Here is a 72,089-nt window from a genome sequence, read left to right as displayed (position 1 = left end):
TTTGATTGATACAACTTCTATTAGAATCAAAAGGTTTTACACTATTTTAATGAAGCAAAGTCAATTGATCATTCTGCAGTTGAAAGAAGGTTGTTTTCTTTCCACAAAAATAAAGTTAACTGTCATAAGGTTTCTTTTTCCATTTCTATTTAATAATGTCTACTATTGCATGATCAATTGGGTAGACAGTCAAGTGTTTGAGCATGTGGCCTGTGGTCCAGCGGATAGTGCTGCTGAGCCTGGCACACACATGACAGAGGCATGGGTTGGGTTCAAATCTGGCCCACTACCCTTTGACTGAAACTTTTTCTTTGTTCAATAAAAACACAAACAAATAGTATTTGAGCACACAAGGTGTGTAAGTGCAGTGGTCTGGCATGGCGAGGCTGGAAACCCACAGGGTTCTCCCAATCCTTACCTTAAAGGGCAACTACCCCACTTTTCAACCTCCTTTTCATTCTCTCCAGCACCAAACCAGTGGCTACATCTGTGAAAGCGGTGCCTTTCTACGTTTTTAGAAAAAATAACATAACGTAAAAAAGTTAAAAAGTTAAAACCCTATCAGATTTGCGGTGACGTAGGGAGCAAGAAGATACCCTTTCTCTGGTTAAAAACATGTTGCAGGTTTTGAAAATCAATGTTTTTCTTACTTTTAATCTACCCTGAAGCATTTTTTAGGACCTTTGTTCTTATCTTTTTAACCACAGATCATAGAAACGCACCGTTTTCTCATATTTAGATACTGGTTTGGTGCTGGAGATAATGTATATGAGGTTGAAAAGTGGCGGAGTTGCCCTTTAACCATTAGTGAGGAAAATGCAAAACTGACCTAAGATCAACTTCACTCTACACCACCTGTGACTGGCCTGCGAGGAACCAGATTCTGAGTGGCATGCAATCATAAGAAATACTACAGTATGTCTGTATTACAACTATAGACCGTAATGTTATGGATAACTATGAGGCTGTTCCGTCAATGGAAGGAGTGGCTGCTACAGTTGAAGTCGTAAGTTTACATACACCTTAGCCAAATACATTTAAACTCAGTTTTTCACAATTCCTGACATTTAATCCTAGTAAAAATTCCCTGTCTTAGGTCAGTTAGGATCACCACTTTATTTTAAGAATGTGAAATGTCAGAATAATAGTAGAGAGAATGATTTATTTCAGCTTTTATTTCTTTCATCACATTCCCAGTGGGTCAGAAGTTTACATACACTCAATTAGTATTTGGTAGCATTGCTTTTAAATTGTTCAACTTGGGTTAAACGTTTCGGGTAGCCTTCCACAAGCTTCCCACAATAAGTTGGGTGAATTTTGGCCCATTCATCCTGACAGAGCTGGTGTAACTGAGTCAGGTTTGTAGGCCTCCTTGCTCGAACACGCTTTTTCAGTTCTGCCCACACATTTTCTATAGGATTGAGGTCAGGGCTTTATGATGGCCACTCCAGTACCTTGACTTTGTTGTCCTTAAGCCATTTTGCCACAACTCTGGAAGTATACTTGGGGCCATTTGGAAGACCCATTTGCGACCAAGCTTTAACTTCCTGACTGATGTCTTGAGATGTTGCTTCAATACATCCACATAATTTTCCTTCCTCATGATGCCATCTATTTTTGTGAAGTGTACCAGTCCCTCCTGCAGCAAAGCACCCCCACAGCATGATGCTGCCATCCCCGTGTTTCACGGTTGGGATGGTGTTCTTTGGCTTGCAAGCGTCCCCCTTTTTCCTCCAAACATAACAATGGTCATTATGGCCAAACAGTTCAATTTTTGTTTCATCAGACCAGAGGACATTTCTCCAAAAAGTACGATCTTTGTCCCCATGTGCAGTTGCAAACCGTAGTCTGGCTTTTTTATGGCGGTTTTGGAGCAGTGGCTTCTTCCTTGCTGAGCGGCCTTTCAGGTTATGTCGATATAGGACTCATTTTACTGTGGATATAGATACTTTTGTACCTGTTTCCTCCAGCATCTTCACAAGGTCCTTTGCTGTTGTTCTGGGATTGATTTGCACTTTTCGCACCAAAGAAAGTTCATCTCTAGGAGACAGAACGCGTCTCCTTCCTGAGCAGTATGACGGCTGCGTGGTCCCATGGTGTTTATACTTGCGTACTATTGTTTGTACAGATGAACGTGGTACCTTCAGGCGTTTGGAAATCGCTTCCAAGGATGAACCAGACTTGTGGAGGTCTACAATTCTTTTTCTGAGGTCTTGGCTGATTTCTTTTGATTTTCTCATGATGTCAAGCAAAGAGGCACTGAGTTTGAAGGTAGGCCTTGAAATACATCCACAGGTACACCTCCAATTGACTCAAATGATGTCAATTAGCCTATCAGAAGCTTCTAAAGCCATGACATCATTTTCTGGAATTTTCCAAGCAGTTTAAAGGCACAGTCAACTTAGTGTATGTAAACTTCTGACCCACTGTAATTGTGATACAGTGAATTATAAGTGAAACAATCTGTCTGTAAACAATTGTTTGAAAAATTACTTGTGTCATGCACAAAGTAGATGTCCTAACTGACTTGCCAAAACTATAGTTTGTTAACAAGACATTTGTGGAGTGGTTGAAAAACGAGTTTTAATGACTCCAACCTAAGTGTATGTAAACTTCCAACTTCAACTGTATGTGAGTGTGTGTGTGTGTGTGTGTGTGTGTGTGTGTGTGTACATGATACTACATTATATTTGCTGTCTGATTGTGTCGTCTATGGAAAAGGTGTGTAGTGGTGGGTCTGCATATAGGCTAGGAACACACCAGTCAAGCTCACCCAAACATGTGTATCATGTTTAATGATGAGAATATGTCTGTTCCTCCCACAATACAATAGAATATACTTGTAAAGGTTCTTCTTAGATTTTTTGATACCCCATTGTAACAGTGAGAAAATGCTTTTCCATGACACTGTAGTTAATGTAGGAACCTTAATTTACGTTTTTGTAGTGGATAAGGTGAGTTACTCAGTAGTAGTTAATGTAGTAACCTTAAAGAGATTCTCCTGTACTTTTGTATACTTTTTAGCCAGTAGTTCTGAAAGTAGCGCTGACGAGCCAAAAGTGGTCCCCGAAAATTGCCTACTACATCACATTGCATTTCATATCTTGGCTAGAAGACAACACATCCGCAGACATGGAATGCTAGCCATCCGACGATATCAGGTACATCAAAAATTACAATGTATAATATAAGTGTGATGTCAGGGAAAGTTGTATGAGCTAGCTAACGTTTCCAAAAGCTGAACAGATTTATACACTCGCACACTCGATCAAAAACGAGGGCTGAGGGGCTAACGTTGCCAATTTCCCTTGCTTGGCTAATTGTTTGGACCGACAGCAAAGATGGCCACAGGGATTTCCCCAAGGGCATAAGGTGAGGGTAAGTGGAGGAGGATGTGTCTTTTATGTGTTTGAAACGCAGCCAGTCATTTTCAGACTAGTGATTTCGTGGCTAATTGAGGTGAGACAATAATTCTGCTCATAGATTTTGCATGTATGAACTACACATTGACATTGACACATCCAGCCCAAAGCGGCAGCCTCCACTGGTAGTAACCTTAATGAGAGTTTGTGTAGTGGATAAGGTGAGTTACTCGCAAAGTACTTTGAGAGCCATGTGAAATATGCCATACCTTATAAGTGCTATGCATCATAATTATCATTGTGTAACTATTTGAGAGAGCATTGTCATCTGAAACCCAAACATTGAGAGAAAAATCACTTGTAAAAGCACACAAATCCGATCCCACTTACTAGTCCAATTAATCCACAATGCTTACACAGTCTTGACTTCCTGTATTTACTTAAGAGACAGTTTGAGGTCAAATATACTGTTAGATAAAAATTGGGTATTGAATGATCTTTGCATAGCATTTGCATGGCATGGAATTCAGTGGACATGAAAATTCCCAGAATTCCAATTCCTTTGTTTGTTTGTTTGTATAGTCTATCACACAGGAAGTCTGTTTACTTCCTTGTTCCTGTGATTGTAAGATGGCCGCCCAGGTTCCTGAGGTCATGACCTTTACCGTCCTGAGGAAGATGTTGACCTTTCCCGACCCCCAAATCCAGTACCAAACCATTATAGGGAGAAAACGCAAAACTGACCTTAGATCAGTGACTGAGAACAACTTCATCCTACTCCCTCCACATAACTATTTTAATGTATTTTTTTCTTTATTTGTTTAGTCAAGCCTGCAAACCTTGGTCTGCAGAACAACTTAAAACACACATTTGTACCTTTATTGCATTATTTCCTAATCACGGTGGAGCCATTTTGTGTCTGAAGCTAACCGCTAGCCACAATTCCACATGGCCTGTAGCTTATGCGGACACTAATGGTGGTTTAATTACAGGCAATAGTTCATCTGGTACAGTATTAAATGAAGTGAAGGTTTACAGCCAGGCTTAGAACTACTAAACCTACCTGTTGGGGATTGTGGTAGAACTCTGGAAGCCAATGAAGATTGATCTTCTAGAACTGATTGTGTTCTAATCAGACCATTAAAGGGGAAGTTCAGGATTTTAACAACTTGATGTTAGATGGTTCCTACTTTCAGGGTGAGGAACCATCTATCATCAAGTTGTAAAATCCTGGACTTATCCTTTAAGTTGGAGGGTTGAAACAAAATGATAGATTGTGGTGGGGCTGTATGGAAATGCATGTTGTGTTGTTTTAATGGAATGGCCTCTGTAGTAGATAACACGATAAAAACATATATCCTCATTCCTTTCCCTTGTAGAAGTAATAATGATAACCGTTGTCTGAGAGGATAAGCAACTAATGTGAGTGTGTGTGTGAGTGTGTGTGTGTGTGTGTGTGCATGTGTGTCTGTTTGTGAGTCTGTCTGTGTTTACACGTGTGTATGTGTGTTGTTAAGATCATCAACCACTCTATTTTCCCAATGTGTTCATACTCACACACATGCAAAACAGTTGCACATCGTTGCCAATCCCTTCTATAAACAGCAGCTAGTCCTGATGAATCACAGTGTTACCTCTGGGCATTTTGAACGCAGCCTCTTGCTCGGCTCTGACAGATGATTTACGGAGCCAGCCTCCTATTTCTCACAACCTCCAGTTTACGTTCCCTTCCCTGCCTTCAGAATCACTGCCTGACAAATTGGCAACAGGGGAATTAGCCTGCTAAAGCCTGCAGCCACACCAGGGCCTCGTAGGAATGAACCTCTGATCAAATGTTTGGATCTGCCGGATGAGTGATGGTCGCTGGGTGTCGAATGAGTGGAGCTGGTCAAGGTGTGTGTGTGTGCGTATGTGCGAGAGGGGGGAGATGTTTGGTGTGTGTGTGTTTGTGATTGCGTGCATGCATGTGTGTGTGACAGAGAGAGGGAGAGTGTGTGTTTGTGTGTGTGTGTGTGTGTGTGTAAGTGCGTGCGTGCAAACATGTGCATGTACTTTCATGTATGGCATGCTGTGTGCGTATGTGTGTGAAAAATGGAACCCTTGTTACCGGCGGGGAAAGCTTGCTAACTTTCCATCTTGATGGCATGGTCTCTTGAAAAAAATATGTTTATGTTTATTTATCACCAGATTAAATAAAGGATAGATAAGAATGAAAGGCGGCTGCTGAACGTTTAAATGCCAGTCAGTGAAGCAGCACCTGTGGTGTCTAGTAGTCTTACACATCATATATTGTGTTTGGGGAAGGGTTGAGAGGCTAGAGGTCAAGATGACTGACGTTTTGGGAGTGGGGTAGGGCGTACGTTTTAGGGGCTGGGGAAGGGTTAGTGTTAGGCTTCAGGGGTAAGGGGTGTAGTTTGGTAGACCAGAGGATGAGAGTTGTTGGGCAGATACAGGGGGAGTTGTAAAGTGGAGTGAGGGTGTAGGGTGTGAGAGTTTAGTAAATGGGGTGTCAGTGGCAGTATGTGGAGAGGTGAGGAGTGGAGGATTTAGAGGTGTAGAATACGTGTTTTGTTTTTTAGTGATAGATATTTTAAAGTTTGGGATAAATGGTATGAGTTATTCCTCAGTGACTTCAACAGCAACAGCACACACACATACATACTTGTTTAACCTTGTGTGAGGCCACAGGAGCCTTTGCAGCCAAGCTGGACCTCCCATTCTGATTTGGTTAATGAACATAGCTGGAATATTTCAGAGATTCCTGGCGAATCAGAAATTAATAGGATACGTTGCCAGCGCATATTTTATTCGGTATCTCGTATAAATTCAAGCAGAGATATTTCACATTTAGCTACTTCATGACATACTTAAAGTCATGTTTACGGTATAATATGTTTTCAATACAGTTCAATATATTTTCAATATATGTTATTTACAGTGCCTTGCAAAAGTATTCACCCCCCTTGGCGTTTTTCCTATTTTGTTGCATTACAACCTGTAATTTAAATTGATTTTTTATTTGGATTTCATGTAATGGACATACACAAAATAGTCCAAATTGGTGAAGTGAAATGAAAAAAATCACTTGTTTCAACAAAATTCTAAAAAATTAATAACGAAATAGTGGTGCGTGCATATGTATTCACCCCCTTTGCTATGAAGCCCCTAAATAAGATCTGGTGCAACCAATTACCTTCAGAAGTCACATAATTAGTTAAATAATGGAGACAACCAAACAGAAATCTGAACCTCCTCCTTTCCTCATCCAAGTGGGGCGGCAGGTAGCTTAGTGGTTAAGAGCGTTGTGCCAGTAACCGAAAGGTCGCTGGTTCTAATCCCCGAGCCGACTAGGTGAAAAATCTGTCGATGTGCCCTTGAGCAAGGCACTTAACCCTAATTGCTCCTGTAAGTCGCTCTGGATAAGAGCGTCTGCTAAATGAATAAAATGTAAATGTAAATAAAGTTCACTTGTGTGCAATCTAAGTGTCACATGATCAGTCACATGATTTCAGTATATATACACCTGTTCTGAAAGGCCCCAGAGTCTGCAACACCACTAAGCAAGGGGCACCACCAAGCAAGTGGCACCATGAAGACCAAGGAGCTCTCCAAACAGGTCAGGAACAAAGTTGTGGAGAAGTACAGATCAGGGTTGGGTTATAAAAAAATATAAAAAACTTTGAACATCCCACGGAGCACCATTAAATCCATTATTAAAAAGTGGAAAGAATATGGCACCAGAACAAACCTCCCAAGAGAGGGCCACCCACCAAAACTCACGGACCAGGCAAGGAAGGCATTAATCAGAGAGGCAACAAAGAGACCAAAGATAACCCTGAAGGAGCTGCAAAGCTCCCCAGTGGAGATTGGAGTATCTGTCCATAGGACCACTTTAAGCCGTACACTCCACAGAGCTGGGCTTTACGGAAGAGTGTCCAGAAAAAAAGACATTGCTTAAAGAAAAAAATAAGCAAACACGTTTGGTGTTTGTAAAAAAGGCATGTGGAAGACTTCCCAAATAATGGAAGAAGGTACTCTGGTCAGATGAGACTAAAATTGAGCTTTTTGGCCATCAAGGAAAACGCTATGTCTGGCGCAAACCCAACACCTCTCATCACCCCGAGAACACCATGTTTTTCATCGGCAGGGAAACTGGTCAGAATTGAAGGAATGATGGATTGCGCTAAATACAGGGAAATTCTTGAGGGAAACCTGTTTCAGTCTTCCAGAGATTTGAGACTTGGACGGAGGTTCACCTTCCAGCAGGACAATGATCCTAAGCATACTGCTAAAGCAACACTTGAGGTTTAAGGGGAAACATTTAAAAGTCTTGGAATGGCCTAGTCAAAGCCCAGATCTCAACCCAATTGAGAATCTGTGGTATGACTTAAATATTGCTGTACACCAGCAGAACCCATCCAACTTGAAGGAGCTGGAGCAGTTTTGCCTTGAAGAATGGGCAAAAATCCCAGTGGCTAGATGTGCCAAGCTTATAGAGACATACCCCAAGAGACTTTTCTGTTTTTTTTGTCTTATTTCTTGTTTGTTTCACAATAAAAAATATTTTGCATCTTCAAAGTGGTAGGCATGTTGTGTAAATCAAATGATACAACCCCCCCCCCAAAAAAAATCAATTTTAATTCCAGGTTGTAAGGCAACAAAATAGGACAAATGCCAAGGGGGGTGAATACTGTAGTTCCCTGAGAAGTCTTCTCCTGAAGCCTTTCTCTTCTTCCTCCCTCTGATAGTAATAGTAGATTTTCACTATATAATATATGTTCAATATCTGTACAGAACAATATATTTTCCCTATGGGCCCTGGTGAAAGTAGTGCACTATAAAGAGAATAGGTTGCCATTTGGGACACAACCAATGGAACCATCATCTTCAGGTCATCAAGTCTGTTCTTTATTAGATCAGGATGATATTTGGATGATACTGTATATTGGGATGATAATTGATATTCCACTCGGGGAGATTGATGAACTGTACCGTGCTGCGATCTGTGTTGGGAAGTCAAATAGGATCCACCAAGATGGCCTCGCCCTCGAATGTTCCCTTCTCAGAGCTCAAATCACAGTGTCTTCTGGAGAAGTTTCATTTAAACTCTGTGACCTGAGTGACTGAGGTGGTTGGGTGTCGGCGGAGGGATACTGCACGGCTGTCAGTCTCACAGAGGTGTCTGTGGGTTTTCGTAATGAGACTTTGCCTCTGGAGTTTTTATTTTATTTTGCTATCGAAAGGGTTTGTGTGATTCTGTGTGTCTTTGATGCTTTGACGCGTCTTAGTGTCTGTGGTTGGACACAGACCTATTGGGTGAGGCTGAATGCATTTCTATGTTTCTAAGTGAGGTTCTCAAACTATGGGCAGTTTTAAAGTCGTGTGTCCTCTACTTATCAAAGAGAGTTTGATACAGGAGAATGTGTCCTTTAAGAATGTCATCATCAAACCATTACTCCGTCTTAAATTAGTCAGTTAGGTACAGATCTAGGATAAGCTTACCTTCCTGAAATCCTAACCTTAATCATTAAGAGGGAGACTACAATAGCCCTCAGATCAGTGTCTAGAGGAAATATTCTACTCTGAAGTGCTTTGACCTACAAACAGACTGAAAGCCTTCCATCTCCAGCCTGTTTGATTGACGTTCAGGATAATTCCAGTGTGACTGGTACCTCCTATTTGGAGTAGTCATTTCCAGAAGTGTTTTCATCCATGCGTGCTTGAGGAAAACACTCTGTTCCTGCTGCTGCTCTTAAGAAAACATCCAGCACGTTAGTTTAAGGGCTGACACACACAAACGCACGCACACACAGACGCACGCATGCACGCAAACACACACACACACACACCCTGAGCCTCAATCAACCACCCAAGAAAGCCCAAGAGTGTTTGTGAGTTGCTCACTGAATAACTCAGTTCTCATATCTGTGTGTTGTTGTAATTCTGTGTCACTGCCTCTATCCCACAGTCCAACCAAGGTACATGAATTGAAGCACCCTGTTGAATTCTTTAATCTTGGGCTTTAGATGCAATGCAGTAAGCCAGATGTGTGTGTGTGTGTGTGTGTGTGTGTGTGTGTGTGTGTGTGTGTGTGTATGTGTGTGTGTGTGTGTGTGTGTGAGTGAGTGTGTGTGTGCACGCCTGGCTCTCGTTGTAAGAGGAGAATGATGAACCATGCAGTCTGTGGCAGAGCAGGGCTGTCAGTCAGTTTCACTGGCTGTTTGGTTTGGCTAGGCATCCCATCAGTGGTGTGTGTGTGTGTGTGTGTGTCTCTGTGTCTGTATATAAGTGTGTGTCTTATCCATATGGTAGCAGTAGAAAACTTCATTATTCCTTTTTGCCTTGACTCGTACATTGAGTCCTATACTCCTTGTCTATTATTCTGAGCTGGTTAGGGGAATCAACTGCATGGGTGACTGCAGAAGGCCTCCTCAGTCAGGAAGAGTAATGACAGAAGATAAGATAAGAAGCCACACTGACAGATTAGGACTGTGTCCCAAATGGCATGCTATTCCCTACGTAGTGCACTACTTTTCACCAGAGCCCTTTGGGAATAGGGTGCCATTTAGAACATAGACTGGTAGACTAGAGGGCCTAAGGCTTCTCTGGTCAAGTATTCATAAAGAGTCTCATAGTTGGAACGCTGATCTAGGATCAGGTCCCCCCTTTCCATGTAATCTTATTCAAAAGGCTAAACTGATCAGCGGGAGATCTGTATCGAGCACTGGACAGAGAACACACACACACACACATCTGGAGCCTAGATATGATTGATGTGAAAGTCCGGCTGGTTGATTCCAATGTGTGTGTATGTGCAACGTGTGTGTGTATGTGTGTCTTGGACTTGTCTCAGCGTGTGAGTAGTCAGGCTGAGTGATATCTGCTGCCTCCCAGACTGACCTACATCCTCAGACCATCAGGATCTACTTCTTATTCTAGATTCTAGACTTTGGCTCAGCGAGCTAACATGGTCTTACGTAGGTTTGCAAAATTCTGTTAACATTATTCCAGATTTCCTGTTCAGTCTCTGATGTTGGGAATCGTCCAACCGGAATGTCTGTAAAACCTGGGAATTTTGAGAAAATGACCATAACTTTGCAACCCAACATGATAAAAACCAACTGTGACTCATGTTGACAGACTGCCACCTCTGTAGTGTCCTTGATTCGGATTCGGATTCAGATTTACCTTGGAGTTTGCACTTTTGGGACTATGCCATTGGGTACCATTGTACTAAATCCAGTGCAGTGTAAGTATTTTTAAATACTAACCCACATCTGGTACATCCTTCCAGTCATTATGTGGACTTCATGGGGCGGTTTCCCAGACACAGATTGAGCCTAGTCCTGGACAAAAAATTATTTTCAATGGTGATTCTCCTTTGAGATTGATTTTTAGTCCAGGACTACAGGACTAGGCTTAATCTGTGTCCGGGAAACTGCCCCATGACATCTATCTTGACTAGACAATGTTGACAGCACACAATCACACAGTCAGTTTCTGATATATGCATTTATAGTAGTAATTTCTATCATTGGATGCCTCTTATCTTTTTCTGGTTTAATTTAGCGTTATTCCTGTCAGCATTCTTTAGTACGTGCTGTTTTTCTTGGGGGCTAGTAAGATCAACATTTCTATCAGTTGGGTGTCTTTTGTTTCTGAATGATGTCATCGTCAAGTCTTGGTTTTGTTATTGGTGCCTAAGCCAAATGAACTGGTGGTGACAACCATATGACGACAGGTAGGAGATCAGAGAACATAGCTAGCCGTGTCTTCTTTGGTCAAAGAGTACACGTGTTACTGTGACTGACCAGGGTTCGAACCCGGCTCTCCGTAAGACCACATTCGACCGCTGAGCTAAAGCCTAGGCATTAGTTCCTCGAGCAAATGCAAGTCTTCAGGTCTCAAAGTTACTCATCACATGAGTGTGATGCCGAACCACCTCCGTTACACTTCACACACACCCCACCCCTCTCTGACCTCCTCCTTGCAGACAGCATGTGTGACGCACTGAAATCATACAGGGCCTTTTCTGACTGGTTAAGTACAGAAATGGTACAGGGCCTTTTCTGACTGGTTAAGTACAGAAATGGTACAGAGCCCTTTGTGACCGGCAGGGCTAAAAGAGTATAACTTTTTTTTTTCAGTCTTATTTTCAGGGAGCCCCCGTAGAGCTCTGTCACGGTTTCGGCCGAGGCTGCCTCTCTCCCTTGTTCGGGCAGGTTTCGGCGTTCGTCGTCTCCGGAATTCTAGCTGCCACCGCTGTTTGTTTCTTGTTCGTTTGCTTTGGTCTGTTTGTTTTCACACCTGTTTCTGTTTTGGCGTAATTAGTGTCCTATAAGTTTCTCGTTGTGTTTGTCTAGTGTTGTGTGTAAGTGATTTTCCGTCAGTTGTGTGTATTGCTCGGTTGAGCTTCTCTCCATTATTACTGGAGTATTTCCGCACCTGTTTGTGCGTGGTTACTATTTTGTCGCACCTGTTTGGTATGTAGCCATTTGGGATGTAGCCCTGTAGGGATGTAGCCCTGTAGGGATGTGGCCCTGTAGGGATGTAGCCCTGTTGGGATGTAGCCCTGTTGGGATGTAGCCCTGTAGGGATGTAGCCCTGTAGGGATGTAGCCATTTAGGATGTAGCCCTGTAGGGATGTAGCCCTGTAGGGATGTAGTCCTGTAGGGATGTAGCCCTGTAGGGATGTAGTCCTGTTGGGATGTAGCCCTGTAAGGATGTAGCCATTTAGGGATGTAGACCTGTAGGGATGTAGACCTGTAGGGATGTAGCCCTGTATGAATGTAGTCCTGTAGGGATGTAGCCCTGTAGGGATGTAGCCCTGTAGGGATGTAGTCCTGTAGGGATGTAGCCCTGTAGGGACATAGCCCCGTAGGGATGTAGCCATTTGGGATGTAGCCCAGTAGGGATGTAGCCCTGTAGGGATGTAGCCCTGTAGGGATGTAGCCCTGTAGGGATGTAGGGATGTAGGGATGTGGCCTGTAGGGATGTGGCCCTGTAGGGATGTAGCCCTGTAGGGATGTGGCCCTGTATGGATGTGGCCCTGTAGGGATGTAGCCCTGTTGGGATGTAGCCCTGTAGGGATGTAGCCCTGTAGGGATGTAGCCATTTAGGATGTAGCCCTGTAGGGATGTAGCCCTGTAGGGATGTAGTCCTGTAGGGATGTAGCCCTGTAGGTATGTAGCCATTTGGGATGTAGCCCTGTAGGGATGTAGCCCTGTTGGGATGTAGCCCTGTAGGGATGTAGCCATTTAGGATGTAGCCCTGTAGGGATGTAGCCCTGTAGGGATGTAGTCCTGTAGGGATGTAGTCCTGTAGGGATGTAGCCCTGTAGGGATGTAGTCCTGTTGGGATGTAGCCCTGTAAGGATGTAGCCATTTAGGGATGTAGACCTGTAGGGATGTAGACCTGTAGGGATGTAGCCCTGTATGAATGTAGCCATTTGGGATGTAGCCCTGTAGGGATGTAGCCCTGTAGGGATGTGGCCCTGTAGGGATGTAGCCCTGTTGGGATGTAGCCCTGTTGGGATGTAGCCCTGTAGGGATGTAGCCCTGTAGGGATGTAGCCATTTAGGATGTAGCCCTGTAGGGATGTAGCCCTGTAGGGATGTAGTCCTGTAGGGATGTAGTCCTGTAGGGATGTAGCCCTGTAGGGATGTAGTCCTGTTGGGATGTAGCCCTGTAAGAATGTAGCCATTTAGGGATGTAGACCTGTAGGGATGTAGACCTGTAGGGATGTAGCCCTGTATGAATGTAGTCCTGTAGGGATGTAGCCCTGTAGGGATGTAGCCCTGTAGGGATGTAGTCCTGTAGGGATGTAGCCCTGTAGGGACATAGCCCCGTAGGGATGTAGCCATTTGGGATGTAGCTCAGTAGGGATGTAGCCCTGTAGGGATGTAGCCCTGTATGGATGTAGTCCTGTAGGGATGTAGCCCTGTAGGGATGTAGGGATGTAGGGATGTGGCCTGTAGGGATGTGGCCCTGTAGGGATGTAGCCCTGTAGGGATGTGGCCCTGTATGGATGTGGCCCTGTAGGGATGTAGCCCTGTTGGGATGTAGCCCTGTAGGGATGTAGCCCTGTAGGGATGTAGCCATTTAGGATGTAGCCCTGTAGGGATGTAGCCCTGTAGGGATGTAGTCCTGTAGGGATGTAGCCCTGTAGGTATGTAGCCATTTGGGATGTAGCCCTGTAGGGATGTAGCCCTGTAGGGATGTAGCCCTGTTGGGATGTAGCCCTGTTGGGATGTAGCCCTGTAGGGATGTAGCCCTGTAGGGATGTAGCCATTTAGGATGTAGCCCTGTAGGGATGTAGCCCTGTAGGGATGTAGTCCTGTAGGGATGTAGCCCTGTAGGGATGTAGTCCTGTTGGGATGTAGCCCTGTAAGGATGTAGCCATTTAGGGATGTAGACCTGTAGGGATGTAGACCTGTAGGGATGTAGCCCTGTATGAATGTAGTCCTGTAGGGATGTAGCCCTGTAGGGATGTAGCCCTGTAGGGATGTAGTCCTGTAGGGATGTAGCCCTGTAGGGACATAGCTCCGTAGGGATGTAGCCATTTGGGATGTAGCCCAGTAGGGATGTAGCCCTGTAGGGATGTAGCCCTGTATGGATGTAGTCCTGTAGGGATGTAGCCCTGTAGGGATGTAGGGATGTAGTCCTGTAGGGATGTAGCCCTGTAGGGATATAGCCCCGTTGGGATGTAGCCCAGTAGGGATGTAGCCATGTTGGGATGTAGCCCTGTAGGGATGTAGCCCTGTATGGATGTAGTCCTGTAGGGATGTAGCCCTGTAGGGACATAGCCCCGTTGGGATGTAGCCCAGTTGGGATGTAGCCCTGTTGGGATGTAGCCCTGTAGGGATGTAGCCCTGTAGGGATGTAACCCTTTAGGGATGTAGCCCTGTAGGGATGTAGCCCCGTAGGGTTATAGCCCTGTAGGGATGTAGCCCTGTTGGGATGTAGCCCTGTAGGGATGTAGCCCCGTAGGGTTATAGCCCTGTAGGGATGTAGCCCTGTAAGGATGTAGCCATTTTGGATGTTGCGCTGTAGAGATGTAGCCCTGTAGGGATGTAGCCCTGTAGGGATGTCTGATAAATGGCATATTATTATTATATTATAGTATGTAGCCATTTCGGATGTTGCCCTGTAGGGATGTAGCCCTGTAGGGATGTAGCCCTGTTGGGATGTAGCCCTGTAGGGATGTAGTCCTGTAGGGATGTAGCCATTTAGGATGTAGCCCTGGTGGGATGTCGCCCTTTAGGGATGTAGTCCTGTAGGGATGTAGTCCTGTAAGGATGTAGTCCTGTAGGGATTTAGCCCTGTAGGGATGTAGTCCAGTTGGGATGTAGCCCTGTAGGGATGTAGCCCTGTAGGGATATAGCCCTGTTGGGATGTAGCCCTGTAGGGATGTAGCCCTGTTGGGATGTAGTCCTGTTGGGATGTAGCCCTGTAGGGATGTAGCCATTTAGGGATGTAGACCTGTAGGGATGTAGACCTGTAGGGATGTAGACCTGTATGAATGTAGTCCTGTAGGGATGTAGCCCTGTAGGGATGTAGCCCTGTAGGGATGTAGTCCTGTAGGGATGTAGCCCTGTAGGGACATAGCCCCGTAGGGATGTAGCCCATTTGAGATGTAGCCCAGTAGGGATGTAGCCCTGTAGGGATGTAGCCCTGAATGGATGTAGTCCTGTAGGGATGTAGCCCTGTAGGGATGTAGCCCTGTAGGGATGTAGTCCTGTAGGGATGTAGCCCTGTAGGGATATAGCCCCGTAGGGATGTAGCCCCATTGGGATGTAGCCCAGTAGGGATGTAGCCATGTTGGGATGTAGCCCTGTAGGGATGTAGCCCTGTAGGGATGTAGACCTGTAGGGACATAGCCCAGTTGGGATGTAGCCCTGTTGGGATGTAGCCCTGTAGGGATGTAGCCCTGTAGGGATGTAACCCTTTAGGGATGTAGCCCTGTAGGGATGTAGCCCCGTAGGGTTATAGCCCTGTAGGGATGTAGCCCTGTTGGGATGTAGCCATGTAGGGATGTAGCCCTGTAAGGATGTAGCCATTTTGGATGTTGCGCTGTAGAGATGTAGCCCTGTAGGGATGTCTGATAAATGGCATATTATTATATTATAGTATGTAGCCATTTCGGATGTTGCCCTGTAGGGATGTAGCCCTGTAGGGATGTAGCCCTGTTGGGATGTAGCCCTGTAGAGATGTAGCCCTGTAGGGATGTAGCCCTGTTGGGTTGTAGCCCTTTAGGGATGTTGTCCTGTAGGGATGTAGTCCTGTTGGGATGTAGCCCTGTAGGGATGTAGCCCTGTAGGGATGTAGCCCTGTAAGGATGTAGCCATTTTGGATGTTGCGCTGTAGAGATGTAGCCCTGTAGGGATGTAGCCCTGTAGGGATGTCTGATAAATGGCATATTATTATTATATTATAGTATGTAGCCATTTCGGATGTTGCCCTGTAGGGATGTAGCCCTGTAGGGATGTAGCCCTGTTGGGATGTAGCCCTGTAGGGATGTAGTCCTGTAGGGATGTAGCCATTTAGGATGTAGCCCTGTAGGGATGTAGCCCTTTAGGGATGTTGTCCTGTAGGGATGTAGTCCTGTAGGGATGTAGTCCTGTAGGGATTTAGCCCTGTAGGGATGTAGTCCTGTTGGGATGTAGCCCTGTAGGGATGTAGCCCTGTAGGGATGTAGCCCTGTAGGGATGTAGTCCTGTAGGGATGTAGTCCTGTTGGGATGTAGCCCTGTAGGGATGTAGCTCCGTAGGGATGTAGCCCTGTTGGGATGTAGCCCTGTTGGGATGTAGCCCTGTAGGGATGTAGCCCTGTAGGGATGTAGCCATTTGGGATGTAACCCTGTAGGGATGTAGCCATTTGGGATGTAGCCATTTGGGATGTAGCCCTGTAGTTATGTAGCCATTTGGGATGTAGCCATTTGGGATGTAGCCCTGTAGCAATGTAGCTATTTGGGATGTAGCCATTTGGGATGTAGCCTTGTAGGGATGTAGCCATTTGGGATGTAGCCCTGTAGGGATGTAGCCATTTGGGATATAGCCCTGTAGGGATGTAGCCCTGTTGGGATGTAGCCCTGTAGGGATGTAGCCCTGTAGGGATGTAGCCATTTGGGATGTAGCCCTGTAGGGATGAAGCCATTTGGGATGTAGCCATTTGGGATGTAGCCCTGTAGTTATGTAGCCATTTGGGATGTAGCCATTTGGGATGTAGCCCTGTAGCAATGTAGCAATTTGTGATGTAGCCATTTGGGATGTAGCCTTGTAGGGATGTAGCCATTTGGGATGTAGCCCTGTAGGGATGTAGCCATTTGGGATGTAGCCATGTAGGGATGTAGCCATTTGGGATGTAGCCCTGTAGGGATGTAGCCATTTTGGATGTAGCCCTGTAGGGATGTAGCCCTGTTGGGATGTAGCCTTGTAAGACTGTAGTCCTGTAAATATGTAGCCCTTTAGTGATGTAGCCCTGTAAGAATGTAGCCCTGTAAGAATGTAGCCATTTGGGATGTAGTCCTGTAGGGATGTAGCCATTTGGGATGTAGCCCTGTAGGGATGTAGCCCTGTAGGGATGTAACCATTTAGGATGTAGCCCTGTAGTTATGTAGCCATTTGGGATGTAGCCCTGTAGGGATGTGGTCCTGTAGGGATGTAGCCATGTAGGGATGTAGCCATTTGGGATGTAGCCCTGTAGGGATGTAGCCATTTGAGATGTAGCCCTGTAGGGATGTAGCCCTGTTGAGATGTGGCCCTGTTGGGATGTGACCCTGTAGGGATGTGATCCTGGTGGGATATGGCCCTGTAGGGATGTAGCCCTGTAGGGATGTGGCCCTCTGGGATGTGGCCCTGTAGAGATGTGGCCCTGTAGGGATGTAGCCCTGTAGAGATGTGGCCCTGTAGGGATGTTGCCCTGTAGGGATGTAGCCCTGTAGGGATGTGGCCCTGTAGGGATGTTGCCATTTGGGATGTAGCCCTGTAGGGATGTAGCCATTTGGGATATAGCCCTGTAGGGATGTAGCCCTGTTGGGATGTAGCCCTGTAGGGATGTAGCCCTGTAGGGATGTAGCCATTTGGGATGTAGCCCTGTAGGGATGAAGCCATTTGGGATGTAGCCATTTGGGATGTAGCCCTGTAGTTATGTAGCCATTTGGGATGTAGCCATTTGGGATGTAGCCCTGTAGCAAGGTAGCAATTTGTGATGTAGCCATTTGGGATGTAGCCTTGTAGGGATGTAGCCATTTGGGATGTAGCCCTGTAGGGATGTAGCCATTTGGGATGTAGCCATGTAGGGATGTAGCCATTTGGGATGTAGCCCTGTAGGGATGTAGCCATTTTGGATGTAGCCCTGTAGGGATGTAGCCTTGTAAGACTGTAGTCCTGTAAATATGTAGCCCTTTAGTGATGTAGCCCTGTAATAATGTAGCCCTGTAAGAATGTAGCCATTTGGGATGTAGTCCTGTAGGGATGTAGCCATTTGGGATGTAGCCCTGTAGGGATGTAGCCCTGTAGGGATGTAACCATTTAGGATGTAGCCCTGTAGTTATGTAGCCATTTGGGATGTAGCCCTGTAGGGATGTGGTCCTGTAGGGATGTAGCCATGTAGGGATGTAGCCATTTGGGATGTAGCCCTGTAGGGATGTAGCCATTTGAGATGTAGCCCTGTAGGGATGTAGCCCTGTTGAGATGTAGCCCTGTAAGGATGTAGCCCTGTTGGGATGTAGCCCTGTAAGAATGTAGTCCTGTAAGAATGTAGCCCTTTAGTGATGTAGCCCTGTAAGAATTTAGCCCTGTAGGGATGTAGCCCTGTAGGGATGTACCCTGTGGGGACGTTGCCCTGTGGGGATGTAGCCCTGTAGGGATGTAGCCCTGTAGGGATGTGGCCCTCTAGGGATGTAGCCCTGTAAGAATGTAGCCCTGTAAGAATGTAGCCCTGTTGGGATGTAGCCCTGTTGGGATGTAGCCCTGTTGGGATGTGGCCCTGTTGGGATGTGACCCTGTAGGGATGTGATCCTGGTGGGATGTGGCCCTGTAGGGATGTAGCCCTGTAGGGATGTGGCCCTCTGGGATGTGGCCCTTTAGGGATGTGGTCCTGTAGGGATGTAGCCCTGTAGAGATGTGGCCCTGTAGGGATGTTGCCCTGTAGGGATGTAGCCCTGTAGGGATGTTGCCCTGTTGTTATTGGCAAATAGAGACAGGCATACCAGGGCTCTGCTACAGACAGACAGACTTATTAGTGCTGGAGAAGAGAAGAAAGCTGCTGCTGCAGAGTTAGGCGTCCAGTTTCTCTGAGAAGGAGAGGGAGGTTAGGACACACACACATATCTGCACACATACACACTGACAGCAGCTACAGCTCATATGTGCACACACACACATACATACACAACAGCTACACATACACACTTTCAATTCAAGCAGCTAGATGAGGCATACTGTAATACCTTAAACATGTCCCATTGAACACAGATAAACACAAGTTGTACACATAGACAGATGAATGCTGCCAGCTATATTCTGTGCAACTCCATAGCAGTTATAACTTATGTAAACAAATGATGCAACACTGTTTTCTCTCTCTGTAACTCGGAAAAACTCTCTTAGGTCTGCATCCCAAATAGTTACCTATTCCCTACATAGTGCACTACTTTTAACCATCGCCCTATGGGCCATGCTCATAATTAGTGCACAATGTAGGTAATAGGAAGTAATTTGGAATGCAGACATTAAGTGTATCAAAAATGATTTTACTTTTACAATAATATAATATCCTATAGCTCTGTGCTATTTGGCTGACAGTTGTTGCATCATGCAACTCTGACAAAAAATAATAATTGCTTGTAAAAAATATAATGTAATACTACAATGGCAATCCGGGTTATAGGTTAAAATCCTACGCATGAACTGCCGATATTATTACGCATATTAATTGATAATGATGGAAAATAAGATATGCAAGATATTTGAAAGGATATATGTTTTTAAATAGCTATATATATATTGAGGTGAGAGCATTGTAAATGCTTTTGGCGGTTGACCTGCTTCTGGTTTGTGGGTGGCACTCTGTGCTGTTTTCGATGGATGGGTCCTGGCCTCTCGGGGGCCTAGGCATCCGAGGGGACGGGGGTGGTATGCTGATCACTGGGACAGCCCAACTTGGGATGGGGAGGGGCTTTAGCGGGTGGAATAGTGGAGAACAATTGGAGGGTTACTTAGTAGCAATGCAAATATCATGGTACAGCTATATGGACACTCAATCACTATGGTATTTTTTATTGGAAATCACACTACAAAACAATCACCCTCATGCTCTTAAGGAAATCGTGAATGGCATGGATACATTAGAACTAGTAGATACAGTTGAAGTCGGAAGTTTACATACACTTAGGTTGGAGTCATTAAAACTTGTTTTTCAACCACTCCACAAATGTCTTGTTAACAAACTATAGTTTTGGCAAGTTGGTTAGGACATCTAGTTTGTGCATGACACAAGTAATTTTTCCAACAATTGTTTACAGACAGATTATTTCACTTATAATTCACTTTATCACAATTCCAGTAGATCAGAAGTTTACATACACTAAGTTGACTGTGCCTTTAAACAGCTTGTAAAATTCCAGAAAATGATGTCATGGCTTTAGAAGCTTCTGATAGGCTAATTGACATAATTTGAGTCAATTGGAGGTGTACCTGTGGATGTATTTCAAGGCCTACCTTCAAACTCAGTGCCTCTTTGCTTGACATCATGGGAAAATCAAAAGAAATCAGCCAAGACCTCAGAAAAAAAATTATAGCCCTTCACAAATCTGGTTCATCCTTGGGAGCAATTTCCAAACGCTTGAAGGTACCACGTTCATCTGTACAAACAATAGTACGCAAGTATAAACACCATGGGACCACACAACCATCATACCGCTCAGGAAGGAGATGCATTCTGTCTCCTAGAGATAAATGTACTTTGGTGCAAAAAGTGCAAAACAATCCCAGAACAACAGCAAAGGACCTTGTGAATATGATGTGGGAAACAGGTACAAAAGTATCTATTTCCACGGTAAAACGAGTCCTATATCGACATAACCTGAAAGGCCGCTCAGCAAGGAAGAAGCCACTGCTCCAAAACCGCCATAAAAAAGCCAGACTACGGTTTGTAACTGCACATGGGGACAAAGATCGTACTTTTTGGAGAAATATCCTCTGGTCTGATCGTTATGTTTGGAGGAAAAAGGGGATTGCTTGCAAGCCGAAGAACATCATCCCAACCGTGAAGCACAGGGGTGGCAGCATCATGCTCTGGGGGTGCTTTGCTGCAGGAGGGACTGTTGCACTTCACAAAATAGATGGCATCATGAGGAAGGAAAATTATGTGGATATATTGAAGCAACATCTCAAGACATCAGTCAGGAAGTTAAAGCTTGGTCGCAAATGGGTCTTCCAAATGGACAATGACCCCAAGTATACTTCAAAAGTTGTGGCAAAATGGCTTAAGGACAATAAAGTCAAGGTATTGGAGTGGCCATCACAAAGCCCTGACCTCAATCCTATAAAAAATGTGTGGGCAGGACTGAAAAAGCGTGTGCGAGCAAGGAGGCCTACAAACCTGACTCAGTTACACTAGCTCTGTCAGGAGGAATGGGCCAAAATTCACCCAACTTATTGTGGGAAGCTTGTGGAAGGCTACCCGGAACGGTTGACCCAAGTTAAACAATTTAAAGGCAATGCTACCAAATACTAATTGAGTGTATGTAAACTTCTGACCCACTGGGAATGTGATGAAAGAAATAAAAGCTGAAATAAATCATTCCCTCTACTATTATTCTGAGATTTCACATTCTTAAAATAATGTGGTGATCCTAACTGACGTAAAACATGGAATTTATCCTAGGATTTAATGTCAGGAATTGTGAAAAACTGAGTTTAAATGTATTTGGCTAAGGTGTATGTAAACTTCCGACTTCAACTGTATATGGAGGCTTAAATATCCTGATCTAGTGAGATATACATGGCGGAGACTCAATCAAGCTAGTCGTCTTGACTTCTTTCTAATGTCATGCTTGTTGGCACCAAAAGTTAAACAAGTGTTGATAGGGGACAGAATGCGGTCGGACCATCATATAATTGGCATGTACATTACTCTTACTGAATTTCCACGTGGGCGAGGGTATTGGAAATTTAAATCAAAGCCTATTGGATGATAACTTGTTTTTAACTAGGACAGAGGAATACATAACTGATTTTTTCCGACATAACATAGGTACAGCAAATCCCCTTATTGTATGGGACACCTTTAAATGTGCCTTTAGAGGCCATGCAATTCAGTACTCATCTCGAAAACAAAAGCAATTTAGGTCAAAAGAGTCCATACTAACAAAGGAAATAGAAGGTCTAACAGAACAGATACATAGCAATAAAAACTGTAACATAGAGGCTCAGAATAAATTTGAGGAAAAACAAAAGGAAATGGAGAAACTTATTCAAGAAAGATCAAGTGTAATATATTATGGAAATAAGCAAACTGGATGGAATATGGGGAAAAATGAACCAAATTATTTTTTAATCTTCAACATAGGAATGCAACAAAATATAATTTACTGAAACTGGTTACAAATGACGGAGTCACCCATGATTCACCAAATTATATTTTGAAGGAGGAAACAAAGTACTTTAAGCATATGTTTTCATTTCTGTCGCCTCCATCTCCTCTAACTGAAGCAAATTGTAGAGATTTTTTTTCTATTGATAATGTAAAGTTAACAGCCATACAGAAAGACTCATGTGAAGGTGAACATTTTTAAACATTTTTTGACAAAATGTTTAAAAAAGATATAATCTTCGTAAATGATATCATCGGTAGAACTGGTGGAGTTATGTCGCACATGCAGCTAACAAAATATAATTATTGTAAATTGATTGTGTCCATAAAATGTAAATAGTAAGTATAAGCTGGAAGTAGAGGCCTAAGCATTGTTGTTCACTAGTTTACTCCAATTAGGGAAGGATATGTGTATGTATATGTATATATATATATGTATGTACAGTGAGGGAAAAAAGTATTTGATCCCCTGCTGATTTTTTACGTTTGCCCACTGACAAAGACATGATCAGTCTATAATTTTAATGGTAGGTTTATTTTAACAGTGAGAGACAGAATAACGACAAAAAAATCCAGAAAAAGGCATGTCAAAAATTTTATAAATTGATTTGCATTTTAATTAGGGAAATAAGTATTTGACCCCTCTGCAAAACATGACTTAGTACTTGGTGGCAAAACCCTTGTTGGCAATCACAGAGGTCAGACGTTTCTTGTAGTTGGCCACCAGGTTTGCACACCTCTCAGGAGGGATTTTGTTCCACTCCTCTTTGCAGATCTTTTCCAAATCATTAAGGTTTCGAGGCTGACGTTTGGCATCTCGAACCTTCAGCTCCCTCCACAGATTTTCTATGGGATTAAGGTCTGGAGACTGGCTAGGCCACTCCAGGACCTTAATGTGCTTCTTCTTGAGCCACTCCTTTGTTGCCTTGGCCGTGTGTTTTTGGTCATTGTCGTGCTGGAATACCCATCCACGACCCATTTTCAATGCCCTGGCTGAGGGAAGGAGGTTCTCACCCAAGATTTGATGGTACATGGCCCCGTCCATCGTCCCTTTGATGCGGTGAAGTTGTCCTATCCCCTTAGCAGTAAAACACCCCCCCAAAGCATAATGTTTCCACCTCCATGTTTGACGGTGGGGATGGTGTTCTTGGGGTCATAGGCAGCATTTCTCCACCTCCAAACACGCGAGTTGAGTTGATGCCAAAGAGCTCGATTTTGGTCTCATCTGACCACAACACTTTCACCCAGTTCTCCACTGAATCATTCAGATGTTCATTGGCAAACTTCAGACGGGCCTGTATATGTGCTTTCTTGAGCAGGGGGACCTTGCGGGCGCTGCAGGATTTCAGTCCTTCACGGCGTAGTGTGTTACCAATTGCTTTCTTGGTGACTATGGTCCCAGCTGCCTTGAGATCATTGACAAGATCCTCCCGTGTAGTTCTGGGCTGATTCCTCACCGTTCTCATGATCATTGCAACTCCACGAGGTTAGATCTTGCATGGAGCCCCAGGCCGAGGGAAATTGACATTTATTTTGTGTTTCTTCCATTTGCGAATAATCGCACCAACTGTTGTCACCTTCTCACCATGCTGCTTGGCGATGGTCTTGTAGCCCATTTCAGCCTTGTGTAGGTCTACAATCTTGTCCCTGACATCCTTGGAGAGCTCTTTGGTCTTGGCCATGGTGGAGAGTTTGGAATCTGATTGATTGATTGCTTCTGTGGACAGGTGTCTTTTATACAGGTAACAAGCTGAGATTAGGAGCACTCCCTTTAAGAGTGTGCTCCTAATCTCAGCTCGTTACATGTATAAAAGACACCTGGGAGCCAGAAATCTTTCTGATTGAGAGGGGGTCAAATACTTATTTCCCTCATTAAAATGCAAATCAATTTATAACATTTTTGACATGCGTTTTTCTGGATTTTTTTTGTTGTTATTCTGTCTCTCACTGTTCAAATAAACCTACCATTAAAATTAGAGACTGATAATTTATTTGTCAGTGGGCAAACGTACAAAATCAGCAGGGGATCAAATACTTTTTTCCCTCACCTGCTGATTTTGTACGTTTGCCCACTGACAAAGAAATGATCAGTCTATAATTTTAATTCAGAGGAGAACTGGGTGAAAGTGTTGTGGTCAGATGAGACCAAAATGGAGCTCTTTGGCATCAACTCAACTCGCCGTGTTTGGAGGAGGAGGAATGCTGCCTATGACCTCAAGAACACCATCCCCACCGTCAAACATGGAGGTGGAAACATCATGCTTTGGGAGTGTTTTTCTGCTATGGGGACATGACAACTTCACCGCATCAAAGGGACGATGGACGGGGCCATGTACCGTCAAATCTTGGGTGAGAACCTCCTTCCATCAGCCAGGGCATTGAAAATGGGCCGTGGATGGGTATTCCAGCATGACAATGACCCAAAACACACGGCCAAGGCAACAAAGGAGTAGCTCAAGAAGAAGCACATTAAGGTTCTGGAGTGGCCTAGCCAGTCTCCAGACCTTAATCCCATAGAACATCTGTGGAGGGAGCTGAAGGTTCGAGTTGCCAAACGTCAGCCTCGAAACCTTAATGACTTGGAGAAGATCTGCAAAGAGGAGTGGAACAAAATCCCTCCTGAGATGTGTGCAAACCTGGTGGCCAACTACAAGAAACGTCTGACCTCTGTGATTGCCAACAAGGGTTTTGCCATCAAGTACTAAGTCATGTTATGCAGAGGGGTCAAATACTTATTTCCCTCATTAAAATGCAAATCAATTCATACCATTTTTGACATGCGTTTTTCTGGATTTTTTCGTTGTTATTCTGTCTCTCCCTGTTCAAATAAACCTACCATAAAAATTATAGACTGATCATGTCTTTGTCAGTGGGCAAACGTACAAAATCAGCAGGAGATCAAATACTTTTTTCCCTCACTGTATATATATATATATATATATATATATATACAGTGGGGAAAAAAAGTATTTAGTCAGCCACCAATTGTGCAAGTTCTCCCACTTAAAAAGATGAGAGAGGCCTGTAATTTTCATCATAGGTACACGTGAACTATGACAGACAAATTGAGAATTTTTTTCTCCAGAAAATCACATTGTAGGATTTTTAATGAATTTATTTGCAAATTATGGTGGAAAATAAGTATTTGGTCACCTACAAACGAGCAAGATTTCTGGCTCTCACAGACCTGTAACTTCTTCTTTAAGAGGCTCCTCTGTCCTCCACTCGTTACCTGTATTAATGGCACCTGTTTGAACTTGTTATCAGTATAAAATACACCTGTCCACAACCTCAAACAGTCACACTCCAAACTCCACTATGGCCAAGACCAAAGAGCTGTCAAAGGACACCAGAAACAAAATTGTAGACCTGCACCAGGCTAGGAAGACTGAATCTGCAATAGGTAAGCAGCTTGGTTTGAAGAAATCAACTGTGGGAGCAATTATTAGGAAATGGAAGACATACAAGACCACTGATAATCTCCCTCGATCTGGGGCTCCACACAAGATCTCACACCGTGGGGTCAAAATGATCACAAGAACGGTGAGCAAAAATCCCAGAACCACACGGGGGACCTAGTGAATGACCTGCAGAGAGCTGGGACCAAAGTAACAAAGCCTACCATCAGTAACACACTACGCCGCCAGGGACTCAAATCCTGCAGTGCCAGATGTCTCCCCCTGCTTAAGCCAGTACATGTCCAGGCCCGTCTGAAGTTTGCTAGAATGCATTTGGATGATCCAGAAGAGGATTGGGAGAATGTCATATGGTCAGATGAAACCAAAATATAACTTTTTGGTAAAAACTCAACTCGTCGTGTTTGGAGGACAAAGAATGCTGAGTTGCATCCAAAGGACACCATACCTACTGTGAAGCATGGGGGTGGAAACATCATGCTTTGGGGCTGTTATTCTGCAAAGGGACCAGGACGACTGATCCGTGTAAAGGAAAGAATGAATGGGGCCATGTATCGTGAGATTTTGAGTGAAAACCTCCTTCCATCAGCAAGGGCATTGAAGATGAAACGTGGCTGGGTCTTTCAGCATGACAATGATCCCAAACACACCGCCCGGGCAACGAAGGAGTGGCTTCGTAAGAAGCATTTCAAGGTCCTGGAGTGGCCTAGCCAGTCTCCAGATCTCAACGCCATAGAAAATCTTTGGAGGGAGTTGAAAGTCTGTGTTGCCCAGCGACAGCCCCAAAACATCACTGCTCTAGAGGAGATCTGCATGGAGGAATGGGCCAAAATACCAGCAACAGTGTGTGAAAACATTTTACATTTACATTTTAGTCATTTAGCAGACACTCTTATCCAGAGCAACTTACAGTTAGTGAATACATATATACATATTATTATCTTTTATACTGGCCCCCCCTGGGAAACGAACCCACAACCCTGGCGTTGCAAACGCCATGCTCTATCAACTGAGCTACATCCCTGCCGGCCATTCCCTCCCCTACCCTGGACGACGCTGGGCCAATTGTGCGCCGCCCATGAGTCTCCCGGTCGTGGCCGGCTGCGACAGAGCCTGGATTCGAACCAGGATCTCCACTGCGCCACTCAGGAGAAGCAAGGGTTTTGCTCAGAAAACCTTGTGAAGACTTACAGAAAACGTTTGACCTGTGTCATTGCCAACAAAGGGTATATAACGAAGTATTGAGAAACTTTTGTTATTGACCAAATACTTATTTTCCACCATAATTTGCAAATAAATTCATTAAAAATCCTACAATGTGATTTTCTGGATTTTTTTCTTTCTCATTTTGTCTGTCATAGTTGACGTGTACCTATGATGAAAATTACAGGCCTCTCTCATCTTTTTAAGTGGGAGAACTTGCACAATTGGTGGCTGACTAAATACTTTTTTTCCCCACTGTATATATATATATATATATATATTTGCGAGAAAAAAAACATATGGGGGATTGGAAGTGATGCAGACAATTACATTGATGGAAGTTACAATCTATCTGCAATATTAAAGCTGATCTACCCCCTAATAAAAAAAAATATGAATTAATTAATGATGAATGAACGAACAGAGCAGAGAATGGAATATAGCAGGTTGGGCTGCAGAGGGAACTCTCTCTCCCTCTATCTCATTCACTGTCTCTCTCTCCCGCACAATCTCTCCCGAACCTCTATCTCTCTCTCTCTCTCTCTCTCTCTCTCTCTCTCTCTCCCGCACTCTCTCTCCCACACCTCTCTCTCTCCCGCACTCTCTCTCCCGCACCTCTCGCTCTCGCTCTCGCTCTCGCTCTCGCTCTCGCTCTCGCTCTCTCTCTCTCTCTCTCTCTCTCTCTCTCTCTCTCTCTCTCTCTCTCTCTCCACACTCTCTCCCGCACCTCTCTCTCTCTCCCGCACTCTCTCCCGCACCTCTCTCTCTCTCCCGCACTCTCTCTCCCGCACCTCTCTCTCTCTCTCTCTCTCTCTCTCTCTCTCCCGCACTCTCTCTCCCACACCTCTCTCTCTCTCCCGCACTCTCTCTCCCGCACCTCTCTCTCTCTCTCTCTCTCTCTTTCTCTCTCTCCCGCACTCTCTCTCCCACACCTCTCTCTCTCCCGCACTCTCTCTCCCGCACCTCTCTCTCTCTCTCTCTCTCTCTCGCTCTCTCTCTCTCTCTCTCTCTCTCTCTCTCTCTCTCTCTCTCTCTCTCTCTCTCTCTCTCTCACTCTCCCTTTCTCTCTCCCCAGTTTTGTCTCTCTCTCTCTCTCTCCCGCACTCTCTCTCCCACACCTCTCTCTCCCGCACTCTCTCTCCCTCACCTTTCTCTCTCTCTCTCTCTCTCTCTCTCTCTCTCTCTCTCTCTCTCTCACTCACTCACTCACTCACTCACTCACTCACTCACTCACTCACTCACTCACTCACTCACTCACTCACTCTCTCCCTCTCTCTTTCTCTCTCCCCAGCTCTCTCTCTCTCCCTCTCAATGTGTTTTGATAGGTCGGTGATCACTAATCTCGCCAGTTTAAATGGCTACAGAATGCTGAGACAGAGCTATGCTGAACTGACACAATAGAGCGAGCCAGTCGTCTCAGCCAAAACGGCCTGGCCCGAACAGATTCTCCTCATAGCAATGTTATTACTGTTGGATGTCAGCTTCCAGCCAGCTTAGTAACAAAAGGTGGTCTCTCATTCCATTAGTAAGTTGAATGAAAATTTGTCTCGTTAGCCTGCTTTTGGTCCAGTCTGGGGGTTGGAAGTCAAACAATAGCAAGGGGTTTCAGAATCAGATACAGACACACACACACACACACACACACACACACACACACACATGATTATGATGATGATACACTGTCCATGTGGGGAGGTTTTTGCCATGGGTTTATGTGTGTGTGTGTGTGTGTGTGTGTGTGTGTGTGTGTGTGTGTGTGTGTGTGTGTGTGTGTGTGTGTGTGTGTGTGTGTGTGTGTGCGTGCGTGCGTGTGTGTACTGCATATGAGAGAGAAACATTCTAGAATGGCGTCCATTCTGATTTCATCCAAGGTTAGGGTGATTTGGGGTCTGGAAGAGAGATTGAAATAAGACCGTCAGAGGAATGTACTGTAAGACATTCTACCATCAGTAACCAGGCGTAAATAACAATGTCAAAATAATTCACATTTTTCCTGTGTTAGCAATTTAAACTCCGCCATGAGAAATGCTCTGTAGAAGGTCTATGTCCACTCCCATCCAGAAATAACAGTCTGCATCCCAAATGGCACCCTATTACCTACATAGTGCACTACTTTTGACCAGAGCCCTATGGGTGTTCCAATGGGCCCTGGTCAAAAGTAGTGCACTACATAAGGAAAAAGGTGCCGTTTAGGACGTAGACACAGTATTGAGTAGTTCAAAGTAAATACATATTTCAAGTCGTGAATCTGGTGACACTAAAAAGGAAGGGCACAGTGTGAGATAGTCCCAAGAATGTTTTAGTTGTCTTCTGGTCCTGGTCTCCCTGAAAAACACCATCAGATTCTTTCTCACTCTGGCACACACACACCCACACACACACACACACACACACACACACACACACACACACACACACACACACACACACACACACACACACTCACACACACTCACAGTGTCAGATTACTTCTCTCTATGGCACCAGAGGGTCTGCTGTGACATCACTGAGCCACAGGAAGCCAACTTTCCTATTTTTGGTGAGATAAAGCCAGGAGAACCCTCTCGCTCGCCTGGCCTTTAATACGCTCACAACACACACACACACACACACACACACACACACACACACACACACACACACACACACACACACACACACACACACACACACACACACACACACACACAGAGACACACACACACACACACACACACACACACAGAGACACAGACACAAATACATACAGGAGACCTGGATAAGATAAAGTTAGGGGAGATGTCTCTACGGAGTTGTGGGAGAGTGTCTGCACTGCCTTTAGTGAGATGCAGTAAACTGATGGGGTGTAAATCAGATTATCTGTGTGTGTGTGTGTGTGTGTGTATCACTCATAAGATGTAAGACTGCATTCTAAACTCTTAGAACCCTTTTTGGTTCCAGGTAGAACCCTCTGTGGAAAGGGTTCTACATGGAACCCAAAAGGGTTCTACCTGGAACCAAAAAGGGTTCTGCTATGGGGACAGCCGAATAACCCTTTTAGGTTCTAGATAGCACCTTTTTTTCTAAGAGTGTACCTCTAGGCCTGTGATACACTGCTGTATGATGCAAACGGAACACACACACACCATTTCCAGTGCACTTCCAGGGTTCAAATAGGTCGTACTACTGCAAGACCTGGATTTGAAATCATTTTGAATACAGCTGGGTTTGATTGAGCTTGCCTGGCACAACGTAACAAATAGAAAGTCTCAAAAGTGCAAACCCCGCCTCTTGCACTCCAGGCAGGCTAAAACAAACGCTAAAAGTAATCAAAAGATTTCAAATAGTATTTGAACCCAGCACTGACTACAGCCAGGCTTCAGCTTACCATCTGGTTTCAGGTCATAATAAAATATTGGATTATAGAAGAAATACAGCTGCAGCATAGATGTACATTTTCTCATCAGCTATACCTGCTTTAGTATTCATGTTAAATACTCTATCCTCAACCCTCTCCTGTATTGAAGATTATATATTATGTCTTCGTGGGTCATAACAGTCAAGAGAGACTATCCTCACATCAGAACATCTGTTTAAATGGGTCTGTTTCCTCTACTTGAGTCTGCTTCCTCTACTTGAGTCTGCTTCCTCTACTTGAGTCTGCCTCCTCTACCTGAGTCTGCCTCCTATACCTGAGTCTGCTTCCTCTACTTGAGTCTGCTTCCTCTACTTGAGTCTGCCTCCTCTACCTGAGTCTGCCTCCTATACCTGAGTCTGCTTCCTACTACTTGAGTCTGCTTCCTCTACCTGAGTCTGCCTCCTATACCTGAGTCTGCTTCCTCTACTTGAAAGCAATGATGTGGGGGAAGAAACATACATTTCCAAGTTAGGCACGTTTTAAAACCACACAGTGTTATTCAGTACCTCAGTGTGTAGCATAACTTGATCTCTTAATGTTGTGTCCTCCCAGCCAACTGACACTTACACTGTGTAAAGGGGGATCTACATTATTCTAAACTAGCCATGAACCACATCGCACTAATTCAAATCTTATGCACACACACACACTCGCGCACACACACACACACACACACACACACACACACACACACACACACACACACACACACACACACACACACACACACACACACACACACACCCACATGCACACACACACACACACACACACACACACACACACACACAGACACACACACACACACACACACACACACACACACACACCACAGTTTTAGTGAATACATCCTCCATTTCCTATTTGGTCTTCCCAGCTCCCTGTGGGTGATGGAATAACATATGTTAATACCCATGTAATAACAGCTGTTTAATAACATGCATGCAATAACAGCCATGTAATAATATTACTAAAAGCAAGACAGAAACTATAATAAACCAAATCCCTGATTAGAGATCCATATTTTAATCTTCTGAAATCCATGATCATGCTCACTGATGAGGAGGGTATTTCCATAGAATGTGCAGTTACCTTCCTCCTTTAGTAGTCCAGTACAATTCCAAGGCCCAATCCAAGACCCCTACGCGATATGCACTTGTGGAGATCTGAGACGATTTGATTGGTATAAGCAATGTAGGGAAACTTCCACCTCGCCTATCAGAGGGCAATTTGGAGAATTTCAAAATTGCTTACATCTGTCAAATCCTCTCTGATCTCCACAAGTGCATAGGGCATAGGGGTCGATTTGGGATTTGGCTCTAGTGATCTAGACAAGCAGTTTGGTTCTCTTGTCATAACAGCACGCTGTTGGACTGAGTCACAGCACCTGTGTTTCTAACCCCTCAGAGTTGTGTGGGTCTTGTGGTGTTTGGTCAAAAAGCAAAATATACATTTCTATGGACTGTAAGAAAAAGTATTATTATTTTTCTTCAAGGTCCCAACTTCGGCCAAGGATACCCTCCCAATTCACTACAATAACACATAGCAACACGGTTTGTGTGTGTGTGTGCTTATTTGTGTGTGTGTGTGTGTGTGTGTGTGTGTGTGTCCGTGCAAGCATTTCGCTACACCCGCAATAACAGCTGCTAATTATGTATATCTGACCAATAAAAATAGATTTGATTTGATTTGCTTGTTTGTGTGTGTGTTTGTGCTTGTGCGTGCATGTGTAAGTTATACTCTAACCTCTTTCACCTCTCTCTCTCAGGCGTCTCGTATGACTCGATCAGATGAGGACGGGGACAGTGGCTGGGACGCATGGGGCACCTGGAGCGACTGCTCACGCACCTGTGGAGGAGGGGCCTCATACTCTCTACGCAGGTGTCTCAACGGAGGGTCAGTATCAAAAACACACACACTCCTTGGGAGGATGGGAGGTTATATCCTGGGGAGGATGGAAGGTTATATCCTGGGGAGGATGGGAGGTTATATCCTGGGGAGGATGGGAGGTTATATCCTGGGGAGGATGGGAGATCAGATCCTGGGGAGGATGGGAGGTTATATCCTGGGGAGGGTGGGAGGTTATATCCTGGGGAGGATGGGAGGTTATATCCTGGGTAGGATGGGAGGTTATATCCTGGGGAGGATGGGAGGTTATATCCTGGGGAGGATGGGAGGTTATATCCTGGGGAGGGTGGGAGATCAGATCCTGGGGAGGATGGGAGGTTATATCCTGGGGAGGGTGGGAGGTTATATCCTGGGGAGGATGGGAGGTTATATCCTGGGTAGGATGGGAGGTTATATCCTGGGGAGGATGGGAGGTTATATCCTGGGGAGGATGGGAGTGGTCAGATCCTGGGTAGGATGGGAGGTTATATCCTGGGGAGGATGAGAGGTTATATCCTGGGGAGGATGGGAGGTTAAATCCTGGGGAGGATGGGAGGTTAGATTCTAGGGAGGATGGAAGGTTATATCCTGTAAATCATTAGGTGTTACAGTTTACAACCTCTTTAGAGAGCAACAGTTTGAAGGGTCAACTGTTTGAAGAGAGCAACAGTTTGAAAGGTCAACTGTTTGAAGAAAGCAACAGTTTGAAGGCTCAACTGTTTGAAGAGACAACAGTTTGAAAGGTCAACTGTTTGAAGAAAGCAACAGTTTGAAGGGTCAACTGTTTGGGAGAAGAGCTGCCAGTCATTCACATCATGTCTCCTGGTACTACACGAGGACACAGACAGACAGACAGACAGACAGACAGACAGACAGACAGACAGACAGACAGACAGACAGACAGACAGACAGACAGACAGACAGACAGACAGACAGACAGACAGACAGACAGACAGACAGACAGACAGACAGACAGACAGACAGACAGACAGACAGACAGACAGACAGACAGACAGACAGACAGACAGACAGACACACACATACACACACACACCCCTCCTAGCACAACATTGGTATTATTCTCCATTGTTCTGAACGCTACTCAACCTGCGCATCACCTTAGTGTTAGGAAATTACTCTACTGTCTGCCAAAACCATACATTACAATCCATGTGGCTCAGTTGGCAGAGCATGCAATGCCAGGGTTGTGGGTTCGATTCCCAAGGGGGACCAGTATGAAAATGTATGCACTCACTACTGTAAGTTTCTCTGGATAAGAGCATTTTTACAACAGCACAAATAAAAAAATTCACATAAAATGATAGAGCTACTAAACAGGGTTAATTGGCAACAGTGATTATGGAATGAATCCTGTATCCATTTATAATGGAAACAGGGAGAAGACAATTTCACACACACACACACACACACACAAACACACACAGTATTGACCTTTGGACGGATTCAGGGGAGATTCTATTGCACTGCTCTGTCATATTGGGATCATTGTTGCTCAATTGAATGTCTCCTGTGTGTTAAGAGTGGTGCTCAGAGAGGTGTAGGGTTACTGAATGGACACAGATGTATATCTTTCCTTTTTAACGTCCCTCTCTTCAGCCTTTCTGACAGGCAGCTCTGTCTCCCAGGCTTGTGAGCGAACTAGCTAGCTAGTTAGCTAGGTAGTCTTGTTAGCTAGCTTGCTAGTTATCTATGCTGGTTGTTAGCTTGCATAACTTAAATGTTTATCATTGTAAGGGACACTTCATGTTTTACAGAGTGGGTGAGCTCCATTCCTGACAGGCTGATCAGATTCAATTTCAGCCTCAGACCTTGATCAGATACAATAGGCTGAAAAGTCAGGATTCTGCCTTGCAGGCTGTTTCATAGGTAAAGCTCCTTGCAAGCAGATTAGCAGACAGTGCATTATGTATATGATCAAGAGTGGGTGTGCTCTATTCCTTGCAGGCTGATCAGATTCAATAGCAGCCTCATAGGCTGATAAGTCAAGATGCTGCCTCTGAGGCTGAAATTGAATTTGATCAGCCTGTCAGGAAGGGAGCTCCCCCCACTGTAAATGTAAATATTATCCACAAAACATGAAGTGTCCCTTATAATTATACACATATAAGTTATGCAAGCTAACAACCAGCATAGATAACAAGCTATCTAGATAGCTAACAAGACTACCTAGCTAACAAGACGAGTGGCGCAGTGGTCTAAGGCACTGCATCGCAGTGCTAGCTGTGCCACTAGAGATCCTTGTTCGAATCCAGGCTCTGTCGTAGCCGGCCGCGACCGGGAGACCCATGGGGCGGTGCACAATTGGCCCAGCGTCGTCGAGGGTAGGGGAGGGAACGGCCGGCAGGGATGTAGCTCAGTTGGTAGAGCATGGCGTTTGCAATGCCAGGGTTGTGGGTTCGATTCCCACGGGGGGCCAGTATTTTAAAAAAAAAATGTATGCACTCACTAACTGTAAGTCGCTCTGGATAAGAGCGTCTGCTAAATGACTTAAATGTAAATGTAAGACTAACCAAGTTAGCTGCATTGTTCCTTGCATGAGATTGGCTATGGTCTTTGGTGTGGCACGCAGCCTGGGAGACAGTGCTGCTTGTCAGGTATCGTTCAGGGCTTAAATGCCCCACGAGTGCATTGCAATCAACTCAGCCACAGGGCTCCTTGATGAGGTGCTTATTGAATGGATGATGCGTGGTACTTTTGATAGTTCTTGTGATCTCGACAAATCAACTTTTGTTATGCAGTGATCATGAGATAAATATTTTCCTTATTTATTCATATGCCCTCTCTGGACTTCCTTGTGTTTGTTCTTGAAACCATGTCTTGTTTTGACTGATGTCATGTCTATGCTAATATGGCAAAAAATTGCTAGCTAGCTAACCAACAAATGTAGTGATTAATTTGAGAGACAAGTGATCATTGTGCAATTTTAGTTATGTTTTCAAGAAATATTAGAGATGAAATATAGTTGACATGTTATCAACAATCTAACATGCTGACCACACCGCCCACATTGCGTGCGCGAGCATTGCAAAATAAATATACACATACATGTTATTCAATCATTTCATCCAAACTGCTCGCGTGCGTCAACGAGCGTCTGCGTAGCCAGGTGCTAAAATAGAACTTTATCTTATTTTAGGTGCTTGACGCGCTGCAAGTCCTGCCTCTCCCATCTCCTCATTGGTTTTTAGGAGCATATACCCACCTAAGGGTGATTGAAAGATGAACGAGGTCCACACCCCTGTCCAGTTGGTTGCGGTAATGTACCTTAAAGTTGGTTGCCAGCCTTCATATAAAATCCACAGAAGAAGAAGAAGAAGAAGAAGAAGAAGAAGAAGACTGAATGAGGAGAGATTACTAGAAACTAATTAGGATTCCCCTTTTATCTGTGAATTAATTGTTGGAGTAGAGAACACAGTTGACCCAAATTCTACAAAGATCCAGTACCTTTCAGGTAAAATAACAACCCAATGTTTATATCCCAGTACAAATTAGCTAGCAACAGCAAGCTAGCTAGCTAAATGTCCATAAATGTTTCATTTATGTTTTGGCCTGTCCCCAAATTAATATAGTTGGTTCAGAGTGCGTTTTGATATTTCAACCTGCGTGTCCTGATCTCATCTGGTGGGGACAAACTCAAGATGCGCACGATGACGCATGTGGACGCACGCGCGGAGCCGGTTTGGTCATCATGTAAACCAACCCCGTCTGTTTGCCACATAGTTGCGCACGCGTTGGTTTTGTTGCTAAACAACCAACCCGTCTATAGGGAGTACACACAGTGCCTTCAGAAAGTATTCATACCCCTTGACTTATTACACATTTTGTTATGTTACAGCCTAAATAAAAACATCTTAAATTGAGATTTTTGGTCACTGGCCTACACACAATACCTCATAATGACAATGTTGAATTATGTTTTTCTAAAAGTTTACAAATTAATAAAGAATGAAAAGCTAAAATGTCTTGAGTCAATAAGTATTCAACCACTTTGTTATGGCAAGCCTAAATAAGTTCAGGACAAAAAACTGGCTAAACAAGTCACATAATAAGTTACATGGACTCACTCTGTATGTAATAATAGTGTTTAACATGCTTTTTGAATGACTACCTCATCTCTGTACCCCACACATACAATTATTTGTAAGGTCCCTGAGTCGAGCAGTGCATTTCAAACACAGATTCAACCACAAAGACCAGGGAGGTGTTCCACTGCCTATTGGTAGGGTAAAAAAAAAAAAAAACGAATCAAATAACATTTTCTTTGTCACATGCGCTGAATACAACAAGTGTAGACTTTACAGTGAAATCCTTACTTATGAGCCCTTTCCCAACAATGCAGTTAAAAGTAAGAAAATGAACAAATAGATAAAAAAGAATGGTAACACAATCAAATAACAATAACTTGCTGGTTTTCAGAGCTAGATGGGAGGGGTTGAGGGTAGCTGAAGGATGGGACTTAAAACAACAACAAAAAAGATCACTAATGTAAAATATATTGTGTCCGTAAAATGTACTGTACATGTAGGTAGGGTGTAAAAAGCAGAAAGTCCAGGTAGCTGTTTAATTAACTGTTCAGCAGTCTTATGGCTTTGGGGTAGAAGGTATTCAGGAGTTTTTCAGGATAAAAAAGAAATGTAATGGAACTAACCACAGGCAAAATCCTAGAGGAAATCCTAGTTCAATCTGCTTTCCACCAGACTCTGGGAGATCAATTCACCTTTCAGCAGGACAATAACATAAAACACAAGACCAAATCTATACTGGAGTTGCTTACCAAGAAGACAGAGGATGTTCCTGAGTGGCTGAGTTACAGTTTTGAGCTAAATGTACTTGAAAATCTATACTGTAGCAAGACCTGAAAATGGTTGTCTAGCAATGTTCAACAACCAATTTGACAGAGCTTGAAGCATTTTGAAAAGAATAACAGGCAAATGTTGCACAATCCAGGTGTGGAAAGCTGTAAGAGACTTACCCAGCAAGACTCACAGCTGTAATCGCTGCACAAGGTGTTTCTACAAAGTAATGACTCAGCGGTGTGATTACTTATGTAAATGAGATATTTCTGTATTTCATTTTCAATAAATTTGCAAACATTTCTAAAAACGTCATTTTGTCATTATGTAGGATTGTGTGTAGATGAGTGAGAAAATAAATCAATTTAATTCATTTTGAATTCAGGTTGTAACACAACAAAATGTGGAATAAGTCAATGGGTATGAATACTTTCTGTAGGCACTGTATGCACTATTTACAGGAAGGAATAGGGTGCCATTTGGGACGCAACTTAAGTGAATGACAGGGGGCCATATCTGTATGTCTTTAGGGGATGATTGAGATAACAATTGTTCCAGTTCACCAATCAGATTATTTTTCCCAAAAGTAGTGCACTTCATAGGGAATAGAGTACCATTTGAGATGCAGCCTCAGACCTCTGCCCTGACTTCCCTCCGTTGATTAAATGGGTGTAGAAGTCTGGAAGTGATTGTGTGCTTGATTTGCCTGCTTCCCCCACAGGGAGATTTACACAGTTATTTGAGCAATATCTCCCATTCCCTGCATCAGCCAACACACCTGCTCGAGCGCACTGGGATTGATTGTGTGTGTGTGTGTGTGTGTGTGTGTGTGTGTGTGTGTGTGTGTGTGTGTGTGTGTGTGTGTGTGTGTGTGTGAGTGTGTGTGTGTGTGCGCTTGTGTGTGTGTGTGCGCTTGTGTGTGTGTGTCAGGTGTCAGGGTTAAGCCAGCAGAAAAGCTGCCTGTGTAGTTGAAGGAGAACAGAGAAAGACTGCAGAGAACACCTTAAGCCTACTGTAATCTCTTTCTCCATGCCCCACTCCAGCTCACTCCAGGCATAACACACACACACACACACACACACACACACACACACACACACACACACACTCACTCACTCACTCACTCACTCACTCACTCACTCACTCACTCACTCACTCACTCACACACACACACACACACACACACACACACACACACACACACACACACACACACACACACACACACACACACACACACACACACACACACACACACACACACACACACACACACACACACACACTCACACTCACACTCACACTCACACTCACACTCACACTCACACTCACACTCACACTCACACTCACACACACACACACACACACACAGACAGACAGAGAACTGGGGTAATGTCTGGCCCCATGTTTCTCTTGGACATCAGATGCTGTGTGCCCAGCGCCTTGCCTTCTCTGGTCCCAGACACAAGGCCCCTTCCCCCCAGACTCCTGCTAGCTTCATCTGTCCTTCTAGAAACATCCAGTGACTGGGAGGAAATATCTGTCTAGGAATATCTGTCTAGACTTAAATTAGAGCAGCACTGTTCTTTTCAATCCCAGTCCTGGAGAGCTGCATGGTATGCAGGCTTTTGTTCTAGCCCAGCACTTACACACCTGATAATGCTACATTTGGATTACTCTGTTAGACACGCTCCGGGGTGAAGTTTGCCCCTAGGTACAGATCTAGGATCAATGTCACCTCCCCCAAGCCTAACCTTAACTATTAGTGGAGAAAATGCCAAATTGTCCAAAGATCTAGGGGCAACTTCACCCCACACCGTTAGACACAGTGCTGCCTATCCTTCCTCATGTCTGTGGACTTCAGACATTTTTGCTCTCTGTGTGTCTGCTAGAAGACAAATAGCCACCTCATAGACATTCCCAGACCCTGAAAGCATGGTCTGCACACAGCCGTGTGTGTGTAGTGTGTGTGTGTGTGTGTGCTTGTGTGTGTGTGTGTGTGTGTGTGCATATGTCTGTATGCATGTGTGTGTGCCTGTCTCCAGCCTATACGTATAACCCAGTGTGGATCAGTGATTCATCTCGATGGGGGAAAGCCATTAATTGGTTCGTTAAGACATAGACATTCCTACTCTGTCTCGGTGCCTGCTTTTCCTTGGAGCAGGCTGAATGGCCGTAGTGTGGTCTCCAACTCCCCATTCACCCTAATGGCCGATTACACTGAAGCTTTTTAACATCCGCTTTGCGTCCCAAATGGCATCCTATTCCCTATGTAGTGTATAATTTTTGACCAGGGACCATAGGGCTCTGGTCAAAAGTAGTGCATTATGTAGGGAATAGGGTGCCATTTGGGGCATAGCCCAGGACAAATGAGCTGCTACCAGTTTAGACCAATGTTATTCTACCCCGGGGGTGAGAATGAGAAATGTGGCGAAGTGGAAGTTAACACACACTGGGAGATGGGGTGCAGTTATTGTTTCTAACAAGGTGGAACAGATTTTGTAGCGTGTCAATACGGTGTAGGAAGGGGGAGAGGAATGGAGTGTTACGCTGTGGTGGATTTCAGACCAGGCAGGAGATGGTTTTGACAGAGTGAGGTGAACAGATTAGTGTGTGTGTGTGTGTGGGCGGGTGTCAGAGTGTGTGTGTGTAAGAGAGGTTGATTTGCTAGGAGGGGGTCCTGAGACGGTCGTTGGCTCGATGAGATCTGATCGTTGGCAGGTGAAGCGTGGTTTGGTCTGACAGGTGTGTGTGTGTGCGTGCGTGCGTGTGTGTGAGACAGGCGGCTATAATTCAGGATGAAATGTCTGTCAGTCCTGATTTGACTCCAGCCACGATCCTTCAGACTCACAAAGGTGTAACTCCTGAGCCTCCCCAATAAACTAACAATACAACACAATCTGTTGTTGTAGATATTTCTGTGTGTTTGTGCATTTCTTTGTTGCAAAACAGATTTCCCTGAGGGATATTAAGCTATTCTATTTTACTTGTTTGATATGGTGTATGTTATATTGCTTTCCCGTCACAAATACTTTTTTTTTTTGGTAGTTTTATTAACCATTACACTCAAGCCAAAACAATTCCTTGTAAACCGTTGGTTTCAATTAGTACTAACAATGTTTGTTTGTTATATTGCATTGCTTTGCAGAAACTGTGAAGGCAAGAATATCCGCTACAGAACATGCAGTAACATGGTAAGTCTAGTCTACGGTATGTAGCCTCAACAGACTGGCAACAGAGTCATTTCTAAAGCTTATGTATGTAACACTTATAACTTGTTACAAATAGTTATCATTTCTATTCCAGCTTATAAATAGTAATACATAGTTATACCTTTTCTATTCCATCTTATAACTTTGCTGGTAACAATGAGAAGAACCGGCACAATATTGTCAGTCAGCACTGTTTTTATCAGTCATTTCCAGCACTGTGGGTGACCTCATGGTAAAATCCTACGTTCCATCAATGAAGAGAAGAAAACAATATCCTTCTCATATCAACTCCAGACATGCCTTGAGTCTATTCTAAGCAGCGGGAACCACAGTCGTTCTCACACCATTTTAATCAAAGATAGACTTTATTGCTTCTATTACTCTATTGAAGTGGTTGTGTCTGGAATGTATTGCAGACTAGCTATGATTTCAATCATGACCAGTGGGATGAGTTCCCACCATAATATTTACACCATCGCTCCCGGTGTGAATGAGATGGATCTAAACAAAGCAAGAGAGAGAGAGAAAGACTTGACTTTTTAGAAGATGAGAAAGAGACGGAGGGAGAGAGTGTGTGTGCGTCCCAGTGTGTGTGTGTGTGTGTGTGTGTGTGTGTGTGTGCGTGCGTGTGTATGTGTGTGTGTGCGTGCGTGTGTGTGTGTGTGTGCGTCCCAGTGTGTGTGCGTGCGTGCGTGTGTGCATGCGTGTGTGTGTGCGTGCGTGCGTGCGTGCGTGCGTGCGTGCGTGTGTGTGTGTGTGTGCGTGCGCGTGTGTGTGCATGCGTGTATGTGTGTGTGCGTGCGTGCGTGCGTGTGTGTGTGCGTGTGCGTGCGTGTGTGTGTGTGTGTGTGTGCGTGTGTGCGTGTATGTGTGTGTGTGCGCGTGTGTGTGTATGTGTGTGTGCGTGCGTGTGTGTGTGTGTGTGCATAAAGCAAGGTCTAAGGAGAGACTTAGTAAAGGCTCGCTGTTGGTAAAGAGTTGGGTCTTCCACATGTAAGCGTTATCTCTTCTGTTCTGTCCTCTGCCTGACCATCTCATCCTTCTCTATGTTCCTTTGCTCTCCTCCCCCCTCCCTTCTTCCCCAGGACTGTCCCGTCGAGTCGGGAGACTTCCGAGCCCAGCAGTGCTCCGCCCACAATGACATCAGGCACCAGGGCATGGTCTACGAGTGGGTTCCTGTGCCCTATGACCCCTCGGCAGCGTGCGCCCTGCGGTGCCAGGCCCGGGGGAGGAGCCTAACGGTGGAGCTGGCGCCTAAGGTTCTAGACGGAACACGTTGCCGAGCCGACGCCCTGGACATGTGCATCAGTGGGATCTGTCAGGTGAGATACTAAATTGACTGAGTGATTGTTTGATTGGATGTTATAAAGCACTTTTCCAGATGCTCAGTCAGGGCCGTGCACATTCAGGGGGCACGTGCTTAAAATGAACTAAAGCCCTATCTGTGCCCGTGCCTGATCAAAGTGCTTATATAGTAAGGGGGAAACGTATATTATTACGATATGATGATATCATAGTAATATATTGTATAGTAAGGATTGGATTTATATATGCTTTTCCATGTGCTCAAAGCACTCACCTCATCCACCACCAATGTGTCACCCACCTGGACTATGCCATGGCAGCCATTTTGGTTCCAGAAAGTTAATCAGCCATGCCAATGACAGATCAGGGGACACGATGTACGATATGATACGATACAATAAAATGGCTCAAGACTGGATCAGAGCTTGAAGTATTTGTTTTTTCTTTGTGGGCCATAAAGCTACATGAATCTTTCCAAACTATACAGTGCAAAACAGTCTGAGAACTTCTGATCTTCTGCAATATTTCTCAATAATCTTTGCTCTTGAACAATCATACAGTATTTCCACTTTGTGAATCCACATGCTGTAGCAGCACTAATCTAAAACCACATGTCAGAAATAGGAAGTTCATAAAAAAAAATCTTAAAACAAGGAAAATATTTATCCTCTCCATGTTGCATGTCAGAAGTTCTGGGTTCTAGTTTTAGGCGAACGTTGTTGTTTTAGGAACCACAGACTGATGATCAATGTTGATATGTCCTCTTCGGTGGATAGGGTGCTTTGATTAAAACGTCTGTCTGAGGCTGTATGACCGGAGGAAGGGGAGAGGAAGAGAGAGAGAAATATAGATAGAAACTGGAGGGAGGAAGGAGGGAGAGTAGAGAAAAAATAGAGAGGGAGAGAGAGAGGGGGTGACAGGAGGAAGGAAAGAGAGAATAGAGAGAGATGGAGGTACGATGGGAGAAAGGAGAGAGAGATGAGAGAGAGAAATAGAGAGAGAGAGATGCAGGAGATATGCCGGGGTGAAGGAGAGAGAGAGATAAAAGAGAGAGAAGCGAGAGAGAGAGATGCAGGAGATACGACAGAGAGAGAGAGAGAGAGAGAGAGAGAGAGAGAGAGAGAGAGAGAGAGAGAGAGAGAGAGAGAGAGAGAGAGAGAGAGAGAGAGAGAGAGAGAGAGAGAGAGAGAGAGAGAGAGAGAGAGAGAGAGAGAGAGAGAGAGAGAGAGAGAGAGAGAGAGAGAGAGAGAGAGAGAGAGAGATGCAGGAGATACGACAGGAAGGAGAGAGAGAGAGAGAGAGAGAGAGAGAGAGAGAGAGAGAGAGAAAGAGAGATGCAGGAGGTATGTGCTCTAGTCAAATGCACTGCACTATATCATAGGGAATAGAGTGATATTTGGGACCTATAGCAGTTCTAGTCCAGAGAGGAATGCACACTGTTGTGTGTCTAGCCAAGAGGAAATTCACATATCCACTTCATCCATTAAGGAAATAGACCCTCTTTATGCAAATCCTTAAAAGTACACTTATACAGTGCCAGGCCATGATAGCTTAACAGGGAACGAGGGACATTATTTAGTCCCACAAGGCATTATCTTGTTACTGATACTTCTCTAAGTATCCTGTATGTAAGCAAGCTACAATAAGACGCTGTCTTCATGGAACCATGACAAAGTACTTGTTCAACCCAAATAGAACCTTCATGTTATACTATCCATAGACATTCTCAAGTGAAGTGAAGTGTGTGTGTGTGTGTTCGTGCGTGTTTGTGACAAGGAGCTGCGATATCAAGATCAGGCTTTCTCTGACCATGCTCTGTGCTTGAAGTCAAATAGCTCTGCACGGTACTTCATGGCTTCTGCCCTATAAGGGGTGTGCATATAATGGGTATAAGGAGTGTTTGTGTTTACTGGGACTACTGGTCAGGTAAGCCATGTTTGGTTTGTTATGCTGGCTGCCATTCCCACAGCATCTGGAGCACAAACTCTGTTCTTCACCATTTCAAGAAAGTTATGCAGTTTAATACAACATTACATATACAGTGTCCCCGCACATTGACTCTGTACCGGGACCCCCCGTATATAGCCTCCCTACTGTTATCTTACTTTACTGCTGCTCTTTAATTATTTGCTATAAAAAAATGTTACTTATCTATTTTTTTCTTAAAACTGCGTTGTTGGTTAAGGGCTTGTAAGTAAGCATTTCACTGTAAGGTCTACACCTGTTGTATTCGGCGCATGTGGCAAATACAATTTGATTTGATTGGATCAGTGTAGGATACCATGTAAAACATGTGAGTTTATTCCCCCATACCCCACGCCTCATCCTCTAAACCAGAGGGCAAAGAAACATAACCCATTTTCAATGTGGCCCTCCGGACTTTGGTGAAGACCGAATATGGCCCTCGGGGCAAAATGAGCTTGACACACCTGCTCTAAACCAATATATCCCAAGCTGTTCCTCATGGACCCCCAACAGCTGCATGTTATTCCACAACTTAAAGGTTTGGCAATTAGCTGACCAGTTGAATCAGGTGTGCTGGTGCTGGAATAGAACCAAATGTGCTGTGGCTGCGGTCCTTGAGGAACCGATGGGGAAAGCCCTGTCTAAACTGAGTGTTTTCAAAGACTCTGACGTTGAGCTGTGGCATTATGCCTCATATAGATGGTACATTCCTGTACTGGGCTAACAACACTGACAGACAGATCAAGACATAATGGACACTCCACAGCCAGAAACACTCGTGAACATTTACTTTATGGTGTTGTTGTATTATCAAAGAGTGAGAGAGCGCTTTGAGTTAGTGACCCTTAGAAAAGGCCTTTATAAATTAAATGTGATTGATTGATTGAGCTTATGTAGATGGTTCTTTACCTCTCCTTGGCTAAAAACTGACACAGATCACTCAATTCCCACAGCCAGTAAGCCATGATAGTACGCTAACACATATATATATTCTTTATAAATAGACAGCGCTTTGAGTTTATGGTTTGGCAGCATTTCTTATATAGAAATCAGATCACTGTATTGGGTTAACAACAAAGATAGATTAACACATACAGGATCCAGCCAGGCTGGTTACTAAGTAAGCCAGAAAAGTAATAGTTAACTAACACATTCACTTTATTTGATTATTTTAGCACTTGTTGAGACTTGGGAGCGTTTCTTATGTAGATGATACATTCTTTATTAATTTATTTATTGATTGAGTTTATTTGACAGTTGAAAATTAATATAAAGCCGCTCCAGTAGGAAACAACGTTTAATGCATTCAAAAAAACGATGAAGCATAAACACAATGAAGCCTCCTGTGTTAACAACACTGACAGATGGATACACACACCGCCAGCAGACAGCGCTGGGGTCGCTGCCTTGGCATCATAGCTTACACATAATATGATTATATTATGATTCATTTATACTAGTGATTGCCATTTCAGATAAAAAGGGATTATTATTATTTTTGCTTTGCATATCACTTATTTCAAACAGATGTATGGCATGGCCACATGGTGCTTGTTTTGGAAAGTTTGAGGATCTTTGAAGAACGGCCTAAACAGACTATTTGTTCCTCCAAAAATATGAATAGATTGTTCATAACAAAAAAATTAAATAACAAAAAATACAGGACAGGACACCACAACAAAAAAAACAACAACAACCCGGACCTTTTCTTTCCTCAAGGGAAATAATGTTCATTCTGCACAAAAACCCCAATCTTAGGTTTCTGGACCCAGGTCATTGAACAATGTTTATGCAATGATGTTCAGAGAGCAAGCTCTGCATTTAAACACTCTCTCAGCAAATGTCTACCACTTTGGCTGTAGCAACGTTACAGAAAGGTTTAAATGCAATAGAAAGAGACAGGTTGATATTCAGCTCTCGCAGACCTAATGGGATAGACACACAGACTGTATAATAATGAAGATGATGGATTGAGTTTATGTAGCGTTTTCCTTCATGCTGAGAAATGTTTAACTTGATATTCGAGAGGTGGGTAATGCAATATATCAATATAATGATGGAACAATTTTATATGTACTTTTAAAATAGTCAAATAAAAAGAATAAATGAATTTATAGATGTCAATATGGCCTACAGTGGTGACTGATCTCTCTTTTGAACTCAAATTCAAATTGCTTTATTGACATACATTACTCTCTCTCTCTCTCTCTCTCTCTCTCTCTCTCTCTCTCTCTCTCTCTCTCTCTCTCTCTCTCTCTCTCTCTCTCTTTCTCTCTCTCTGTCATGCAAGGAAAACATACAGGGGTTTCATATGAGCTGGTCCTTCCATAGACCGTCCACACAGCTGGTAGACACTTCACTGCTATCTGAAATCCATCACACAACCTTCAAACATAGGCACTGTACAGTAGTCTACCTAGTTCTGAGTCACAACCAATTCTAACTGGGTGTCTAATTCTGGGCTGTGGCTACAACTACTGTTTTGTCCATCTAGAGGGGTCAAAATACAATTCAAAAGACTTGGTCACACGCTGAGGTGAATCTGAAAGGCAAGTCAAGGGTCCAGTAGCAATGAGAAGATGGCATAGCAGGCTGTAAGGGATAGAACAGACAGTAGGCAGACTGGGTTTAACACGTGACAGAATGGGACCAGTCCTCTACCTTCCAATGTATATGTATTAATGATCACGAGAGCATGGATGGAGCGTTGAGCTGGGAAAATAAACTGAATTCCTGAAAGGAGAAGCACATGTGTGTGTGTGTGGGCGGCAGGGAGGGGGGTTCCCTCTACCTCTCTTCTAACCACCCTCCACCCTCTGTCCCTCCACCTCCGTCCCTTACCTCCCTCAACCCCTCACTCTATCCCTCTTTCTTTCTCACCTCTCTCTCTCCATATTTGTGTTGGCAGGAGGTGGGATGTGACAGACAGCTGGGCAGCGGTGCCAGGGAAGACAACTGCGGTGTGTGTGCCGGCGACGGTTCTACGTGTCGGCTGGTCCGGGGCCAGGCGCTGCCTCACGTCTCACCGGAAGAACGTAGGTACACAACAAGTTCGGCAACGCCTGAAAAAATACACTCTTCCCTCTCTAAGATGACCATACTTCTGCGCTATATCAATATCTTTACACACAGAGGTTGTGAACACACTCTCTGTTGAAAATACATTATCGTCTCGCTCCCTTGTGGCCATAGGTAAATATAATCTCTCTTCATCGCTCTCCCCCAACGAGGTTTACAACTGCTGTGAAAATACACTCTGGTCTCCTTAACTCTCATCTTCTCCCAAGCCCATGTAAATATCCCTCACCAACAAGGTTCACAATGCTCCCTTTTTTCTCTGGCCCTAAATATAGTATCGCCCCCCAACAAGGTTTGCAAACCCTTGTGGAAATACACCAGTCCATCCCATGTCCCTTACGGTCCTCTCAAAATATCTCTCCCCACTTGTCAGGTGTTGGTACTGTACCTCAATCCTTCAAGTCCTGAGCCCTGTCCCAGGTCTGGTCTGGGTTAGTGTTCTGTCTCAGGTCTGGTCTGGGTTAGTGTTCTGTCCCAGGTCTGGTCTGGGTTAGTGTTCTGTCCCAGGTCTGGTCTGGGTTAGTGTTCTGTCCCAGGTCTGGTCTGGGTTAGTGTTCTGTCCCAGGTCTGGCCTGGGTTAGTGTTCTGTCTCAGGTCTGGCCTGGGTTAGTGTTCTGTCTCAGGTCTGGTCTGGGTTAGTGTTCTGTCCCAGGTCTGGTTTGGGTTAGTGTTCTGTCTCAGGTCTGGTCTGGGTTAGTGTTCTGTCTCAGGTCTGGCCTGGGTTAGTGTTCTGTCTCAGGTCTGGTCTGGGTTAGTGTTCTGTCCCAGGTCTGGTTTGGGTTAGTGTTCTGTCTCAGGTCTGGTCTGGGTTAGTGTTCTGTCTCAGGTCTGGTCTGGGTTAGTGTTCTGTCCCAGATCTGGTCTGGGTTAGTGTTCTGTCCCAGGTCTGGTCTGGGATAGTGTTCTGTCCCAGGTCTGGTCTGGGTTAGTGTTCTGTCCCAGGTCTGGTCTGGGTTAGTGTTCTGTCCTAGGTCTGGTCTGGGTTAGTGTTCTGTCCCAGGTCTGGTTTGGGTTAGTGTTCTGTCCCAGATCTGGTCTGGGTTAGTGTTCTGTCCCAGGTCTGGTCTGGGTTAGTGTTCTGTCCCAGGTCTGGTCTGGGTTAGTGTTCTGTCCCAGGTCTGGTCTGGGTTAGTGTTCTGTCCCAGGTCTGGTCTGGATAAGTGTTATGGCCCACAGAGTTTATTTATCAAAGCTGGTATACTACTATGCCATCTGGCTTAGGCTGTCCACAGATGGAGCTTTCCAATGTAAGCTTCAAAATAGAGGCTGATTTTTTAGTGTGGGCTTTTCGTAAAACTTTGTGTGGAGATTAAAATCATGACTGCATTTTGGCTGTCACTATTATGTTTTTTCTGACGTGATAACTGCATTCTTGTTTGCTTGGAGGTGGTTAGGGACATTAAATACCATGCAAAATGGCAATGTTTTTACTAGAAAAATGTGTGGTTTGTGAATTCAATTAAATGTAGTTATTACGTTCCAGTCTGCCAAGCACTGGTTTACTGTACAGGACTGCGATCCATGTTTGAAAGAGTTGAGAAATGTTGACTTGAAGGTCGGCCTTTTCCTGGTAAATTGTTGGCTATTGTTGTCAGCTTCATGGAATACACTACAGGAGTATTTTAGGTCTTGGAGAAATCAAACTTTGAAAAGGTTTCCATTCATTTTGGAATTAGGCATATAGCTGGATCTACACAATAGATGGCATGGAACATCTCAACATTAGACTACTTTTGAGGTGTAAAAAACATCTGACAAACTAGAATTTTGTTAAGATGCTCTTGGCTATTTCCAGTACATTTTAGCATTTCCACACGTCTTTAAAGGTTAATTGAGTAGACATTGGCACCAAACGTATTTGCATACTGAATTTATTGGCCTTCAAGCTGAGGTATTGTATAAAATTCCTCAAATTAACTTGTTTTGACATGCGCTGGAGAGTGGAAATGAACATGGCTCGCTCCCTCAAAAAACATTCATATTAGAAATAACATCAAGTAACCATGTAAATATTTAGATCTGTCTTTTAATTGTTGGTGGGTGTTTACAGTATCTGTCACATACCTATAGTACTGGCCAACGGGCGTTTGGTCAAGCAGTAGTGTAGTGTCTGACTCAACTATAATCCAAGGTTAACTCACTTTGCCAGCTAATTGGAAAACCCCAGAACCTACTGTAGTATTGGGATGTGGCTGTATGAGCTCAAAGTAGTTGAACTAATGGTGACATTGGGTTTGTGCTGTACATTTAGTTGAACTAACGGTGACATTGGGTTTGTACTGTACATTTAGTTGAACTAACAGTGACATTGGGTTTGTACTGTACATTTAGTTGAACTAACAGTGACATTGGGTTTGTACTGTACATTTAGTTGAACTAACAGTGACATTGGGTTTGTACTGTACATTTAGTTGAACTAACAGTGACATTGGGTTTGTGCTGTACATTTAGTTGAACTAACAGTGACATTGGGTTTGTACTGTACATTTAGTTGAACTAACAGTAACATTGGGTATGTACTGTACAGTACAGCTGTAGATGCCTAGGATTATTCAGCACATTTAGGAGGGAAAACACTGCATTCTATGAATCCTCAGCATAGTATTTCCAGTTGACCTCAAAATAACATTTCTATCTATTTTAGATACCCATATTAGGGTTAGTAGTTTTCTAGCTATTTTAAGATTGGTACCCAATACATTATTAGGGCTAGTAGTTTTCCTGACCATGTGACCTGACCAAAAATAATTAGACCATTACTAGGTCCTGGCTGACCCCATTAGACCATTACTAGGTCCTGGCTGACCCCATTAGACCATTACTAGGCCCTGGCTGACCCCATTAGATCATTACTAGGCCCTGGCTGACCCCATTAGACCATTACTAGGCCCTGGCTGACCCCATTAGACCATTACTAGGCCCTGGCTGACCCCATTAGATCATTACTAGGCCCTGGCTGACCCCATTAGACCATTACCCCATTAGATCATTACTAGGTCCTGGCTGACCCCATTAGACCATTACTAGGTCCTGGCTGACCCCATTAGACCATTACTAGGTCCTGGCTGACCCCATTAGACCATTACTAGGTCCTGGCTGACCCCATTAGACCATTAACCCATTAGATCATTACTAGGTCCTGGTTGACCCCATTAGACCATTACTAGACCCTAACCCTAGTTTTGTTTCATCATGTCAAACCCCAGCCATAACTGTCCATATATCATATTATTATTATTACCATGAGCCACAGTAAATACATATGTCTATATTGTCTAGAAGCCTTCTGTTCTCCTAATACCAGCACAAGGCTGTCTTTGTAGCTGCCCACTAATAGGGACGAAGCTGAGCCTTATACAGTGGAAAGAGACATTTATATTGTTGTTGGACAGCGTCAGTCGTCAGCATTCGCTCTGCCCGGGTCTGCCAGTCGCACTTAAGTCACTTCTCCTCTTCCAAGAATTCCCCCTCGCTCGGAACAAAGCGCTCAAACAGTTGGAGTCCGAGTTCCCGACAAAGAAGTACTGGGACTTTTGTTTCGACGGGCAGAGTTAGACGTTTTCACAGCATCATGCTTGTTCCTTTTAAGAGGTTGTTTGACCGAATCTCAGGGTAACTCAATCCAAGCGCGTTATGTTCTCTCTAATAAAGAGCGTCTCGCCAATAATTCACAGTGGGTCGCAATGATATGTAGGCTACCTCCAGGTCCCATTGAGAAGCTGGCAGAGGAGAGCAGAGCACTCTGACGGTAATCAGATTGTTGAGGAGCCTCTCCTGCTTCTCCATTTATTTCTCTACTCACTCTTTTTATACTCCATCTCTCTCTCTCTCTCTCTCTCTCTCTCCTCTCTCTCTCTCTCTCTCTCTCTCTCTCTCTCTCTCTCTCTCTCTCTCTCTCTCTCTCTCTCTCTCTCTCGTCTCCCTCTTTTTCTTTGTCTTGCTTTGTCTCTCTCTCTCCATCTATCTCTCCTTCTCCACCTTTCCTTTTTCCTTATATTTTCTCTTCTCTCTCTACCCCCTCCATCTCTCTCCCCATTAGCTTCCTCTACCTCTGTAGTAGTTTGGGCGCTACAGGCCCTTATTTTTCTGGATGATGGTCCAGGGCACCCGGGGCTAAGCACTCTTGGCCTGTGTGTGTGTGTGTAGGTGTGTGTAGGTGTGTGTGTGTGTAGGTGTGTGTGTGTGTGTAGGTGTGTGTGTGGGCTCGCGTGCGCACGTGCTTGTGAACTTGCGTGCAAGAGTGTATGCATGTATGCATGCATACGTGTGAGTGTATTTGCGAGCATGCGTGTGTGTGTCTGGGCCCTGGGCTCGGGATAGTCATTCTCTCTCCTCTTTATTAATCTACTGTAAAAGCTGCTAATGAGGAGCTGGCAGTTCTGCTTCATTCCTCACAGCTCACTCTGCACACTCACTGCATCAGCATTCCCAACCAAAGGAAAATATAGAAATATGCAGAGAGCGTTTCCAGTCTGATTCGGCCATTGATTTCATTTTCCTTTCAGATTTTGGTTTATCTCTACTCAGCACTGGAAAACAAAACTTCAGAGCAACGTTATGAGTCTGAGTGGAATGTGATATGCCCCAGTGACACACACACACACACACAAACACAGAGAAAGAAAGCATCACATAGCACGTTAGTTTATTGTGATCCTTCATTTATGATTGTGAATGGTGTGTATCAGTCATTGTGTCTGGAATATGCTTAAAGCCAAAGCGCTAGTGCCAGAATTACTCCATTGTATCGGTGAGTCGATGAAAGATTAGTCTAAACCAAGCTTATAACAGAGTACATCCATGTTTCACTGTTCCCTCATTTATTTGGGATTATTCATTTCAGACAATTGAAGAAACTCTGAAAAACTGGAATGGACTTTATTTCCTTACCGTCATACAATTTTAGACTTACCAATTCTCTTTCCATATATCATTATTTTAAGGACTTTGGTGGGAGTCCATCAGGGCTTAATTGTTAAAAGGAGTGTCCCAGTTATGCGTCCCAAATAGCACCCTATTCCCTATATAGTGCACTACCTTTGACCAGGGCCCATAGGGATTTGGTCAATAGTATTGCACTATGTAGGGAATAGGGTGCCATTTGGGATGCAGATCTAGTGCTGCAAGAGGGAAAAGTAGCTTTCTCAAACAGCGGAAAATAGCATTAGCAGTTCTCTATAAACCTCTCGCCTCGTTAGAACAAAAGACTCGCCCCTCTCAGCCACAGGCTTGGAGAACAACGTGTAGTATGAAAAAGGTAAGTGTCTGAAAAGGCAGCACTTTAGCAGGGGAACACATTTAGCACGGGTCCTACTGAAATGAAAGAGGTCTATCTTACACTTATCAGGTTGGATATTGAGGTGGTGTGTGTGTGTGTGTGTGTGTGTGTGTGTGTGTGTGTGTGTGTGTGTGTGTGTGTGTGTGTGTGTGTGTGTGTGTGTGTGTGTGTGTGTGTGTTTGCGTATGTTTTTGTATCTGTCTGCATGTGTGTGAGTTTGGATATTTTTAGCAGTACATGACATAAAACACAGTGACATTTTAGGAGACGTGGATGTGGTCATTACTACTTCACTGCAGCGCACTAAAACATACAGTGCATTCGGACATTATTCAGACCCCTTCCTTTTTCCACATACAGTCACATTGTTCTTCATCAATCTACACACAATACCCCATACTGACAAAGTGAAAACAGGTTTTTAGAAATTGTTGCACATTTATTACAAATAAAAAACAGAAATACCTTATTTACATAAGTATTCAGACCCTTTGCTATGAGACTCGAAATTGAGCTCAGGTGCATCCTGTTTCCATTGATCATCCTTCTACAACTTGATTGGAGTCAGCCTGTGGTAAATTCAATTGATTGGACATGATTTGGAAAGGTACACACCTGTCTATATAAGATCCCACAGTTGACAGTGCATGTCAGAGCAAAAACCAAGCCATGAGGTCAAAGGAATTGTCTGTAGAGCTCTGAGACAGGATTGTGTCGAGGCACAGATCTGGGGATGGGTACCAAAAAAATTCTGCAGCATTGAAGGTCCCCAAGAACACAGTGTCCTCCGTCATTCTTAAATGGAAGAAGTTTGGAACCACCAATACTCTTCCTAGAGCTGACCGCCTGGCCAAACTGAGCAATCGGGGGAGAAGGGCCTTGGTCAGGGAGGTGACCAAGAACCCTATGGTCACTCTGACAGAGCTCCAGAGTTCCTCTGTGGAGATGGGAGAACCTTCCAGAAGGACACCCATCTCTGCAGCACTCTACCAATCAAGCCTTTATGGTAGAGTGGCCAAACGGAAGCCACTCCTCAGTAAAAGGCACATGACAGACCGCTTGGAGTTTGCCAAAAGGCACCTAAAGGATTCTCAGACCCTGAGAAACAAGATTCTCTGGTCTGATGACTCTAAGATTGAACTCTTTGGCCTGAATGCTAAGCGTCACACCTGGAGGAAACCTGGCACCATCCCTACGGTGAAGCATGGTGGTGGCTGCATCATGGGGATGTTTTTCAGCGGCAGGGACTGGGAGACTAGTCAGGATCGAGGCAAAGATGAACAGAGCAAAGTACAGAGAGATCCTTGATGAAATCCTGCTCCAGAGCGCTCAGGACCTCAGACGGGTGAACGTTCACCTTCCAACAGGACAACAACCCTAAGCACACAGCCAAGACAACGCAGGAGTGGCTTCGGGACAAGTCTCTGAATGTCCTTGAGTGGCCCAGCCAGAGCCCGGACTTGAACCAAATCGAACATCTCTGGTGAGACCGGAAAATAGCTGTGCAGTGACACTCCCCATCCAACCTGACAGAGCTTGAGAGGATCTGCAGAGAAGAATGGGAGAAACTCCCCAAATACAGGTGTGCCAAGCTTGTAGCGTCATACCCAAGAAGACTGGAGGGTGTAATCGCTGCCAAAGGTGGTTCAACAAAGTACTGAGTAAAGGGTCTGAATACTTATGTAAATGTAATATTTCAGTTTTTAATTTGTTATAAATTTGCAAAAATGTCTAAAAACAGTTTTTGCTTTGTCGAGGGGTCAGAATACTTTCAGAATGCACTGTATATTCTGCTGTATTTAATGATTGGTTTACAGCATGGTTTATATGTGTGCACCAAGCATCTCAGAGTTGGAGTGCTGATCTAGGATCAGTTTTGCCTTTTAGATCAGAATGAATAAGATTACATGGAGAGGGGGGACCTGGTCCTAGATCAGCACTCCTACCCCTACTGAAACGTGTGATACATAAGGATCAAAGTCAGTGGGAGTGTTCTGTTAGCGATAATTATTCCCTTTCTAACCCCTGTCACTATTGCAGGTTGACGTTTATTATCATGAATATTGCTCTGGAGGCAGAACTAAGCGATTTCGACTAGATGCAAAGTCAAAATTGTCTATATCGTAAAGATTCATGAAAACAACTATTTGCTTTTTGGTCTTCATTTAAGGCTGGGTTAGGCATTAGAGTTAGCAGTGTAGTTAAGGTTATGGTTATGGTTAAAATCAGATTTTAGGACTTTGTGGCTTAGTGACCACTCTGCAGAGCTGCCTCCTGTACATGAGTCATCCCAATAAATGCCAACCTGCGTCAGTATTAGTGAGGGTCACAGCACTTACAGAGGTCGAGGACAATGGAGAAAGAGTTGGGAAGAACCATGGAGGAAAGGTTCACACACACACACACACACACACAGACACACACACACAGACACACACACACACTGTGTCACTTGTACTGTACCTGTGAGAGGTTGACAGTATAGAGAAACTGGGTGGGCTTGGAGGGGGTTAACGTGACTGTCACAAGGTGTTTCTACAGTAGATATCAGATGTTATCACCTGGTTTATCTCTACTCAGCACTGGAAAACTAAACCTCAGAGCAACGCTGTGAGTGGAATGTGATATGCCCCAGTGACACACACACACGCACGGACAAACACACATACACACACACACGCACACGCATGTGCACACACACACACACACGCACACACGCACACACATACACACACACACACGCATGTGCACACACACACACACACACACACACACAGACACACACACACACACACACACACACACACACATACACACACACACACACACACACACACACACACACACACACACACACACACACACACAAACCCTTCTTGCCTGACCTCATATTTGACTGCTGTAGATATGTTGTTGTTCTTCTGTTTTCACATTAACACATTTAGAATTGGCACATTGTTGCAGACTGTGGACTGCGGAAGGAGAAATATGGGTTATCATTTTTCCTCCCTGGTTTGTGAGCTCATAGATTCCATGTTGCTCCTTGGAAGAACATTCCTTATCACAGTCTTTGTCTGCGTCCCAAATGGTACCCCATTCCTATAAATAGTACACTGCTTTTGACCAGGGCCCTTAGGGTGTCATTTGGGACTCAAATTCTGACAATGCTTTTACTGTCCAACAGTTACTCCAGGTTTTTCAACCCTGTGACTCTAGATACATTACAGATACATTATTTAATTCCACTTTGAAACTAAATTGTTTCGACACAGTGCTATTTGACCTCATAAAATTCGTTGTCATAGTGTTTTTTTTACATCGACTGTATGCTTAAGTGGTCTCACCAACCCCCTTCGTTGATAAGACACTGAAGGTCAGTATGATCTGACAACTGAAGTAGAACTCCTACATTCCGGCTGTGTCCCAAATGGCACCCTATTCCCTACATAGGGCAATACTTTTGACCAGAGCCCTATTGGGCCCCTGTCAAAGGTAGTGCACTATATAGGGAATAGGGTGCCATTTAGGACAGGCCCCAACTTTATTTACTGAGGTTCATGTTCGTGGTGAGATCTGAAGCCAAAAGGAGTTCAGTATACAAATCAACTAAAACAGGGAGGAAACAGTCATGCCAGCTCGATATTAAGAACAGGAAATGTTTTAGATCGCTTCATTTGTTTACCCTAAAAAGAAAAAGAAACCTGCACACTGCTCTTGCTCGTATCACATACAAGCTTTTTTTATTTTCTCCCTTTATCAATGCTTACATGTTGGCCCATTGGCCTTCGTCATCTGAAGAAAGCCAAGAGGGAGACACGTGAGCTTTCATGTATTGTGTTGACATCGTTGTGTATTGTGAGGACATTTGGGGAATTGTGGAAACATTTTGGCATTTGATGAGTAGTTTAAATAAAATCTCCTTTGTCCTAAAGCTGTGAAGACAGTGCTGGAAGTCCCCTTGGGAAGCAGGAGTCTGAGAGTCAGCGCCAAAGGACCCGACCTCATAGGTGAGTTTTACACTGTTCTAGGGGCCTGTCCAACCTGTACAGACACACACACACACACACACACACACACATTCACACGCACACACACACACAAACAACCACACACACTTTCTCTTGGTCTCTCTTTCTCTCTAAACATCTGGGCTACCAAATGTTCTTCTGGCAGCTGATCAGTGCTAGTGATTTATAGAGGAAGTCATCACGTTATGTCTTACTCTGCCCAGCGCTTTGAGAATCACATACCACACTGACAACGCTCAGCTGAAATATAGATGTGTTTAACCTATGGGCCACTTTGATATGTGTGCGCACACACACACAGGTAGAAACTCAAACACACACATGCAGGTAGAGACGCAGACACGCACACACATGCGCGAAGAAACACACACACACGTCATGCTTTGCCATTCAGGAATGTTCAGAGATTCCAGAATGTTCCATTGAGGTTCTAGAAAGCAGTGCTAATAGAGGAAGGGAGTGAGAGAGAAAGAGAGAGACAGAGTTCTCTCCTTCTCTCCTCTCTGTTGGCTTGTGTTGGGAGCTCATGCATTTCAGATTTATGGGATGTGTTTCCTGTGTGTGATCGCTGCCAGTGTGTGTGTGTGTGCGTGTGCGTGCGTGTGTGCGTGTCTCTGATTCCACAGGAGACATGGCTAACTCCAGCTGCCTCGTTGGTGGCCAACATCATAATACACCCCTAGAACTCCACAGGTTTAAGTGGATGTGTGTTTTGTCAGATGTTTCAAAACAAGGGTTTGGAGTGACCTTCGAATTACTTTAGCAGATCGTTTATCAACTATCAGGAGACTAGCGAGGCCGATGTGGAAATGGAAAAAAGAACAGTGATGTAAAAAAGCAGAAAATGAGAAAAAACCTAGTAAAGGAGAACAGAGGAAAAGCTGATTTGAGAAATGTAAAGCCTCTGGAACTGAGCTTCAAGTTCACAAACTCCACTGAAACTAAATATTGTCAGGAGCGGTTTGAGGGAAGTGGTATCTTATTTTTACCTGTGGTCTTTTCTTAAAAGTCTATTTGGCTTACAAATGGCTTCTTTTCATGATATGGCAAAGGGCTACGTTGTGGTTAATTATTTCAAGTTGCGAAATTCCAAATTCTCATCTGTGATGTACTGTATAATTGATGTTGAAAATACATTAAACACGCCTGGGCCTTTCCAGAAACATTTGTTGAACGCGAATCGAGAGTTTGTTGAAATGTTAGTGATTCCATTAATCTCTAACGTAAAACATTGTTTTGGGAAGACATTTGAATCTTCCCCCTCATAAAATACTTTGTGAGAGAAACACATATGTTAGAGAAAGACAAATAAAGAGAGAGAGAGGGGGATGACAAGAAGAAAGGCCGATGCTGTGCCGTGGGACAGCTGAAAATGATTATGTCTCTACGAGAAAATGACTCTATCAAATTCTCAGTTTATTTTCTCCCACTCCCACTCAGTTGTTTGGCCAATAGACATTCAAAGAGTCACACATCAATGACTGTCATTGGAGACAATGAAGTCTCCATTGTTAAATCTTTTTACTATTAAACTGTTAGCATCGTGACCTTTATCTTAACCTTGGTGTATTGGGCCCATATTCATAAAGCGTATCAGAGTTAGAGTGCTGATCTAGGATCAGGTCCCCTCTGTCCATATAAATCTTATACATTATGATCTAAAAGGAAAAACTGATCCCAGCATGCGTACTCTGATATGCTTTATGAATATGGGCACTGGTCCGTTCATGTATACACTACCAGTCAAAAGTTTGGACATACCTACTCATTCAAGGGTTTTTCTTTATTTTTACTATTTTTTGCATTGTAGAATAAAAGTGAAGACATCAAAACTATGAAATAACACATATGGAATCATGTAGTAACCAAAAAAGTGTTAAACAAATCAAAATATATTTTATATTTGAGATTCTTCATAGTAGCCACCCTTTGCCTTGATGACAGCTTTGCACACTCTTGGCATTCTCTCAACCAGCTTCACCTGGAATGCTTTTCCAACAGTCTTGAAGGAGTTCCCACATATGGTGAGCATTTGTTGGCTGCTTTTCCTTCACTTAGCCGTCCGACTCATCCCAAACCATCTCAATTGGGTTGAGGTCAGGGGATTGTGGAAGCCAGGTCATCTGATGCAGCACTCCATCACACTCCTTCTTGGTAAAATAGCCCTTACACAGCCTGGAGGTGTGTTTTGGGTCATTGTCCTGTTGAAAGACAAATTATAGTCCCACTAAGCCCAAACCAGATGGGATCGCTGCAGAATGCTGTGGTAGCCATGCTGGTTAAGTGTGTCTTGAATTCTAAATAAATCACAGACAGTGTCACCAGCAAAGCACCCCCACACCATAACACCTCCTCCTCCATGCTTTACGGTGGGAATACACATGCGGAGATCATCCGTTCACCCACAACGCGTCTCACAAAGACACGGCGGTTGGAACCATAAATCTCCAATTTGGACTCCAGACCAAAGGACAAATTTCCACCGGTCTAATGTCCATTGCTCGTGTTTCTTGGCCCAAGCAGGTCTCCTCTTCTCATTGGTGTCCTTTAGTAGTGATTTCTTTGCAGCAATTCGACCATGAAGGCGTGATTCACACAGTCCCCTCTGAACAGTTGATGTTGAGATGTGTCTGTTACTTGAACTCTGTGAAGCATTTATTTGGGCTGCAATTTCTGAGGCTGGTAACTCTAATGAACTTATCATCTGCAGCAGAGGTAACTCTGGGTCTTCCATTCCTATGGCGGTCCTCATGAGAGCCAGTTTCATCATAGCGCTTGATGGTTTTTGCGACTGCACTTGAAGAAACGTTCATTGTTCTTGAAATGTTTTGTATTGTCTGACCTTCATGTCTTAAAGTAATGATGGACTGTCATTTCTCTTTGCTTATTTGAGCTGTTCTTGCCATAATATGGACTTGGTCTTTTACCAAATAGGGCTATCTTCTGTATATCCCCCCTACCTTGTCACAACACAACTGATTGGCTCAAATGCATTAAGAAGGAAAGAAATTCCACAAATTAACTTTTAAGAAGGCCCACCTGTTAATTGAAATGCATTCCAGGTGACTACCTCATGAAGCTGGTTGAGAGAATGCCAAGAGTGTGCAAAGCTGTCATCAAGGCAAAGTGTGGTTATTTGAAGAATCTCAAATATAAAATATTGTTTGATTTGTTTAACACTTTTTTGGTTACTACATGATTCCAAATGTGTTATTATTATACAATGTAGAAAATAGTACAAATACAGAAAAACCCTGGAATGAGTAGGTGTGTCCAAACTTTTGACTGGTACTGTAGGTGGGAATCATGAGATACTTTCTGCACCATGAGATCATGAGCTGAGCATGTGTGTGAGCGCATGCAGAAACACACACAAACACACACACACACACACACACACACACACACACACACACACACAGCAAACAGTGTTAACTCTCTGAGCTGAAGGTTAGACGTCACTGCAGCAGCTTAACTACCTTCATCTGTGTTCAGGTTTCAGACAAGACAAAACCACTCTTAGTGATCTACATCAACAACGTTAGGAACTTGGTACTGCTGATGGATTTTGTTAATCCAGATTTACCTCATTATGTCTTTGTGTGTGTCTCTCCCCCTCCCTCTCTCACTCTGTTTATCTCTCCACCCTCTCTCTCTCTCTCTCTCTCTCTCTCTCTCTCTCTCTCTCTCTCTCTCTCTCTCTCTCTCTCTCTCTTTCCCCCTCCCTCGCTCTCTCTCCCCTTCCTCCATATCTCTCCCTCTCTCTGTCTGTCTCCCCCTCTCCCTTTCTCTCTCCCCCGCTCTCTCTCGCTCTCTCTCCCCCTCCCTCTCTCACTCTGTTTATCTCCCCCCCCTCTCTCTCTCTCTCCCTCTCTCTCTCCCCTCCCTCTCTCCCCTCCCTCTCTGTGTATCTCCCCACCCTCCCTCTCTCTCTCTCCATCGATCTCTCCCCCCTCTATCTCATTCTTGTTCTCTCTCTCTCTCTCTCTCTCTCTCTCTCTCTCTCTCTCTCTCTCTCTCTCTCTCTCTCTCTCTCTCTCTCTCTCTCTCTCTCTCTCTCTCTCTCTCTCTCTCTCTCTCTCTCTCTCTCTCTCTCTCTCTCTCTCTCTCTCTCTCTCTCTCTCTCTCTCTCTCTCTCTCCTGCAGTAATCGAGGCCCAGTCTCTGCAGGGTCATAGAGAGGAGCACAGTCTGGTCTCTCCGGGTTCCTACCTCATCGGCAATACCACCGTGGACTACCAGAAAGGGACAGACAGACAGACGCTCAGGACACAAGGACCTCTGGGAGCTGATTACATCATCAAGGTGACACGAGGAAGAGGCGCTGAGTCAGTGGCCTGGAGGCAAATGTTAATCCTACCTACAGATCTAGGATCAGATTAACCCATCTCCAGTCATGATCTTAACATAAGGGGGATGAAACATATCTGATCCTGTATCAGTAGTTATAAGGGAAATGTCTACCTACATCATGCACAAGGGAAACGTCTACCTACATCATTTATAAGGGAAACGTCTACCTACATCATTCATAAGGGAAACGTCTATCTACATCATTCATAAGGGAAACGTCTACCTACATCATTCACAAGGGAAACGTCTACCTACATCATTCATAAGGGAAACGTCTACCTACATCATTCACAAGGGAAACGTCTACCTACATCATTCATAAGGGAAACGTCTACCTACATCATTCACAAGGGAAACGTCTACCTACATCATTTATAAGGGAAACGTCTACCTACATCATTCATAAGGGAAACGTCTACCTACATCATTTATAAGGGAAACGTCTACCTACATCATTCATAAGGGAAACGTCTACCTACATCATTCACAAGGGAAACGTCTACCTACATCATTTATAAGGGAAACGTCTACATACATCATTCATAAGGGAAATGTCTACCTACATCATTCATAAGTGAAACGTCTACCTACATCATTCACAAGGGAAACGTCTACCTACATCATGCACAAGGGAAACGTCTACCTACATCATTTATAAGGGAAACGTCTACCTACATCATTTATAAGGGAAACGTCTACCTATATCATTCATAAGGGAAACGTCTACCTACATCATTCACAAGGGAAACGTCTACCTATATCATTCATAAGGGAAACGTCTACCTACATCATTCACAAGGGAAACGTCTACCTACATCATTCATAAGGGAAACGTCTACCTACATCATTCATAAGGGAAACGTCTACCTACATCATTCACAAGGGAAACGTCCACCTACATCATTCATAAGGGAAACGTCTACCTACATCATTCATAAGGGAAACGTCTACCTACATCATTCACAAGGGAAACGTCTACCTACATCATTCAAGAGTTATTTCTCTATTTCTCTCATGATTCTGACAGTCTTTTTGTGTTGTTAGATGTTGTAATCTGAGTAACCCCATCTATATTGTTTTTTACATCCACTCATGTCAGAATACTGAACAGATTGATGACCATTTTGTAGAGAAAGCCCTTGCCAATACATACACATTGTATGTTAGTGCAGTATGCTGATTACACCCACAAAGTAAGGTTGCGTCCCAAATCACACCCTATTCCCTTTGTAGTGCACTACCTTTGACCTAGTGCGCTTTGAAGTAGTGCACTTTGTAGGTGCCATTTTGGACACCACCTAAGATCTCTCCCATGTCATTGAGGTTATCAAAGCATTGCACAAACATGACACGACTCCCATGTCTGTGGCAATAAAACACAGCGTGCCATGGCTCTCCTAAAGATCATCATCATCATCATTAGCATTATCTTCATCATCATCATCGTCATAGACTGAAAATCAGGCCCTGTGTGTATTCCACAGCAAACACTACTATATAGGCCTAGGCTGCGTGCCAAATGGCACCCTATTCCGTTTATAGTCCACAACTTTTTAAATGAGTGCACTATATAGGTAAAAGGGTGCCACTTGGATCCGGGCCGCTGTCTTTCCCATGGAACCAATGACATAATGACATTATGTAGGATTTGGACCGGGGCCTAGAGCGCCGGCGACGTAAATTAACTACACATTATCCACATCACAAATGTTTAGTTTAGAAAATAAGTTCTGCTTTCATCTGATGTTAGAAAATCCTTGTTTATTCAATGTGATTATTAATGTTGAAATCATTCATTTATATAGAGGGATACTAGAAGGAAGTGTGGTCCAAATTCTTGATTGCGAAACATTCTTCAGATGAATGTTCTGTATGAAATGAGGATTGGGCTGTTTTGAGTTGGCACCAGAGTCTGTTCAGACATTGAGTTTTACGACTTCATACAGTGAGTTCTAAGGGCAGATCTTTTAAAACATGTCTAGATCTCTAGACATCTTTTGATATCGATGTGTGAGTGCGTGCGTGTGTGTGTGCATGCGTGTGTGCGCGTGATTGATGTTTACATATCTTGCATTACCCATCTCATATGTATATACTGTATTCTATACTATCTATTGCATCTTAGCCTATGCCACTCTGATAATGACATTCCTTTACTTAGATTTGTGTGTATTAGGTTTTTGTTGTAGAACTGTTAGATATTACTTGCTAGATATTGCTGCACTGTCGGAACTAGAAGCACAAGCATTTCGCTACACTCACAATAACATCTGCTAACCATGTGTATGTGACCAATGCATTTGATTTTATTTGATTGTGTGTATGCGTCTGTGTCTAACAGTGTGTGTTCTCTCCAGGTGAAATATGCTGCTCCCAGGGACACAGTGATCCAGTTCCTGTTCTATCAGCCAATCAGGTACCAGTGGAGAGAGACTGACTTCTTCCCCTGCTCTGTCACCTGTGGAGGAGGTGAGACTGACCCCAGATCAGCCATTAAAGAGACTGTTGTTGCTAGCTAACAAGGCTGGCCCGAGCCTTTTGGGGACCCTAAGCGATCAAAAACCTTTGTGGTCAAGACATTTTAGCGCCACTTGTCTTGGCAGTGGAGAGAAATAATTGCAGTTTAAAGATAATTACACTTCCATTTGAAATGTGTTGCCATGGCGCACAGGGAATTATTGCAGTTTTAAAACAAATTTCATGCAATTCTACTCATTACTACGAAGTTTAGATAGCTGGCTAGACTAACTTACCTAGCAATCTAAAACATTTTAGCTGACATGGGCGTATTGAGTGACTTGCATAACAAGTGGAAAACTTTGATGCACTACCAAATTTCGAAATGGAACCTTGTGTATTCTACTATTCTAACTCTCAACAGTAAGTTGAGAACCAACTGAGTTCCTAGCAGTCGTGGGGCCCTAAGCAGACGCTTATGTCGCTTATTGGCTGTGCCAGCACTGAAGCTTTATGACTGAACCCAGATCAGCTTTTATAGAGACTGTTGAAGCCAGCTATTAGCTTAAGCATTATGACTGAACCCAGATGATTCTTATAGAGACTGTTCTTGTTGCCAACAATAGCTTTGACTGAACCCAGATCAGCTCTTATAGAGACTGTTGAAGCTAGCTATTAGTTAAAGCATTATGATTGAACCCAGATAATTCTTATAGAGACTGTTATTGTTGCCAACTAAAGCTTTGTGACTGAACCCAGATCAGCTCTAATAGAGACTGTTGAAGCCAGCTATTAGCTAAAGCATTATGACTGAACCCAGATAATTCTTATAGAGACTGTTATTGTTGCCAACTAAAGCTTTGTGACTGAACCCAGATCAGCTCTTATAGAGACTGTAGTTGTTAGCTAAAGCATTATGACTGTACCCAGATCAGCCTTTCTGAGGGCTGATCATAGCACTTCTATAGAGATTTTCATCAGTTCTCAAAGCTGGTGATGAGGCTTGAGATATGATTGAACAAAACGTTAGCCTATTATTAACCAAACGTTTATCCAATGTTCGTTTTCTATTTCATACATGAAATACATTTTTTGGTTACGTTTTGGTTGCTGTATCATGACACAATGCATCCGACTATGAATAACCCAACGTGTCTGTGTTTTAGTGCTTTCGTTTCATACTCACACAGGAGACATTGAGCCAAACATTTGAAGGGCCCAAAATGAACCCATTACCCACCAAATGTTAGTCCAATGTTTGCCTTCTATCCTATTCATTGCTGACCTTGAGTGTTTGTGCCTGTTGCCAGGTTACCAGCTGAACTCAGCAGAGTGCACAGACATCAGGTCCAGTCAGGTGTTACCAGAGCACCACTGTAACAGCTACCCTGAGAACACCAAACCCACACCCAAACTCAAGGAGTGCAACATGGACCTCTGTCCTGAGAGGCACGTACATGTACCAATCATAATGGTTGCCCTATGGGCCCTGGTCAAAAGCAGTGCACCATATAGAATTGGGAGCCATTTGTGCATTTGAAGGCTGTATAGGAAACATGGTTCCTCTAAATGGTCATGGTGACATAGCGCTGTCTTCCTGTTTCTCCTCTCTAGTGATGGCTTCATAGAGGTGATGCCTTATGACCACTTTCAGCCTCTGCCACGGTGAGTGACCATCATTCTTTCCTTCTTCTATGGTCCCTCTACTACTCTGCATTACTGCACTACTACTGTAGTAAGTTAAATAAGTAGGCTTGCACGCGTCTTGGCTTGTGTGAGCCGGAACAGCTCATAGGAGCAGGAGCCCATCTCCTGTTTCTGTAGCGTGAGGTAGTACAGCTCCTGGACAGGACACTAGTCTATCACAGAGCCTGTATTACTGTAGTACACCTCCTGGACAGGACACTAGTCTATCACAGAGCCTGTATTACTGTAGTACACCTCCTGGACAGGACACTAGTCTATCACAGGGCCTGTATTACTGTAGTACACCTCCTGGACAGGACACTAGTCTATCACAGAGCCTGTATTACTGCAGTACACCTCCTGGACAGGACACTAGTCTATCACAGGGCCTGTATTACTGTAGTACAGCTCCTGGACAGGACACTAGTCTATCACAGGGCCTGTATTCCTGCAGTACAGCTCCTGGACAGGACACTAGTCTATCACAGGGCCTGTATTCCTGCAGTACAGCTCCTGGACAGGACACTAGTCTATCACAGAGCCTGTATTACTGTAGTACAGCTCCTGGACAGGACACTAGTCTATCACAGAGCCTGTATTACTGTAGTACAGCCCCTGGACAGGACACTAGTCTATCACAGAGCCTGTATTCCTGCAGTACAGCTCCTGGACAGGACACTAGTCTATCACAGAGCCTGTATTACTGTAGTACAGCCCCTGGACAGGACACTAGTCTATCACAGAGCCTGTATTACTGTAGTACAGCCCCTGGACAGGACACTAGTCTATCACAGAGCCTGTATTCCTGCAGTACAGCTCCTGGACAGGACACTAGTCTATCACAGAGCCTGTATTACTGTAGTACAGCCCCTGGACAGGACACTAGTCTATCACAGAGCCTGTATTACTGTAGTACAGCCCCTGGACAGGACACTAGTCTATCACAGGGCCTGTATTCCTGCAGTACAGCTCCTGGACAGGACACTAGTCTATCACAGGGCCTGTATTACTGTAGTACAGCTCCTGGACAGGACACTAGTCTATCACAGGGACTGTACTACTGCAGTACAATGTCATTATTATTACTGCAAGTAACAGAGAGGACATGTCAAACATCTTCTGAGCATATATATTATTCCTACATCTTTGTGTGGTTACAATTACATCTCCTCCTATTCAATATGCCCCTGTGTTCTGTGTTATGCATATGCTATGTCACTGAATTAAGTGTTTCAGAGAGTCACAACCATGTAATAGCTCTGTGTTAGCTATGCCTATGCTATGTCACCATAAAACCTCATGGAGAGCAAAAGCATCGTACAGCTCTGTGTTAGCTACTAATATGCTATGTCACTGAATGAAGCATCATAAAGAGTCATAAGCATCTTATTGCTGTTTCTCCCCTGTTTCTCCCCAGGTGGGAGCAGGGTCCCTGGACGGAGTGTTCTGTGTCGTGTGGGGAGAGCGGCGGGCTGCAGGAGCGCAGCGTGGTGTGTGTTGAGGACGACACCCACGGACAGATCACTCAGGTGGAGGAGTGGAAGTGCACACACTCCCCTCGGCCAATCACGCAGCAGAGCTGCAACAGCTTCACCTGCCCACAGTGGGTTGCCATGGAGTGGTCCCAGGTGAGCTATCAAGTAAAAACATCTAATCAACGTTTATTGGTCGCGTACACAGTTTAGCAGGTGTTATAGTAGGTGCAGCGAAATGCTTATGTTACAAACTCCAACTCCACCCTCTGGAGAGCCATGCGGTTGTAGGCGGAGCAGTTGCCGTACCAGGTGGTGATGCAGCCCGACAGAATGCGCTCAATGGTGCATCTGTAGATGTCTGTGAGGGTCTTAGGGGCCACACCGAATTTCTTCAGCCACCTGAGGTTGTAGAGGCGCTGTTGTGCCTTCTTCACCACAATGTCGGTGTGGCGAGACCATTTCAGTTTCTCAGTGATGTGCACACCGAAGAACTTGAAGCCACTGCCTCTGTGAATTGGCTACCAAGCCTCTGTAAACTGGCTATGAAGCCTCTATGAACTGGCTATGAGGCCTATATGAACTGGTTATGAGGCATCTATGAACTGACAATGAACTGTCTTTGAGACAGATTGCAAGATATGTCCATAATTTGCTCTTCAGTTTAATTTCAAACTTTCACATACAGCATTAATTCAGCTTTACTGTATATGGTAAGAACAGTATCTTATGTGCACATAACATATAACATTTATATAAAGTCAGTATTACGTTTATTTAAATGAGTGGTTGGTTATAGTGTGTGCTATTGTAACTGTGTGTTTGTGTGTGTTTGTGTGTGTGTACGCGTGCGTGTGTGTGTTTGCGCATGTGTGTGCACGTGTGTGTGTGTTTTGCAGTGCACAGTGACGTGTGGCCGTGGGTTGCGGTACAGAGTGGTCCTGTGTATTGACCACAGGGGGCAGCACACTGGTGGCTGTAACACATCTCTCAAACCACACATCAAAGAAGACTGCCTGGTACCTGTCGCATGCCACAAACCCAGAGGTACAGTATCCACTGTGTCTGTGTTCATGTGTGTGTCTGCCCACTGTCCACATACAGCTAATACTGTCAGCCTCCCCCTGTCCACAAACAGCTAATACTGTCAGCCTCCCCCTGTCCACATACAGCTAATACTGTCAGCCTCCCCCTGTCCACAAACAGCTAATACTGTCAGCCTCCTCCTGTCCACATACAGCTAATACTGTCAGCCTCCCCTGTCCACATACAGCTAATACTGTCAGCCTCCCCCTGTCCACATACAGCTAATACTGTCAGCCTCCTCTTTTCCACATACAGCTAATACTGTCAGCCTCCTCCTGTCTACATACAGCTAAGTCTGTCAGCCTCATCCTGTCCACATACAGCTAGGACTGTCAGCCTCCCCCTGTCTACATACAGCTAAGACTGTCAGCCTCCTCATGTCCACATACAGCTAAGACTGTCAGCCTCCCCCTGTCCACATACAGCTAATACTGTCAGCCTCCCCCTGTCCACATACAGCTAATACTGTCAGCCTCCCCCATCCACATACAGCTAAGACTGTCAGCCCCCCCTGTCCACATACAGCTAAGACTGTCAGCCTCCCCCTGTTTACATACAGCTAATACTGTCAGCCTCCTCTGTCCACATACTGTTATGAGTAAATCTCATTCTGGCAAGCAAATATTTACTCAGCAGACCATTAACTGAAACCATAGGGCTTCATTATCACAGCTAGATATGGCTGAGGGACAGGAGACTGGGGTGTGTGTGTGTATGTGTGTGTGTGTGTGTGTGTGTGTGTGTGTGTGGAGTGTGTGTGTGTGCGGAGTAATGTGGGTTTGGCTCTAGACTTCCAGGCTTCAGTAATGATGGCAGAGAGTCAGAACTGGCATCGTGGTAGACATCTGGAGTAAATGGTGGGTGAAAATATGAGCTTCTTGAGAGAGAAATATGAGCTTTTTAAAAGTGTCCCAGTGAAATAGTAAGGATGATCATTTGGTTGAGAGGAGGATATGTATTGTAAATCAACCTCCCCTCTCTTCTGATTTAGTAGTCTGATGATTGGTTTGGTCGTTTTCATACTGGGGTGAGTCAGGATCAGTCAGGATCAGTCAGGGTCAGTCAGTGTCAGTCAAGGTCAGTCAGGGTCAGTCAGGGTCAGTCAAGGTCAGTCAGGGTGAGTCAGGGTCAGTCAGGATCAGTCAGGGTCAGTCAGGGTCAGTCAAGGTCATTCAGGGTCAGTCAGGGTCAGTCAAGGTCAGTCAGGGTCAGTCAGGGTCAGTCAGGGTCAGTCAGGGCCTTGCACACACACACAGTCCCCTAACCCTAACTAATTATAACCCTAACCCTAAACCTAATCCCTAAGCCTAAAATAGCATTTTTCCTTGTGCGGGCTGGCGAAATGTCCCCACAAGGATAGTAAAGACAGCGAGAGATGTTCCACACCTTGCAGTGTTAACCTAGGCGAACCCTTGTGCCCTTGTGCATGTGTGCATTTCCCCAAGCCCTCTGAAATACGCTATCAGAAAATGGCAGTGGTGGAAAAAGTACCCAATTGTCATACTTGAGTAAAAGTAAAGATAACTTAATATTAAATGACTCAAGTAAAAGTGTAAGTCACCCAGTAAAATCCTACTTGAGTAAAAGTCTAAAAGTATTTGGTTTAAAATATACTTAAGTATCAAAAGTAAAAGTAACTCTACCCACATGTACATATTACCTGAATTACCTCGACTAACCTGTGCCCCCGTACATTGACTCTGTACCGGTACCTCCTGTATATAGCCTCCCTACTGTTATTTTATTTTACTGCTGCTCTTTAATTATTTTAAACAGTAAAATAAAGTACAGATACCCCAAAAAACTACTTAAGTAGTACTTTCAAGTATTTTTTACTTAAGTACTTTACACCCCTGAAAAATGGGTAGATATAAATAAATATGGGAACGTGGCCTAAAACTCTCTTTCCCTGATCTGGAGTCAGTTACTGTACGCAGTGTAAGGCAGCTGACTAACTATGTGTGTTTAATATCTGGTCTAGAGTCAGTTCCTGTGGAGGCCAAGCTGCCCTGGTTAAAGCAAGCCCAGGAGCTGGAAGAACAACGCACCGCTACGGAGGAACCAACGTGAGTAGAGGTACACACACTCAAGTCCACACGGCTTGCGCAAATACACACAGACGCAAGAACACACACACACACATACATACACAAGCCAGGGAACCTAGATGGAAGTCTACTTCTGCCACTCTCTCTCTCTCTCTCTCTCTCTCTCTCTCTCTCTCTCTCTCTCTCTCTCTCTCTCTCTCTCTCTCTCTCTCTCTCTCTCTCTCTCTCTCTCTCTCTCTCTCTCTCTCTCTATATATATATATATATATATATATATATATATATATATATATATATATATATATATGTTTCCAGAACATTCTGAACTCCCATAGACCTATATTATTTGAGCTGTTAGAACTGTGTTCCAAAAGGCACTCTTTTCCCTGGTGCACTACTTTTGACCATAGATAAGCCTATGGGCTCTTGTCAAAAGTAGTGCACTATATAGAGAATTGGGTGGCATTTGGGACACAACCATAATTGATCTCTTCCATCTCTGTAACGTTAGCCCCCATTAATAACAGCCACTGGGACAATCCAATACAGGCCCCCTAGTAAAGCCACAACCCTGGCCTTTGCCAGAGGCAAGTAAGAGCAGTCCCCAGCATCAGACACACACACACACACACACACACACACACACACATGTATTCACACTCTGAAATATACACACACACACTTACAGTGCATGCTGGCAGGCACACACACGCATATAAACACACACATGAAGAAGCAGACATACACACACTCGGCGCATACCTCCTCCGCTGCGGTCGGCTGCGGTCTACCAAAGGCATCTATCACAGGGGTTCATTAAACACAAGTATGTGGAGTAAATGCATGTGGTCCTTTCCTGCAGTCAAATTACCAAAACACCCTCTAGTGGCCTCAAGGATGGAACGTTATTTGTCATTTCATAATTAATTAACATTGATTTTAAAAACCCGCAGAAAATCCGGTGTTTCTATGTCAAACGGTTTTGTTATATTTTGGGTCTTCTGTAATGTATATAAAGTGTAATATTGGGATGCAAACTCAAAATGTAATATAATTCAACTCTGTATCTGACATGGTACAGGCGTCTTCTTTTTTCTAAGCCCATACCGTGTGTGTGAGGTGTATACTTTTGTTTCAAAGTAGATTTGTTTAAGACTACCAAGAAACACTCTGTGTGACCCTGATTTAGCACACTGCAGTAAAAGGTTAAGAGTTCACAGAGGAGAGAAACCCAGCAGTTGTTGAACAACTTATCAGGGACACAGGAGATCTGGCAACCCTCAGTGTAGTCAGAGCAAAGGGTTGCCAGATGTACTGTTTCTCCTGATAACTTGTCTTGTATTACGGTTGGAGTACCTAACCCCTATCAGAGACAGACTTCCCTTTAGACGTTCCCTTTCCGCACGGTTACTCATCTTGCTATATATAGGAGAACAGTGGGAGTTGAGTTGCCAGGTTTGGGTGGGGGGAGATCAGGAGATGATCACTGCACATTAGGATTCGGTTGTCCACTCCAGGATTCCGGTGGTGTGTGCGTGCATGCGTAGAGGCTGAGTCACTGAGCAGGGCGGTCCGGATATCTCCAACACAAGCCCTTATCACGGGCCTGATAACACACTCACACCATCAGAGCTTATCCACAGGTCTGTGCTAATGTCCTGCTGGCTTTCCTTTCCTTCCTCTGCTGGTGATGAGACTGCTGCTGTGGTCCTGTTAGTACTGACAGACACACCCTGGGATCTGTCAGGTCTAGAGGCTCACACACACCTCACACCACTCAGTCACACACCCATACACACTCGTAGACACCACCCACACCCCTTGCAGACACATCCTCAGAGAGTTCCCTACACACACACACACACACACACACACACACACACACACACACACACACACACACACTCGCAGAAATCTCATACACCTCCCAGACACATCTGCAGAGTTTGCCGCACACACACACACACACACACACAGATACACATACACAGTTGCTTACACATACACTTCCCCACTTGCTTCAAGATGTCCACCATTGTTCCTGTACACAAGAAAGCAAAGGTAACTGAACTAAATGACTATCGCCCCGTAGCACTCACTTCTGTCATCATGAAGTGCTTTGAGAGGCTAGTTAAGGATCATATCACTTCTACCTTACCTGACACCCTAGACCCACTTCAATTTGCTTACCGCCCCAATAGATCCACAGACGATGCAATCGCCATCGCACTGCGCACTGCCTTATCCCATCTGGACAAGAGGAATACCTATGTAAGAATGCTGTTCATTGACTATAGCTCAGCCTTCAACGCCATAGTACCCTCCAAGCTCATCATTAACCTCGGGCCCTGGGTCTGAACCCCGCCCTGTGCAACTGGGTCTTGGACTTCCTGACGGGCCGCCCCCAGGTGGTGAATGTAGGAAACAACACCTCCACTTCACTGATCCTCAACACAGGGGCCCCACAAAGGTGCGTGCTTAGCCCCCTCCTGTACTCCCTGTTCACCCATGACTGCGTGGCCACGCACGCCTCCAACTCAATCATCAAGTTTGCAGACGACACAACAGTAGTTGGCCTGATTACCAACAATGACGAGACAGCCTACAGGGAGGAGGTGAGGGCCCTGGCGGAGTGGTGCCAGGAAAATAACCCCTCCCTCAACATCAACAAAACGAGCTGATCGTGGACTTCAGGAGACAGCAGAGGGAGCACGCCCCTATCCATATCGACGGGACCGCAATGGAGAAGATGAAAAGCTTGAAGTTCCTCGACGTACACATCACTGACAATCTGAAATGGTCCACCCACACAGATAGTGTGGTGAAGAAGGCTCAACAGCGCAACAACGCCTCTTCAACCTCAGGATGCTAAAGAAATTAGTCTTGGCCCCCAAGACCCTTACAAACCTTTACAGATGCACAATTGAGAGCATCCTGTTGGGCTGTATCACCACCTGGTACGGCAACTGCACCGCCCGCAACCGCAGGGTTCTCCAGAGGGTGGTGCGGTCTGCCCAACGCATCACCGGGGGCACACTGCCTGCCCTCTAGGATACTTACAGCACCCGATGTCACAGGAAGGCCAAAAAGATCATCAAGGACATCAACCACCCGAGCCACGGCCTGTTCACCCTGCTACCATCCAGAAGGCAAGGTCAGTACAGGTGCATCAAAGCTGGGACCGAGAGACTGAAAAACAGACTGTTAAAACCATCACTAGCCGGCTAACACCTGGTTTCTCAACCCTTCACCTTAGAGGCTGCTGCCCTATATACATAGACATGGAATCACTGGTCACTTTAATAATGGAACACTATTTTTCATATGTATATACTGTATTATATTCTATTGTCTTTTAGTCAATGCCACTCCGACATTGCTCATCCTAATATTTATATATTTCTTAATTCCATTCTTTTACTTTTAGATTTGAGTGTATTGTTGTGA

General features: G+C 44.3%; 1 protein-coding gene across 1 annotated transcript; it reads left to right on the top strand.

Moving 5' to 3' along the window:
- Positions 1 to 31,742: 31,742 nt before the first annotated feature.
- LOC311126259 (ADAMTS-like protein 3) lies at positions 31,743 to 68,664 on the top strand (the record flags this gene model as incomplete). Its single annotated transcript, XM_084200272.1, has 12 exons — positions 31,743 to 31,870; positions 39,824 to 39,869; positions 40,973 to 41,209; positions 46,066 to 46,192; positions 55,446 to 55,520; positions 59,688 to 59,845; positions 62,251 to 62,362; positions 63,661 to 63,799; positions 63,965 to 64,015; positions 65,454 to 65,664; positions 66,408 to 66,555; positions 68,576 to 68,664. Coding segments are annotated over 12 exons (1,521 nt in total), but the record flags the coding sequence as incomplete, so codon positions are not given.
- Positions 68,665 to 72,089: the final 3,425 nt, after the last annotated feature.

This window comes from Coregonus lavaretus, assembly GCF_964263955.1.
Source record: "Coregonus lavaretus genome assembly, contig: HAP1_SCAFFOLD_2517, whole genome shotgun sequence".
NCBI classification, from domain to species: Eukaryota; Metazoa; Chordata; class Actinopteri; order Salmoniformes; family Salmonidae; genus Coregonus; species Coregonus lavaretus.
This window is presented reverse-complemented; position numbering and strand designations above follow the sequence as displayed.